General features: G+C 45.2%; 1 protein-coding gene across 1 annotated transcript; it reads left to right on the top strand.

Moving 5' to 3' along the window:
* The first annotated feature begins 16,537 nt into the window (after positions 1-16,537).
* Positions 16,538-59,969, top strand: LOC132207168 (Fc receptor-like protein 5). The gene is made up of 13 exons (XM_059642358.1): positions 16,538-16,654; positions 24,884-25,017; positions 29,766-29,795; positions 31,845-32,114; positions 34,335-34,622; positions 38,012-38,278; positions 41,825-42,118; positions 43,243-43,386; positions 44,141-44,206; positions 47,828-47,853; positions 50,420-50,544; positions 58,219-58,314; positions 59,135-59,969. The coding sequence occupies exons 2-13, from the start codon at positions 24,987-24,989 to the stop codon at positions 59,136-59,138; spliced, it is 1,641 nt and encodes a 546-aa protein (XP_059498341.1). The 5' UTR covers positions 16,538-16,654; positions 24,884-24,986; the 3' UTR covers positions 59,139-59,969.
* Positions 59,970-60,948: the final 979 nt, after the last annotated feature.

Genomic DNA, 60,948 nt, shown 5'->3' on the forward strand with positions numbered 1-60,948 from the left:
AGAACTATAGAAATGATACAGCACAGAAGGGTGGCATTCAGCTCATCTTGACTACGATGACTCGAAGACATCCAGACGCTCTTTAATCCAATCTTCCTGCACATGGCCCATAACCGTACAGCTTTATAGCACTGAAGGTGCGGGTTAAGGTATTTTTAAAAGAGTTAAGGGTCTCCCTCCACCACCAACTTGGGCAGCAAATTCCAGGCACCCACTGTAGTGACTATAATGAAGCCAACCAGCTAGACCTCATAGAATATGCGTTCTTCAATTGGTGCTGTGAACCTGGCTCAATAAGGGAGCCCTGGATGACACACAGCAGTATGATTTCAGTAGCACAATTCTCTTGTTCTTAAGTATCACTTTAGGACAGACAACATGCAGCAACTTTCCGCTCAGAGGCAGGGTGGTGAGATGCCTTATTCTTGTCTCACAGCAATCTCATTTCACACGCACTGCATGACACAGAAATTGACTGATTGCTGTACATTTTGACAACCCATTATTTAGATGTTATATAATAGAGGATGTTATAAATATGTCCAGCTAAAATCTGAATGGAAATGCATAGTCACCATTGTATCATAAAGTAAACCTGTTGAACAAGTGGCCAGCTCCAGGGATGCTGCCTCCAGGGTGAGCTCAGGAACACTAGCCCTTTCTCGATTCCACCACGATCTGGGTGAAAAAGCTTTTCCTGCCTTTCACCTTAAATTTATGCCCCTTCTTATTGACCCATCGACTAAGTTGAACAGCTGCTTCCTATTCACCCTGTCCATGCCCCTCAGAAGCTCTATCAGGTTCCCCCTCTATCTTCTCCACTCCAAGGAAAACAACCCAAGCTTATCCAGCCTCCCACCATTGCTGAAATTCTCCGTCCCAGACAACATCCTGGTGACTTTCCTCTCCACCCTGTCCAATGTAATCACATCTTTCCTATAGTCTGGAGAACAGAACTGCACATAGCACTCTGCCTATGGCCTAGCCAAAGTTCTGTACAGCTCCAACATAACCTTCCTGCTCTTAAAATCGATGCCTCAACTGATAAAGTCGTGTCCCAAATGCCTTACGAACCATCCTATTACCCTGTTGTGCTGCCATCAGGGATTCATGGATAAGCACTCCTGATCTCTCTGATCCTTTGAGCTTCCCAGTGTCCTATCATTCATTGAACTCTCTTTGTCTTAGTGCATCACCTCCCATTTACCAGGGTTAAATTCCACCTGCCACTGATCTGTCCATCTGACCAATCCATTTATATCCTTCTCTAACCTAACAACTTCTTCCTCACTGTCAACCGCCCACACAATCATTGTGTCATTCACAAATTTACTTATCATTCCACACCTTCCCCCCACTCTGATGTGTATTGTTTATATATCTCACAAACAATAAGGACCCTGTGACCTCCCACTGCACACTAGGCTCCGGGCACTCAAACAGTGCCTCTACCACTCTGTGTCTCTGGGCACTAAACCAACGTTGGACTCAACTTGCCAAGATGATTTTACCTTCTTTAGCAGTCTCCCATGTGGGACCTTGTGAAAGGCCTTGCTGAAATTCCTATAAACCACATCTTCTGCATTACCGTCACCCACACAGCTGGTCACCTCTGCAAAAAAATTCAGTCTGACATATTTGATAAGATTTCCCTCTGACAAAGCTATGCTGACTATCCCTGATCAAATCTGGCTTCCCAAGTGGAGATTAAGTCTCTCCTTCTGAATTTTATCCTGAGGTTTCCCTACCATGATGGGAGACTCTCTAGAGTTTAATTCCTTTGTTTATCCCACAACCGGCTTGAAAAGTAGAATGGCATTAGCTGTCCTCCAGCTCCCTGGCACCTCCACTGTGGCCAGAGAGCAATGAGCATTTTGGGTCGGAGCAGCTGTAATTTCCTGCTCTGTCTCTCACAGCAACTTGGGATACAACTCAGCCAGACCTGGGGCTTTGTGCACTTTCAACCTGCCAAAACCTCTGATACCTCCTCACTCCCGACGTCAATCTGCTCAAGAACCTCACAGTCTCTCTTCAAGAATTCTGTACCTACATCCTTCTCCTGAGTAAAAACAGATGGGAAGTAAAGTCAGGAGGTATGGGATACAGGGTAATCTGGCTGTCTGGATTCAGAGTTGGTTGGCTGACCTGAGGCAGAGAGGGGTTGTAGATGGTAAGTATTCTGCCTGGAGGCCCAGTGCTGAGTGGTGTCCTGCAGGGCTCTGTTCTTGGGCCTCTGCTCTTTGTAGTTTTTATAAGTGACTTGGATGAGGAGGTTGAGGAGTGGGTTAGTATGTTTGCTGATGACACAAAGGTTGGAGGTGCCATTGATAGTATCGAGGGCTATTGCAGGCTTCAGTGAGACATTCACAGTCTGCAGAGCTGGGCTGAGAAATGGCAGATGGAGTTCAACCTGGATAAATGGGAAGTGATGCATTTTGGAAGGCCGAATTTAAATGCTGAATATAGGATTAAAGGCAGGATTCTTGGCAGTGTGGAGAAACAGCGGGATCTTGGTGTTCAAGTGCATAGCTCCCTCAAAGTTGCCACCCAAGTGGATAAGGTTGTTAAGAAAGCATATGGTGTTTTGGCTTTCATTAACAGCGGGATCGAGTTTACGTGCCATGAGGTTTTGCTGCTGTGTACAAGACCCTGGTGAGACCACACGTGGAATATTGTGTCCAGTTCTGGTCGCCCTATTATAGGAAAGATGTGGAGGCTTTGGAGAGGGTGCAAAGGAGGTTTACCAGGATGCTGCCTGGACTGGAGGGCTTGTCTTACGAGGAGAGGTTGACTGAGCTCGGACTTTTCTCTCTGGAGAGAAGGAGGAAGAGAGGTGGCCTGATCGAGGTGTACAAGGTAATGAGAGGCATGGATAGAGTCAATAGCCGGAGACCTTTCCCCAGGGCAGGATTGACTGCCACGAGGGGTCATAGTTTTAAGGTGTTAGGAGGAAGGTACAGAGGAGACGACAGAGGGAGGTTCTTCACCCAGAGAGTTGTGAGCGCATGGAATGCTTTGCCAGTGGTAGTTGTGGAAGCAGAGTCATTAGTGACATTTAAGCGACTGCTGGACATGCACATGGACAGCAGTGAATTGAGGGGAATATAGGTTAGGTTATTTTATTTTTGGATTAGGATTATTCCACGGCACAACATCGTGGCCTGAAGGGCCTGTACTGTGCTGTGCTTTTCTGTGTTCTATGTTATATGTACAGCGACCTCCTGCTGATCGCTCTCCTCTTTGGGAATATTCTGCACCCTCTCCAAGATATCCTTGATCTTCACAACAGGGAGGCCACACACCATTCTGATGTCTCACTGTTGGCCGCAGAAGTGATTATCTGTGCCTCTGACCAGAAAGTCCCCTGTCACAATTGATCACTTGAAATGTGATTTATCCCCACCCCCATTTCATCAGAGCCAGCCTCAGCCTCAGAAATATGGCTGTTAATGCTGTATTCCCCTGAGAGTCCATCACCCACTATATTTTCCGAAACAGCAAACATATTTGATATTGAGATAGCCACAGGAGACTCCTGAATTACCGGCCTTCCCTCCTACATTTCCTATAGGTAACCCATCTACCTAATGGTATCTGGAATTTTTCTACCTTCTTGATACTTCCATTCATCACACCCCTGGCTCCTGCAAATTCCTCATTACTTCTAACTGCTACTCTATGTGATCCAATAGGATTTGCACTTCCTGCAGACATTATCACCAGTACCACTGAATTTTTCCTGAATGTCCCACATCAGGCAGGAAGAGCACATCACTCTACTAAAGGCCATCTCTGTGTCTTCATCAACAACCCAGAAAATAGCGCAGTCTTACTACTCTAGGATAACTTAATACCTGTTGTTTATTTTTTTTAAATCAAGAGAGTGATCTCAGTAAAACATGAAAAATCTCACCCTACTCATTACAATAGATTTTTAAAAAAACAGATTCAACAAACATTTAGCTGATCAATGCTGTGAAATGCTGACACTCCCAGCTGTGAGTATTTCCAATATTGAAGTCTCTCTAAGGTCAGCTGTAAAATTTCTTTGTTTGTTTGCCTTTCATTTTTTTGTTGTTAAACATGAGCTGTTTTCTGACCTCCCTCATGTTCCCTCCCGAAATTATGACCCCTGCCTGAAACAATGCCGTGACGCCTGCAATATGTTAGCAAAATTTCAAATGAGAGAGAGAGAGAAATGTGACAGAAAATTATCATAAAGGAGCTGACTATATCACCCGCTCCCCTCACCGTCCCCACCCCCCGCTTACCCTTTAACAGAAAGACCTCTCCTAAAGTTTATGTCTTATCTTCCCAGGAATATATAAAATACAAGTGGTTAAATATCGAGTGCAACCCTGGTAAGGGCTAGTGGCAGAGGTTTGCTAGTGAACTACAAGCCTGTCTCCACCAGCTGGGGATCAAGCACCACAGTACCGGAAAAGTCGCAGCCAAAAACTCACCCAACAGCAGCCCTTGCTTTGCAGGTAAAAGAATCTCTCACTCTAAATGCTACCAGCCAACCACCATCAAAATAAAACAGGATAAAGTATCAAAGTGAGGAGGTTCTGCTGAACCTATACAAGAGGATAGTCAGATCGCAGCTGGACAACAGTGAATAGTTTTCTAGTTTTCAGCTCTTTATCTAAGGAAAGATATATTGGCATTGGAGGCAGTCAGAGAAGGCTTCCAAGGCTGATCTCAGGTATGGAGGGATTGTCTGATGAGGAGAAGTCGTGGAGCTTGGGCCTGCATTCATTTAGTTTCAAAGAAGGAGAGGTAACCTCATTGAAACATAGAAGTTTCTTGGAGGAACTTGACAAGCTGGATGTGGAGAAGCTGTTTCCCATTGTGGGAAGACTTTAGCACCAGAGGGTATCATCTCAGAACAACGGATTGTCCACTTAAGATACAGATCAGGAGGAATCTCTTCTCTATGAAGGGAGTGTATCTGTGGAATTCTTTACTTCGAGGGCTTTTGAGGCTGGGTTATTACGTATATTCAAAGATGCGATAGATGTCAAATTAGTAATGGAAACCAAGTGATATGGGAAAAAGGGCAGGATACTGGAGTTGAAGATAATCAGATCAGGCATAATCTCACTGAATAGCAGAGCAGACTCGACGGGTTGAGTGGCCTACTTCTCCTTCTACATCTTATGGTCTTTAAAATGATTTACACAAAATTGTAAAATCCAAGCATCCTGACATCAATTGTTCAATAGCCATTGTTCTGGAAACTATTCTTCACAAACCTCTGACAGAGATTGACCTGTGTGCCTTTCAACTTCTGCTTATTTTTGGCCTCACTGTTTTTGAAACAGTGTGTATGTGTGCCTTATTATTCATTTTTCTTGCCTGCCTGGCCTCTCACATTTGCCATGCACACTCACTCACTGAGCTCTGGGAGACTGGGGAGTGACACTGGATCAATACTGTGACCTGGGTGTTGGGGGGCGGTGATGGGATGACCATTCTCAGGGCACTAGTTAGTTGCTGAGGTGAAATTCCAAACACCTAATTTGGCAAAGTGCATGTCAAGTTTAGAGGTATATTAAAGCTTTGAAACCATAAGCAGTAAACAGAAACTCACTCACAACTCATTAAGAATCTAACCCCACTGGCTTTAGCCTTTCACCACATCACATCTGTGGGCCTGAACAATGAAACGCACCGTCCACTGTTCAGGGAGGTTTCACACGAAATCAACCGCACACACAGACACAAACAATGACGAACCTTGTGTGATTCATGCACTCGAGCACGCAGATCCCTCAGCATCTCCGAGCTTTGCAGCTCATCTATTATAGAGCTCTACATAGTGCCCTGAATAGCAAGACAGTGCAGGGCAGGCTGCCAACTCCTAGAAAACTGAGTAAACTAGGCAGAGTCATGGTGAGCCCAGGTTAAACTAAGCAGAACAAGTCACACTGCAATTAAATGGAGACATTCTGGTTGGATCGCAGGTAGAGTGATAGATATCCAGAGTGAGTTATAGCTTGGAACTAATTGAGAGGTTTGAAAGGTTTCATGAAGAAAAAAATACTCATGGGATGTGGGCTAGGCCAGGATTTGTTGTCCTTTTCTTATTGTTCCTTGGGAAAGTGGTGATGAGCTGCCTTCTTGAACTGCTGCAGTCTGTGTGCTCTATGAAGACTCAAAATGCTCTTAAGGAAGAGAACTCCAGGACTTTTAACCAGTGACACTGAAGTAACGGCGATATATTTCCAAGTAAGACGATGAGTGACTTGGAGGGGAAACTGACAGATGTGATGTCACCATGTGCCTGCTATCCTTGAGCTTTTAAATACAAGTGGTTGTGGGATTATAAAGTGCTGTATAAAGGAGCCTTTGAATTTCCTCAGTGCATCTCACAGATAGTCCACCGTGCTTCTATTGAGGATAGGTGGTAGAGGGAGTGGATGTTTGTGAATGTGGTGCCGGTCAAGCAAACTGCTTTGTCCTTGAGGGTATCAAGCTTCTTGAACGTTCTTGGAGCTGCACACATCCAGGCATGTGAGGAATATTCCTTCACACACCTGACTTGATAAACACTGGAAAGACTTTGGAGAATCAGGATGTGAACGACGCACTGCGAACATTCATAGCCTGCTCTCACAGCCACAGTTTCTGGTCAATAATCTCCACAGTATTTTGATTGTGTGGGTTCAGTGGTAGTAACGCCATTAAATGTTAGATGGTCTCTTATTTGAGACCACTATGTCTGGCGTTTGTGTGGGACAAATGTTACTTGCCACTTTTCCGCCCAAGCCTGAAAATTGCCCAGGCCTTGTTGCGTTTGGACACGGACTGCTTCATTGTCTGGGGAGTTATGAATGATGCTGAACATTGTGCAAACATGACCAAACGCCTCCACTTCTGACATTAAAGTAGAGGGGAGGTCATTGATGAAACAGCTGAAGATGGTTGGGCCGAGGACATTGCCCTGAGGAACTCGCTTCCCAGGTTGACCCCTCTTTAGGTATGCCTGGTGCTGCTCCTGACATGCCCTCCTGCATTCTCCATTGAACTAGGATTAATGCCCTGGCCTGATGGTAACGGTTCAGTGGTGAATATGCTGGGCTATAAAGTTGCAGATTGTGCTGGAGTACAATTCTGCTGGACATGGCCTCCAGCACCCCAGGGAAGTCCAGCCTTGAGTTGCTAGATCTGTTTGAAGTCTGTCCCATTTTGCACAACGACAGTGCCATGCAACAAAATGGAGTTTATTCTCAATGTGGAGGTGGGGTTTTATCTCCACAAGGACTGTGCAGTGGTCACTTTTACTGATACATTTGTTTGTGACAGTATCTACAGCCTGCAGATCAGTGAGGATGAAGTAAAGTAAGTTTTTTTTTCCCTCTTGCTGGTTCTTCCCTTATTACTTGGGCAGACACATTGTAGCAGCTGTGCCCTTTCGGAGCCGACCAGCTTGATCAGTAACGCGGCTGCCAGCCACTCTTGGTGATTAAAATGAACCTCCTTACCCAGAGGAGTGAGATTTCCTCCTACAGGATGCTCATCTGATGGTGTTTATCACACCTTAGATAAAAAACTGGGAGAAAAGTGGTATTGAAGAATCCAACAAGCATTTATTCCAACTCCTTCTCAAACACAATCACTACATCCCACAGGCACATGGGCGAGTGGGAATATTAAGCTACTAGTTTAACATGCCCAGCTATCTCTTAAACTCTCTGCATTGAGTATTCTCAGGACAGGTGTGGCACGGGATCAGATACAGAATGGAGACTTCTCTACTCTTTTAATATAAAAGCAAATGGAAAATAGACCTCTTTCTACATGACCCGTCAAACACTCACAGGACAAATCTAGCATGGGGTTAGACAAAGTTTTCTCTGCTTCTATGAACTGAAAGTCAAGCTATCCCTACACTTTTAAACTGAAATTAAGGCTCCCTGGACAGTATCCCCACCAACAACCCCTCGCTCCCGGACAGGGAGAGAATAAAATTAGATATACCGTAAAGCTTTCTCCATTCTTTTAAACTGAAAATAAAGCTGCCTTTGCTCTTTCCAGCTGAAATCTGTCTCCACACTGTCCCCATGAAACACCCCAAGATCAGGGACAGTGCAGTGTTAGATCCAAAGTAAAGTTCTTCTCTTAAAGTGAAAGCAAAGAACCCCCTACTGTTTCAATCTGAAAGCTGTCCCAATCAACCACACCCTGGTCAGGTACGCGACAGGTCAAGCCAGAGCCTTACAGCTGATGTTAAATCACTGGTAAGTGAAGTTCTCAAGTTGATGTAATTGGTGCAGGGAGGTCAGAATCTCATTTTGTTGGTGATTGTGAGACAGGGAGCAGGAATATGTTCCTGGGGCTGTTCTCCTCTGCCTACTGCTCAGAGCTGGAATGTGAGTATTGTATGGGAAATCAAATGTGACACAAAGGGTAGAAAGAGAAACTCAGGTCACGATGGAGAGGCTAAAAAGTGGTCGAGACTGAACTGGAGTGAGTGAGAGAGGGTGACAGTGAAGGGAGGTCGAGAGAAAGAAAGAGATTGATCTGAGGTAGGGCATTGAGTACTGAGGGAGTGCCGCACTGTCAGTGGTTCAGTACTGAGGGGTGGATACTTTGAGATGAGCAGAGTCCCTTCACCACTGATGCACCAAGTCAGGGCTACGTGCCATTGAAATTCATCAAGGCTCCGATTCACAGCACCTTCCAAAGCCACATCCACTTCCATGTAGAAGACCGGGGCAGCAGATAAATAGGAACACTCCTACATTGTAATTTCCCATCAGTATTAGGCTGGAGCCCTGTTGCACCTGGACCATGTCTAACATCTCCCTCACCTTCCTGGACACCTCTGCCTCTATCTCAGACAACCACCTAGAAACCGATACCAATTTCAAGCCCACTGACTCCCACAGCTACCTAGAATACACCTCCTCCCACCCACCTTCCTACAAAAATACCATCCCCTATTCGCAATTCCTACACCTCTGCTGTATCTGCTCCCAGGATGAGGCATTCCACTCCCGTACATCTCAGATGTCCTCGTTTTTCAAGGACCACAACTTCCCCACCGCAACCCCCACCCCCTGCAGTGGTCGAGAATGCCCTCAACCGTGTCTCCGCATTTCCCGCAACTCACCCCATCCCCGCAATAACCACCAAAAGAGAGTGCCCCTCATCCTCACGTACCAACCCACCAACCTCCGGATCCAACGCATCACCCTCTGACACTTACGCCATCTGCAATCCCAACCCACCATCAAAGCCATTTTTCCATCCCCACCCTTGTCTGCTTTCCGGAGGCACCACTCCCTCCGTGACTCCCTTGTCCGCTCCACACTATCTCTAACCCCACCACACCCAGCACTTTTCCCTGCAACTGCAGGAAGTGCTACACTTGCCCCCACACCTCCTCCCATACCCCGATCCCAGGCCCCAAGATGACTTTCCATATCAAGCAGATGTTCACCTGCACATCTGCCAATGTGGTATACTGCTTCCGCTGTACCCACTGTGGCTTCCTGTACATTGAAGTAACCGACCGCTTTGCAGAACACCTACACTCAGTTCACAATAAACAACTGCACCTCCCACTCGTGAACCATTTCAACTCCCCTCCCATTCCACAGATGTCATGTCCATCTTCGGCCTCCTTCAGGGCCACAACGACGCTGCCCGATGGTTGCAGGAACAGCAACTCGTATTCCACTTGGGAACCCTGCAGCCCAATGTTATCAACATGGATTTCACAAGCTTCAAAGCCTCCCATCCCCCTATTGCATCACAAAACCAGCCCAGCTCGTCCCCACTTCCCTAACCTGTTCTTACTTTCACCTGTCCCCTCCTCCCACCTCAAGCCGCACCCCCATTTCCTTCCTACTAACCTCAGCCCGACCCCTTGACCCGTCCCCTCCCTACCTCCTCACCTACTCTCACCTCTACTGGCTCCATCCCCGCCCCTTTAACTTGTCTGTCTCCTCTCCACCCATCTTCTCCTCGATCCATCTTCAATCCACCTCCCACCTCTCCCTATTTATTTCACAACCCTCTCCCCCTCCCTTATTTCTGATGAAGGTTCTAGGCCGGAAACATCAGATTTGGTGCTCCAAAGATGCTGCTTGGCCTGCTGTATTCATCCAGCTCTACACTTTGTTATCTCAGATTCTCCAGCATCTGCAGTTGCTGTTATCTGGCAAGTCCACATTCGACATGTGGGAATTGTTGAAATGCCATCTGAACAGAGTTCAGAATTAGCATGTTCCAGTGAGGAGGAAGGACAAGGAAGGATGAGGATGGCAAGCTGTGGGATCCTTGCATGGCAGGAGAGGTTTGTGAGTCGAAAAGGAAAAGGAAGTATATGTAAGATTTAGTAAGTTGGAATCACACAGGGCCTGTGAGGAATATGAGGTTAGCAGGAAAGAACCGAAGCAGTAAATTTGGAGAGCAATGCGGGGCCATGAAATGCCCTTTGCAAATAGAGTTAAGAAGAATCCAAAGGCATTTTATACATACATTAAAATAGGATCACTCAAGGGAAAAGGAGGGAACTTGTGTTTGGAGGCAGCAGATATGGGCAGGATCCTAAATGAGTACTTTGTGTCAGTATTCCCCACAGAGAAGGACTTGGATAATAGTGTGATTCGTGTAGGGCATGCTAATATGCTGGGGCATTTTGAGGTCAAGAATGAAGTGGTTCTAGATCTCTTGAAGAGTATTAAGGTGGAGAAGTCTCCAAAGCCCATTGCGATCTACCGCAGGTTATTGAGAGAAGCACAAGAGGAGATTGATGGGGCCTTGACCAAGATTATTTTATCCTCTGTAGCCAATGGAGAGGTCCCTGCTGACTGGCGAGTAGATAATGTCGTCCATCTGTTCAAGAAGGGGAACAGGGATAATCCAGGAAATTTTAGACTGATGAATCTCACAACAATAGTTGGAAAACTATTGGAGAGAATTCTTAGGGATAGGATTTATGCACTTTTGGAAAAGCATAACCTAATTAGGGACAGTCAGCATGGTATTGTGTGGGGCAGGTCATGTCTTCCTAACTTAATTGACAGGGCGATGAGGGTGCGTTTGAAGATAGAGCAGTGAATTTCAGTTTGGCTTTCGACAAGCCCCTCATGTTTGGCCCATCGAGAAGAATAAGATGCATGGGATCAACGGTGACTTCCATTTGGATCCAGAATTGGCTTGCCCATAGCCGACAGAGGATTGTGGTGGATCAGTGTTTCTCAGGGATTCATGTTGGGATCTCTGCTGTTTCTAATTTTTAAAAATGACTGATGAAAACTAGATATGTGGGTTAGTACTTTTACAGACAGCACAAAGATCAGAGGAGTTGTGGACAGTGTAGGGTAAATTGGGAGATGAACCAGTTGCAGATTTGTTGCATTTTGGAAGATCATTTCTTCAAGGAAAATATACAGTTAATGGCAAGACCCTTAATTGCATTGATTTCCAGAGATATCTTGGGGTCCCAGACCATAGCTTCCTGAAAGTGGGCCCACATGTGGATAGGGTGTGCTCGACTTTATTGGTCAGGCATCGAGTGCAAGTGTCAGGAAGTGATGTTGTAGCAGCCTTATAAGGCTTCGGTTAGGCCGCACTTCAGAGTATTTTCTTCAGTTCTGGCCATTACACGGCAGGAAGGATGCAGAAATTTTGCAGAGGGTGCAGAAGGTGCTGTCTGGATTAGAGGGTAGAAGAAGAGGCTGGACAGAATAGGTTCAGAGATAGTAGGAACTGCAGATGCTGGAGAATCTGAGATAACAGGTGTAGAGCTGGATGAACACAGCAGGCCAAGCAGCATCGGAGGAGCAGGAAGCCTGATGTTTCGGGCCCAGACCCTTTCTCTGAAGAAGACAGCCTTCCTGCTCCTCGGATGTTGCTTGGCCTGCTGTGTTCATCCAGCTCTACACCTTGTTATCTCAATGGGCCAAATAGGGTTGTTTCCTCTGGAGCGGCAGAGGCTGATGGCAGACCTCACAGAGCTTTATAAAATGATGAGAGGCATAGATACAGTAGGTTGACAGTCAGAAGGGTATTTAAGGGGCTTTTAGATAAACACACAAATATGCAAGGGATATAGACTATGTACAGGCAGAAGGGATTAGTTCAATTTGGCATCAAGTTTGGCACAGCATTGTGGGCCAAAGAGCCTGTTCCTTTGCTGTGCTGTTCTCTGTTGTATCGAAGCAAGTATGTCCAGTAAGAATATCGGGCAGGTTTGTGCTTCTGTAAGTGGCAGCTTCAATGTATTTTTATTCAACTCTTGGTGCAGAAAAAAGCAGCATTCGCAGCTTATTTAATTCTTGGAATGTAACCTGAAGAAATGAGCCATGTGAAGATAAATTGATAAATGAATGGATGGACGAATAGAGCGATGACAAATAGTGTGAATCATTGAAAGGTGTCAGATGCAGGACGTTAGTTTTGAAGATCTCAGAAAATCACTGATTCACCACAACGGCAAACGGTGCTCTGCGCAATGATTGAGTACAGCTCCTCTGTTTGACCTCAACCAAAGGCAGGAAGTAAAACCAAACTCTTATCATATTGAGCTGTGCTGTTAGTTCTGTTATTCCTTTCCCTACTTCCCCAGGTTTCTGTTCTTGTGTGTAAAAGTGCTTCTGGGACACCTCGACTGCTTTGAGTCGGGAAGGGAAATATTCTGGCAGAGGGGGAATGGTGTATCCAAAATGGGCCGCATAACCTTGCGGGTTAGTCAGGCTGCTGTGTACAGCAAGGTGAATTGTGATGTGTTTGGGGATTGGAATAGTGTGTTCCTGGGCCACTTGAACTTCCACCTGTGGTTTAAAACAAAAGCTGCTGTCGCTAACCGGATATTATGTTGTGGAACTCTTGCCCACTTACCTCCTCCCCACTCACTATCCAAGGGCTCAGTCACATCTGCCGGGTGAAGCAGTGATCTCGCTGCACTACACCTCAACTGTCTTCAGTGCTCACAGCCGGGTCTCCTTCACACCGGGGAGATGAAACACAGACTGGGTGTCTGCTTTGAGGAATGCTGATATTTTGTCTGTAAAAATGATCCTGAGCTTCCAGTCTTGTGTCCCTTTAACATCGCACTACGTTCCACTCCAACCCACATTTTCACCTTGGGGTCTTGCTGCGGTGCTCCAGCAAAGCTCAGAGCAAGCTGGAGAATGGCATCTCATCTCCCTCTTGGGGACCCAGCAGCCTTCAGGACTCAATATCGATGGGTTATACACATTATCCCCACTATGGCCGCACTGAGTTTGGATAGAATGCTTCTGTAGAGAGCAAACCAGGGCACTTATTCAATACAGCGTTACAATTTTCATTGGCAAAAACACATTTCACGAAATTGTTTCTCATGTACAATGCATACCATACAAATTTAAATTGGATCCTCAAGATTAGTCTTTGAAACCCCATGTTCTTTCATTCCCATGAACTGGGCTTTGACGATAAATACAGAAACAACAAGTGAAATGAGCGCATAATTTGGAAAAGTGCAGCAAACCAAAGAGGGACAGAATTCTGAATGCAGGAATACATTTCAGTGATAACCATTTTCCTAGAGACGTGTGAGACAATGATGGCACCACTGGCTTTAATAACACATGAACAAATTTTGGAAAGAGACCATCATTTGTTGTTGAACACCAAAATAGGGAGCCACTCCTCATGGTGTACTTGGGCTAGCCACACCCCGGGGTGGCCAGCTCTGCAGGCCCATACTGCATTATAAAGCGCTCAGGCAATGAGTTCTCAATGGACAAGCCATTGCCTGTTGCTAAACAACCCACTCGCAGTGATCTCCATGAGATTAGTAACTTTGCATGAGCCTTAGAAGGGTTATCACAATGACCTAATGTCCTTATTGCTGGGTTATTAACCCACAAACTATCTCTTATTCTAGGGACCTCAGTTCAAATCCTGCCCATGGCCAATGGTGGAATTTGAAGTCAATAGAAAAAATCAAGAATTAAATGTCTCATGATGCTGTTGTTGATTACTGGAGAAGAGAAGAAACAAATCAGCTGTTTCAGTGTCACCTTATCAGCTACGATACCTGTCCCTACCTTGTCAGGCCTATATATTCCTCAGGGCATGCAATTCTCATGGAATTTCTAGTCAAACTGTTCAGAGGTTACACACCTCTGGAGCAGTGGGGCTTGAACCCAGACCTTCTGGTTCTGAGGTAGAATACTTATCACTGTGTCACAAGGAGCCCCTTTATGTTTGACTCTGAACTGCGCATTTAGGGATGGGCAGGAAATTGTGGCCTCGCCAGTGATGCCCATAATCCTTCAATACACACAAGGACTCTGCCCCCACAGCTCTCTGTGGCAAGCAGTTCCAAAGACGCTCAACCCTCTGAGAGAAGGAATTCTTCTCCTCTCAGTCTGTAATTAGCATCCCTTTATCCTGAGATTGTGCTCTTCCCAGAGCAACACCCTGGCCGGTTAGTGTTGTGTGAAACTGCAACAATATCTGCTGTTTGAAGTTAATCAGCATTAATGGCTGCATTCTCAATTGCAACACCTCTGCAAGCCATAATCCATTTGCTAAACAATCATGATTCTCATCCCATCCAGGATCAATATTGTTCATCTTCAGAATTGCCCTCAAGAATTCATGAGAAATGTCTTTGAGGGTGCATGAAATTTATCCTGAAACACTGAGAGACATTTTTACAAATGGAAATTGGTGTTATTAATACCCGGATTACTTTGACAAAGAAAAGTTATAGGATCTCAGAAGGTAGGAGTAGGAGTAGACCACTAAACCCCTAAAGTCTGCCCTGCCCATTCAATAGGTTTTGGAGCTGATCCCTTATCAGGCAAATGCTCCTTTGCCACTTCACTTGACAAAACAGCAGCACGCTGAAAGCTTATGATTACAAATAAACCTGTTTGGCTATAAACTGGTGTTGTGTGACTTCTGACTGTACAATTGCAGCAAGATATCCTGGCTCCTGTTCTCCAATGCTCTCACTATGATGGCCAATATACCGTTTGCTTTCTTCATTGTCTGCTGCAGCTGCAAAGTCCAGTTTCAGTAACAGAAACCCTTTTCTGAAGAAGGGTGTAAGCCCGAAACATCAGCCTTCCTGCTCCTAAGATGTTGCTTGGCCTGCTGTGTTCATCCAGCTCTACACCTTGGTATCTCAGAATCTCCAGCATCTGCAGTTCCTCCTATCTCTAGAACAATTTTAACTCCACTGCGAAGCCTCTTCTAAGGATGCCTATCTTGAAGAAGTCGCCCTCCTCCCTCCAGAAAAACCTCAGTGGATCTCTCTCCCACGGCAACTCTCTCGTAATCTCTTTGGCCTTGAAACTGCTTGACCACATCCTGAAGCAAACCAGGCACTACATTTTCTAAAGAAGGGTCTAGGGCCAAAATGTCAGCCTTCCTGTTCCTCTGATGTTGCTTGGCCTGCTGTGTTCATCCAGCTCTACACTGTGGTATCTACAGTTTCAGTAACTTGTGTACAAGAGACACGCAAGTCTGGTTTGACATTCCCCTCTATCAGTTCACAGCCATGCAGATAATAATCCCCTTTCCGATTTTTCTTGTTAAATGTCTTTCTGCTTTTGCTGTCAAAAGCTACCCAGACCTTAAATATCATCTGCCAGTAAGTACTTGACATAGATTATTGATTGAATAAGGGAGAAAAAATGAAACTTGATACAAGATGCAGGACTGAGCGAATCACTCCCCATTTGAGTGCATTGACATTCGCAAAACTGGCTGGGACCCAAAAGAACCTTTCCGTGCTGCATGATACGATAGTGTTGTGTTTGTATGTGTGTGTATATCTGCTTTTGTGTATTTGTATGTGTGTCTGTATCTGCGCCTATGCTCAGCTAATGTCTTTACCTCTCTGTTGTAAACACACGCTCAAAGCTTGGAGCCTGTGTTGGTGCATTTTAATCTTTTCTTTTCTCCCACGGCTGAAGGCAAGAGACAATCCCAACCAGGCCATTTCTTAATCATGGGTATTCCATGCATCAAGATTTTCCTAAATTTATACAATGAAGACGTGCAGCATAGAACTTACAGCTTTTCTCTTTATTTCTCTATTTTTGTACCTATTTTAGTACCTAAGATTCATATTTAGGTACTTTGTCCCTAAGATGGGGCTGTGTGTGGTGACATTGTATACATTCCACAGTACTTCTGTACTTTATAAACCTAATTCTAATTGTGCCTCCAGTGAGAATTACCACTGTCAGGAGTGACACGTGTGGAATGTAGCATGGTGTCCTCACACTTGTGGGGAAAAATAAAATTCCAGACATGGTTCTGACTATCGCACACTGAGGACTGAGATGCTAATTCCAAGAAACATTGATACCCGCCCACCTGAAATGCCAATATGGTCTTATTTCAGTGCACGTGTTCTCTTAGTTCCATTGAACCAGGCAATTGCAAAACTGCTTTCACGTGTCTTGATGGCAAAAGAAATCCATTTGCTGCAGTGTAAGTTCTTCAAATGATCATTTAAAAAATCAGAAAAGGGAAGTGTCAAAATAAAGAAGATTCTTGCAGAGTTTGTCAGTGTGGTTCCCACACTCTGTGCAGAGCGAGGCACTTGAAGAGGCTGTTAGTTTCAGGACTGTTTCTTGACAAGGAGTGTTATGTGTAAACATTAGCTGGATTCTCCCGTTCCATCAAAGCAGTAAGTAACTCTTCAAATGGTTTATTATTTATCTGAATTCTGACATAAATTCACTGATAGTAATGTCAGATGGTGTAACATTTCAGTACATTACTTGTTTTGTATTTCAATAGAGTTGCTGTATTCTGTTGTTATTCAATTAGTGCATTTTGATTCAGAAGGGTTAAGCTCCAATGCCACTAATAGTCTCCATTAACAGCTCATCCCCCTCCTCACCAGATCATTATCCACACCTTTGTTTGTCCAACTATTCTCCTCTCTCCTGTGTTCTCTCCCCAACTATCATTTTCTCCTTACTCCCATCCTTCCTTCTGTGCAAAAAAACGAGATTTTCTGAGCTATCATCAGTTTTCTGGATTGGTCACAGAATCTGAAACATTAACTCTGGTTTCACTTCACAGATGCTGCCAGACCTGCTGAGATTTTCCGTAATCTTCTGTTTATTACTTTAGTTCTCCTCAGCCACTGATAACATCAAAGGTTTCTGTCTGTGTCTGTACTCAATATCTACTCCATATATGGTCGTTGTAACGACCTAACAGCTTGATCTGTTTGTATACCTTGACTGTAACTTTAAAAATGCCCTAACTTAATGTGAATTCAGCGCAGTTGTTGCATGTAGATTTGTGATGAAGATTCAGTCTATCCCTCTTCAAACATTGTAAATGACAATGGGCTTTCAAAGATGAACTTCACTGTGACCAGGATAGTTTACATTGAGAATAGAGGAAAAAAAGACACATTTTTATTTTGTTGGTGATGTTTGACCCTTTGATTGCATATCTCTGGAAATTAAACTCAATGCGAGTCTCAGCTCTGTGACTGTGGGGGTAAAAATGCTCTCTGCTCTGATACTGGTAACAAACCTGCTGTTTGGTCAGAGGAACTGGTCACACCTGGTGTTATACTGAGAAAATATTACATTTTCTGGCTCATCAAATATGTGCCTGGAGAAAGACAGAAGAGGTATCTCCCATAAACCAACATTGATCAGTTTTGAAAATATCAAACTGATCGATGCGATATTTAGTTAATATGAAAGATGATTCCTTGTTTTAAAGCCAACAGTTTGAACAGAGCAGGGTCTGGTTCCATAATTACGCCGAGCTCCTCCTCGTCCCATTCGTTTTATGAAATTCAAAAAAAAATCACTGAGGTACAAGTCCTGATCAAAACATTTACAGCCTCATGTTTGGAATGCTGACATAGTTCAATATCCATCTGCCAATTTACTACTGTTGAAGGGAAGGACAACGCGCACTTTTTAAAATGTTTTACTTGAGACTTTAAACCCAGTAACTGCGATATATCCCTTACAAGATAATCGTATTTGCATATAATGACATCCTCACATATCAGCCCACCAACTTTGGGGTGGCACGGTGGCTCAGTGGTTAGAACATAGAACATAGAACATAGAACAGTACAGCACAGAACAGGCCCTTCAGCCCACAATGTTGTGCCGACCATTGATCCTCATGTATGCACCCTCAAATTTCTGTGACCATATACATGTCCAGCAGTCTCTTAAATGACCCCAATGACCTTGCTTCCACAACTGCTGCTGGCAACGCATTCCATGCTCTCACAACTCTCTGCGTAAAGAACCTGCCTCTGACATCCCCTCTATACTTTCCACCAACCAGCTTAAAACTATGACCCCTCGTGCTAGCCATTTCTGCCCTGGGAAATAGTCTCTGGCTATCGACTCTATCTATGCCTCTCATTATCTTGTATACCTCAATTAGGTCCCCTCTCCTCCTCCTTTTCTCCAATGAAAAGAGACCGAGCTCAGTCAACCTCTCTTCATAAGATAAGCCCTCCAGTCCAGGCAGCATCCTGGTAAACCTCCTCTGAACCCTCTCCAAAGCATCCACATCTTTCCTATAATAGGGCGCCCAGAACTGGACGCAGTATTCCAAGTGCGGTCTAACCAAAGTTTTATAGAGCTGCAACAAGATCTCACGACTCTTAAACTCAATCCCCCTGTTAATGAAAGCCAAAACACCATATGCTTTCTTAACAACCCTGTCCACTTGGGTGGCCATTTTAAGGGATCTATGTATCTGCACACCAAGATCCCTCTGTTCCTCCACGCTGCCAAGAATCCTATCCTTAATCCTGTACTCAGCTTTCAAATTCGACCTTCCAAAATGCATCACCTCGCATTTATCCAGGTTGAACTCCATCTGCCACCTCTCAGCCCATCTCTGCATCCTGTCAATGTCCCGCTGCAGCCTACAACAGCCCTCTACACTGTCAACGACACCTCCGACCTTTGTGTCGTCTGCAAACTTGCTGACCCATCCTTCAATTCCCTCGTCCAAGTCATTAATAAAAATTACAAACAGTAGAGGCCCAAGGACAGAGCCCTGTGGAACTCCACTCACCACTGACTTCCAGGCAGAATATTTTCCTTCTACTACCACTCGCTGTCTTCTGTTGGCCAGCCAATTCTGTATCCAAGCAGCTAAGTTCCCCTGTATCCCATTCCTCCTGACCTTCTGAATGAGCCTACCATGGGGAACCTTATCAAATGCCTTACTGAAGTCCATATACACCACATCCACAGCTCGACCCTCATCAACTTTTCTAGTCACATCCTCAAAAAACTCGATAAGGTTTGTAAGGCATGACTGATTGTAAGGTTAGCACTGCAGCCTCACAGTGCCAGGGACCCAGGTTCACTTCCAGCCTCGGGCGACTGCCTGTGTGGAGTTTGCATGTTTTCCCCGTGTCTCCATGGGTTTCCTTTGGGTGATCCGGTTTCTACATGGATTGGCCATGCTAAATTGCCTGTAGTGTTCAGGGATGTCTAGATTACATGGGTTATTGCGAGATGGGTCTGTGTGGCATGGGTCTGGGTCATTGTGGACTTATTGGGCTGAAGGGCCTGTTTCCACACTTTAGGGTTTCTATGATTTTGAAAAAAAATGGTTCTCTGTTTGATGTTATCAGATCATTTGTCTCTTGCTCGAGGTGTGGAGAGATCAGTTAGCCAAGTTACATATTAGTATTCATATATTTCATAATTAGAACTCCTGTTTCAAGCTAGCCTTCAGGATTCCACCAGCAATTTTTGGTTTTCTTTCTGATTTACAGCATCCTCAGTTCTTATGGTTTTTATTTTGTATCCAACATGGTCAGAGTTTACAAGAAATGAAAAAGTTGCTAATGCTGCTTGTCTGGGCCAGTGTGGAAGCTGTCATTTATATGCACATTATTGTCAGATATCTTCACTGGGCATACTTTATCGATGAGGCTTGACTGAGCTGTTGCTGATCTTCAGTCCCTTCCTGAGACAAACCACAGCTGGGGTCTAATCTCTCACACTGTAATTTCATTGCCATTGCATATATTCAGAGAACAGGTCTTTGTGCTGACCAGTCAATAAATTGCACATTTCTAAGCAGAATTGCATAATTAGGGAAGGGAAGTACTTGAGAATATTTCTGGGAGGGTAAAGAAACAGGAAATGTTAATTTTGCAACAGAGAAACTTGAGAACTGGAATGTGCCTTTCAGCCCCTGATACTGCCATCCTATTGAATATGATCATGCCTGATCAAGCATTTCATTGCATTTTACATGCTCCATCCTCATAACCCAGTTTACGATAGGCAGTCAACAGAGATAGAGCAACTGTAGCTCCCTGTGGGGACAGAATTCTGAAGGATTACAATTCACTGAGCAAAATAAAACAAACCCTTATCTTGGACCACAGTTGAATTATTTTAAAATCTTACCTGGTTCCAGTCTTCCCTCAACTGGCAAACATTAAACCTCTATCTACCATGTCCTCCACTTTAAGGATTGAGTGGCAGTATTTTTAAAAATAACATTGCTCACCCATTGAATTCCTGACTAATGCCAGCCCAGTTTGTCCACTCTCTCTTCATGGGATGTTGCCACCGTCCCAGGAGCAAGCCTGGTGAATCTTTGTGGCCCTCTCTGTCTGGAAATTACATCTTTCCTGAGATAAGGAGACAAACTGCACACAGTACTGCAGCTGCAACATAACCAAAGTCCAATACACTTGAAATAAGACAACGTCTAACATTCCATTAACTTTCCTATAAACATATTCAGCCATTAAGCAGGACATCAGAGAACAATACAAGAAAGGTGCAATGGAACCATGAGTTCTATTTATATATCAGTTGGAAAAAGCAATGTGGTGCAGTATTTCCATGAGTATGTGCGTTTTTGTTTTGTATTCATTTGTGAAATGTGGATTTTGCTGGCTCATGAGCATTTATTGCCCATCCTTAGCTGCGCTTGAGAAAGCGGTAGTGAACTGCGTTCATCAATCGTGTGTGTCTGTGCCTGAGAAAGAGCAGAGAGAAACAGTGAGATGGTTCTTCAAGGGATTGGTCTGAGAAAGCATCTCACTCTTCTTTTTCTCTCTCACACACACACATTGACCCACACATTTCAAAAACACAGTTCACTACGACCTTCTCAAGTTAACATTTCGGGTCCGGTGACCCTTCCTCAGAGCCTTTTTGGGCCCAGAGAGACCAGATCACAATAGAGGATGCCAATGTTATTATGGGGAGCAAGCGTGATTGTCCTGAGTACAGATTACTGCCAGGTATCTCAGAATTCCACTAGGGTCATCCAGGGGTTTTGAAAATGAAGATGTTGGTGAGAAGTTATGTCTGGCGACCAGATTAGATGTGAACATGGCTGCATTAGTTGGGTGGGTGCCCAGAGTGCCAACAAGGACAAAGCATATTGCAGGAGCTCCCTCACATACGTGAGAATGTTCAGGTAAACGCCACACTCAGTTACACATTGAGCCCATGAAAGGACTGAGATTGTCAATGTTCTTAGTCATTGTACATGCCCATGCAAAGTGTTTCGACATACATAGAGTTCATTGGGCAAACACGAGGTAATGATAGAAAAACTGCATCTTTTGCAACGTACAGACTCCCAGAAGTGTTGATCATGATAATGGGCCATTGTTTACCAACTGGGAAATTGAGTATTTCCTAAAATTGTGTGGTATTCATCAATGACAGTCCTACACCATTCATTATCCAATGATCCAGCAGAAAGAACAGTCTCAACTTTGAAGACAGGTTTAAAGAAACAGACTGCAGCCTCACGAGACACCAGGCAGCCTGGGTTCCTATTTGAATATAGAGCCACACATCATGCACCTACAGGGATAGTTCCAGTAGAGTTGCCAATTGGGAGAACACTCCACACCAGATTCAACCTGATCTTCCCGGACCTGGTGGAGAGGCTGAAATGTCATCAGGAAAGCCAATACTAGAGACACGATCCCTCTAAGCAAGAGAGACAGTTTACCTCAGGTGATGAAGTTTCGTGTAGGAACCACAGGAATTGGCCTGCATGGTAAGATGCATGTTAATGTGACAGTAGGTCCTGTAAAGTATAAAGCTCAGGTAGGTATGACATCCCTGAACAAACACATAGGCCTCAGGAAAGCTGCAAACTTGCAGACGGTGCAGGAGCAAAATGTGCCTGGCTCCTCAATTGCTTTCCCAACTGTCCCAGAACCTCTCTGTCAGAGGTTAAAGACACCTTAGAATCTGAGATGAACACAACAGATGTTGCTGCCTCAACATCTTTGTTGCCTGAAGAGGAAAATGTATTTCTTCTGACGTGCTTTGCATTCAATAGGTGAGCTGTTGTGTGTTACACACCGCCTGTATCAGAGGCAGAGTTGGAGGATCCTGACCCGGTGCTAAAACACCCCAAGAGGAGCTACAATTTAAAAAAAAACGGCCTATATCCTTGCACGTGACGGGGAGGGATTCAATGATGATGTCAGGCAGGTAGACCTGAGAGAATGAGTTCCCTGATTGGACCAGAATAACAGCCCCAATCAGGGAGTCCTGGCTGACAAATATTTAACAGGAGTATCAGATATCGTCTTCAATCTAAGAGCTGGCTCTGAGTCAGCTGGATCAGTGTCCAGGGCTTTCGATGCATGAATAAAGGGTGACTTGATGATGGGATACCAGCCTCTGTGTAATTTACCCTTGCTGTTAACTCCTCAAGAAAGAATAGATGCTTCCTATCCACACTGTCCATGCCCCTCATAACCTTACTCACCTCTATCAAATCTCACCTCAGCCTTGTCTGCTCCTCAGAAAGCAACTCGAGCTTATCGAGCTTCTCTTCATCGCTGAAATGCTCTGTCACAGGCAACGTCCTGCGGAGTCACCTCTGCATTCTCTCCAGTACAGTCACATCCTTCCTAAAGCGTGGAGGCTGCACAGAGCTCCAGCTGTGGCTTCACCAAAGTCCTGTCCCGCTCCAGTATCACCTCCCCGTCCCTATAATCTATATCTTGACTATAAAGGCAAGTGTCCCATATGCCTCCCTCACCACCCTATTAACCTGTCCTGCCACCATCTATGGACAAGTTCCCCAAGATCTCTGTGTTCTTCTGAGCCTCCTAGTGTCCTGCTACTAAATCACTGATCACTCCATTTGGGATTGCCAAGGTTGTAAAACAGCATTTTGCCCATATAATTAGTACAACCTTTCTAATATGAATGAAGAGAATAAAAAGTTTCAATCTCCCTGTTTGAGGAATGGATGCCATTGGAGGCAGTTCAGAGGAGACTTGCTTGATTGTTTACAGAGATGACGGGTTTGTCTTACAAAGAGAGTTTCAGCCTATACTCCCTGGCGTTTCGAAAAACGAGAGGAAATCTAACTGAGGGATATAAAACGCTAAAAACAAATATCACAAAGGAGATGGAGAGAGGATGTTTCCTTGTGTGGGACAACCGAGAATGAGAGGCCATTGTTTTAGGAGAAAAGGTTGGGCAGATTGAAAATTGAGATGAGGAGGAGTGGCTTGGATCCCATTTGTGCTTAGAACTGGAGCTGGACAGACTGGTGCGGGAGGTTTGGTGTGTGTGTGTTGGGGGGCGGGATGTGGTTGTGAAGTTGAACCTACTTATAAAACAAACAAGAATGTGGTGGGAGGGAGTGTCTCGGTTTAATGTGAGCTACAAATGGAGCAAGTTCGGGTGAAATGAGGAAGAACTGTTTCCATCAAGAAATGAGTTGGGGTCTGGGGTGCACTGCCTGGGAATGTGAGGTGAAGGCTGTTTCAATTTGAGAAAGGTGTTGGGCCAGGAATTGGACAGGAGTGGGCCATCCAGGGATCTGACATTGGGTGTAAGATAATTGAGCCCTGGGGGTTACAGTGGCTGCAATGAACTGAATGACCTTCTACTGTCCCTATCACACAGCTGGGCCTCCATTACTCGGCCTCCTGAGCTGGCTCAGAGAGTTGACGAACCTCTCCTGGAGGGGAATGGAATCTGAGCACTTTCGAACCTCCTATTGATTTGTGCGAGAGGTTGCTATTGGTTTCCTCCCATCTTGACAGCGGAGAAAGAGAGAGAGAGTCAGGGTGTGGGGGAGCGGGGTGAGGGGGCGCTATAGACCCCATAGAGTGGAGAGATTGGAAAGGTTTCGAAGGTATGGGCCAAACACAGGCAAATGAGACGAGCTGGGTTTGGAAAACCTGCTCATGGACAAGTTGCACCAAAGAATCTGTTTCTGTGCATTCTGACTCTGTGATTGATTGGTGCACTGGAAAGCTCGAATCAAAACTCACTTTACTCTGACTGCACTTTTAAAATACAACGAAAATAAGAATTAGCATAACTTTAGTAGTTAGTATTTCAGTTGAGTAATCAACAACTGTTCTGATACCGGCAGCATTCCATACACACATGCTTTGGCGAAAATGCACTTCAGTAACACAGTTATGATTTCTTCATGTGTTGGTTCTCTTGAGTCTAGAAGAAAGAATCGATCTTCCTGTTTTGATTTTTAAGAGTGAGTCTCGCTGTCTGATGAGGGAGAGGTTGATTAGGTTGGGTCAGTCCTCGTTGGAGTTTGGAAGAATGAGAGGCATTCTTATTGCAAATTCTTAGAGTTATTTTACAGGGAGATAAGGAGAGAGGTTGTTTCCCCTTCTCTGGGACAAGAGAGGCACCATCTCAGAATAAGGGAGGTCACCCATTGAAGATGGAGATGAAGAAGAGTTTCTTCTCTCTGGAGGGAATCGATCTGTGGAATCCTTTACTGCAGAGGGCTGGGTCATTGAGTGTATTGTGGGGTGAGATTTTTAATTAGGAAGGAGAATGATGGTGTTGGGGCTAATGGGGTGGGGGGTGTAGAAATGTATCGGCGACTGACATCTGTGTCCGACCTTGACCTCTCTCAGACTCCCTGGCTGCGCTCCCCTGCCACCAGCAGGATCAGACAAGGAGGAAACAGCAGACTGAGTCACTGACTGAATACACACCCCAAACAGACAGGGCGCTGCGATGGAGATCCTCACCACTCTCCTGCTGCTCGGTACGTACCTCCAACGTTAATCCATTTCCGAGTGGCCGCAAGAGATAAATCTGTTACTCGCCTCCTGCCCTCAGCTTGGTGCACAATCAGAATGTGAACAGACACACTCCCATCCAGGCTGTGTACAGACAGCATTCCAGATGTGTGTTGGCATTTCCCACATTGTCTAACAAATGCACACGGTCTCTCCCTCACATACTCTTCCTCTCATATTCTCTTTTGTACGCATACTTTTTCTTCTCACCCAGTCTCTCTCACTCTGTCTCATAAAGTCTCTCTCTCTCTCTCACAATCACTCTCACAATCTCTCACACACTTTTTCTCATGCACACACTCTCTTTCATGCACAGAGATAATAAGGTGGAGAGCTGTATTAACACAACAGGCCAAGCAGGAAAGCTGACGTTTCAGGTCTGGACCCTTCTTAAGAAATGCACACGTTTGAGACAGTGTGACAGAGAGACTATGGGAGAATGTGTGTGTGAAAGAGGGTGTGCTAAAGAGAATGATGTCTGTGGAAAGACCCTTTGCTTTTCTTTGCCAGGTTTCTCATTGATTGCAAACAATTCTGACCTCTTGCAGACAATGAATACTAAATATCCTTTGAAAATTGAGTATCCTTTATTGTTGCATGCATTCAATATCAAATGCAGTGAAAAGTGTGTGCTGTCGCTCATACATAAGTGTCATTCACAGAATAAAATAAAGATAACTTAAAGAGGTTCCAAATTTTCCTTCTCCACTGCTACAGCATACCGCTGCCAGAGTCCCACTTCGGGCGTTCCAGCCCAGGCTATGCACTCGGGGGTTCATGCCCAGTGAGGAGAAAGGTATAAAGAGATGCTGGGGAATCTCGCAGGGACCAGTCACTATGTTTTGTTCAGTCACTTGAACCTGATGTGTAACTGAAAAGGAAATGAATTTTAAACAAGATCTCCCACCTAATATGCATTGTCTGACTTCAAATGTCACCTCTTCATTCCATTGATAAAGCCTTTAGTTTCCTCAGGGCAGCTGACTTGAAATAAATTTGGGGATTGACATTAACATATTAACCAATTAAAACTTTTTAACTGGTTAAAGATTTAATAACATCTTGGGTTTGTTTAATGCATCTTCATCAGTAGTGTGACCCTTTGATCTTTTATCTATAAATTCTGTATCTGATACCACCGCTCGCACTAACACCTGAAGAAGAAGTGAGATTCCAAAAGCTTGTGTTTTCAAATAAACCTGTTGGACTAGAGTGATTTCTGACCTTATCAACCCCAGTCCAACACTGGCACCTGCACATCAGGACTGAGGAAAGGCAAATGATTCTGAATAAATCCACTGGCATTTTCTGAGTGTCAAAGTATAGTTAAGCGAGAACTAGTAAGTGTAGTATTTTTGGTTTTTCAGAAGACTTTTGATTGAAGGTTCTTGTGCAAAGTGAAAGCACAAGGAATTGAGGGCAGTATGTTGTTGTGGGCTGAGAATTAGTTGACAGACAGGAAACAGGGTGGGAACCCTTTGTCTAAGAGGCAAATAGTGATGCGTGGAACACAGCAGGGAGCAGCACTTGGGCCCAGCCACTCTCAATATATATTAATGACCTGTATGAGGGAGCCACATTCAATGGTTATATGATCATGGGAACTGCGGATGCTGGAGAATCCAAGATAACAAAGTGGGGATGTACACCTCATCCTCCATTACATTGATGACTGTATCATCGCTGCCTCTTGCTCCCCAGAGGAGCTCAAACAGTTCATCCACTTCACCAACACCTTCCACCCCAACCTCAAGCTCACCTGGGACATCTCCAACACATCCCTCACCTTCCTGGACCTCTCAGTTTCCATCTCAGGTAACCAGCTAGAAACTGATGTCCACTTCAAGCCCACTGACTCCCACAGCTACCTAGAATGCACCTCCTCCGACCTACCACCCTGCAAAAATTCCATCCCCATTCCCATTTCCTCCGCCTCCGCCGCATCTGCTCCCAGGATGAGGCATTCCACTCCCGCACATCCCAGATGTCCACATTCTTCAAGGACCGCAACATTCCCCCCGCAGTGGTCGAGAACACCCTAGACTGCATCTCCAGCATTTCCCGCGACATATCCCTCACACCCTGCCGCTGCCACAACCGCCCCCAGAGGAACCCCTCATTCTCACATACCACCCCACCGACCTCCGGATACAACGTATCATCCTCCGACACTTCCGCCATCTACAATCCAACCCCACCACGCAAGCAATTTTTCCATCCCCACCCTTGTCTGGCTGCTGGAGAGACCACCCTCTCCGCGACTCCCTTGTCTGCTCCACACTCCCCTCCAACCCCACCACACCTGGCACCTTCCCCTGCAACCACAGGAAGTGCTACACTAGCCCCCACACCTCCTCCCTCACCCCTATCCTAGGCCCCAAGATGGCCTTCCATATCAAGCAGATGTTCACCTGCACATCTGCCAATGTGGTGTATTGTATCCATTGCACCCGGTGTGGCTTCCTCTACATTGGGGAAACCAAGTGGAGGCTTGGGGATCGCTTTGCAGAACACCTCCGCTCGGTTTGCAACAAACAACTGCACCTCCCAGTCGCGAACCATTTCAACTCCCCCTCCCATTCCTCAGACGACATGTCTATCATGGGCCTCCTGCAGTGCCGCAATAATGCCACCAGAAGGTTACAAGAACAGCAACTCATATTCCGCTTGGGAACCCTGCAGCCTAATGGTATCAATGTGGACTTCACCAGCTTCAAAATCTCCCCCTCCCCCACTGCATCCCAAAACCAGTCCATCCTGTCTCTGCTTCCCTAACCTGTTCTTCCTCTCACCCATCCCTTCCTCCCACCTCAAGCCGCACCTCCATTTCCTACCTACCACCTCATCTTGCCTCCTTGACCTGTCCATCTTCCCTGGACTGAGCTATCCCCTCCCTACCTCCTCACCTATACACTCCTCTCTACCTATCTTGTCTTCTCTCCATCTTCGGTCCACCTCCCCCTCTCTCCCTATTTATTCCAGTTCCCTCGCCCCCATTCCCCTCTCTGATGAAGGGTCTAGGCCCGAAACGTCAGCTTTTGTGCTCCTGAGATGCTGCTGGGCCTGCTGTGTTCATCCAGCTCCACACTTTGTAATCTTCAATGGTTCCAAGTTTGGTCATGACACAAAATTGGGCAGGATTGTGGGGAGGGCACAAAGGAAGTGAGTTAGACACATTGAGTGGGGCAAACACACGGCAGATGTGAAAGTTATACACCTCTGCTTTGGAGAAACAGAAAGCGAATATAATTGAAATGGTCATGTATTGGGAAGTGTGGACATACAAAGAGATCCAAGTGTCAATAAAAGTAGACATTCAGGTGTGACCAGTTATTAGGAAGGTAAATAGGACATGGGCGTTCATTGCAAGAGGATTGAAGTTTGGAAGTCGGGATGTCTTGCTGCAGATATACAGGGTCTCCCTGAGACAACAGGCTCGAGGGGCCAAATGGCTGTTTTGAACTCAATCTCATTAAAAAATGACACAATGATTACTAAAGAATTCATTCACAGGTTGCAGGCATCACTGGTTGGGCTCATGATTAATTGACTTCACTTTTTGTTCTATATTTTTATAGAATTCAACATTGACTCTCAGCCCATGACAGGAATTAAATCCAGGACCCTAGAAAAACTCTCTCCCTGTCTCTCTCTGAATCTGCCCATGTTCCTCGCTCTCTCTTTCTCTCTCTCTGACCCATCTCCCTTCTCCTTCTCCCTATCTCTGTCTTCCCTCCCATTTTCTCTCTGTCTCCCAACTCTCTCTCTCCCTCTCTCTTTCTTGCTCCCATGCTCATTCACTCCTTTTCTTTCTTCCTTCTGTCTGTCCCACGCTATGCCTCACACTTTTTCTCACTGTGTCTCTTTCTGACTCTAAACATCCTATTGCTGTCTCTGTTTCTCCCATCCTTTTCTTTCTCTCCTTCCCTCTCTTTCCCTCACAGGGTCACTCTTTGTCCTCTCCCCTCTCTCACTCACTCACACATGCACATACACACACAGACTTCTCTGTCTCTCTCACACACACAAAGACACCCCTGTCTCACAGACATACACAGTCACAGACTCGTCTCTATCACTGTCTCTGACACACACACATGCACACTTTCTCACACATACTCTATCTGACATGCACACACACAAGCACAAATTCTGTTACACACAAACACACACTCTCTCTCTCACACACGCACGCTCTCTCTTTCTCTCTCTCTCTCTCTCTCTCACACACACACACACACACATTTTTTCTTGTGCACATACACATGCACGTGTACTTTTGCTCACACACCGTCACATGCACAGGACCTCAACAAGTGAGCCTCATTACGCATCACCACTGAACAAATTAAGCTAAGCCATTTGATCAGCCGTCGGCCCTTCACCCTATTGAGTCTGCTCCACCATTCCAGGAGATCGTGACTAATCTGATCATCCCCAACTCCACTTTTCCATCGATTTCCCCTTCCTGATAAAAAAAATCTCACGAGCTGAGTCCTGAATCTACTTTCTAAACCCATTTCTTTTGGGCAATGGGAAAGACATCTGCGGACATTGTTAATAAACATTTCAGGGGATAGGACACATCACTTCGATGTATTTTAAAGCATGACTTACCTGGAGCAAGTTTCAAAGATGTAGCACTGAATAATTTTCTATATGTTGACATAAAGCCCACAAAACTTATCAATTGTACCTGGTTGTGTGTTTTCAGGGCAAGCGATGATTGTACAAATACAAGAAGGTATGTTGATCTCCAGTGCAGCTTTGTTTTATGACATATTGATGAACTCGACAGTGTCAGTACTGCAGCCAATGGAAAGTATTGTGGGTGCAGAAGATCTGAAACAAACACTGAGAGAGCTGGAGAAACTCAACAGGTCCGGCAGCATCTGTGGAGAGAGAGGGAGTGAGAAAATCAGAGTTAACATTTCGAGTCTTTCACACTCATGACTTTGCGTCATAGAGATTTACAACAATGGAAACAGACCCTTTGGACCAAATCATCCATGCCAACCAGATAGCCTAAATTAATCTAGTCCTATTTGGCACATATCCCACTAATTCTCTTCCTACTCATGTACTCATCCAAATGCACTTTAAATGTAATTATACCAGCCTCCAGCGCCTCCTCTTGCAGCTGCTTCCAAGCATGCACCACCCTCTGCATTAAAAAGTTGCCTTTTAGGTCCCTTTTAAATCTTTCCCCTCTCATGTTAAACCTGTGCCCTCTGGCTCTGGACTGCCGTACCCTGGGGCAAAGACCTTGGCTATTCACTCTATTCGTGCCCCTCAGAAAGGTCACCCCTCAGCCTCCAATGCTCCAGGAAAAATAACTCCAGCCTATTCAACTTGCCCCTACAGCTCAAACCCTCCAATCCTGGCAACATCCTTGTTAATCTTTTCTGAACCCTTTCAAGTTTGTCGACATCTTTCCTGTAGCAGTATTCTAAACGTAGCCTAACCAATCTCCTCTACAGCCACAGCATGACCTCTCAACTCCTATACTCAATGAACTGACCAATGAAGGCAAACATAACAAACATCTTCTTCATTTCTTTCAACTCTCTCAATGTACTATGAACCTTCACCCCAAGGTCTCTTTGTTTGGCAGCACTCCCAGGATCCTACCATCAAGTGTGTAAGTCTTGCCCTAATTTGCCTCACTAAAATGCAACACCTCACCTTTATTTAAATTAAACTCCATCTGCACTCCTCAGCCCATCCGTGGTCTCACTGTACTCTGAGATAAACATTTTCACTGTATATTTTACCACCAAATTTGGTGTCAACTGCAAACTTAGGAACCATGCTTCTTACATTCACATCCAAATCATTTGTGTAATTGATGAAAAATAGCGGATTTGGCGGCGACCCATGCGGCACACTGCTGATCACAGGCCTTCTGACTGAAACGCAACCCTGCACCACCATCCTGTGTATCCTACCTACAAGCCAGTTTTGTATCCAATTGTCTAGCTCTCCCTGTATTCCATGTGATGTTACCTTGCTAACCAGCCTACCACGTGGAATGTTGACAAGCACCTTGCTGAAGTCCATTTAGACAATGTCCACCACTCTGCCTTCATCAATCTTCTTTGTCATTCTTCAAAATATTCACTCAACTTAGTGAGACAAAATTTTCCATGCAGAACACCATGTTGGCAGTCCCTTGTACCTCGGGGATAGTGGACAGGCTTCGGGCAGTCGGGAGGTGTGTCACTCAGTGCAGGATTCCCAGCCTCTGAACCATTCTTGTAGCTTATATGGCAAGTCCAGTTCAGTTTCTGGTCAATGGTAATCCCCAGGATTCTGATAGTTGGGGGAATTCAGTGATGATAATACCATGGAAAGTCAAGGAACAGTAGTTAGATTCTCTCTCAGTGGTAACCACCTGGATGTTGATCGTGGAGGGGTCAGTGGTGGTTCAATGAACATTAAGAGAGTGATGGTAGTCAACCCCAGGATGTCGACAGTGGGGGATTCAGTGTTACACCATTGAATGTTAAGGGGCTAATAGTTAGATTCTCTCTTCGTGATAATCCCCAGGGTGTTGATAATGGGGGAATTCAGTGACGGTAATAGCATTGAATGTCAAGGAATGATAGTGAGATTTTCTATTATTTGAGACGGCCATTGCCTGGCATTTGTGTGGTGCAAATTTTACTTGCCATTTGTCAGCCCTTGCCTGGATATTGGACTGCTTAAGTTGCCAGAGCACCAAGCTGACCATCCTACTGCAGCAAGACGGTTTCAGTTCTTCCCCATGTGAATGTGTTTCTCTATGGATTAGGTTCCTCAACAGAGACTGGAACACCCGTACTAACGATGGAGCCAATGTGGGAGAGATTCTTAACGGGTGACTGGATCATTCTTAGATGTGATGCTGGTCGAGAGCTTCATTCTGTGAGATATAAGTGGTTCGTAAACAACACTATCCAAGAGTTCAGCGAGAAGATTTACACCATTGAGGCTGCTGGAATAGAGCATAATGGGGAATACAGATGCCAAACTTTGACACAAACAACAGCCGACAGTAACAGCATTCTCGTGAGAGTATCCGGTGAGTCACGCCAGTTTTGAATTAGTCAATCTCTTTGTCTCAAGTCGCATCCCTTCAGGCATTTGAGGGGAGTTGTATTAATTCCCAGGAATGAATGGGGGTGGGAAAAGCAAAAAAAGCAGTCTCTGATGAAGGGGCTAGGCCTGAAACATCAGCTTTTGTGCTCCTGAGATGCTGCTTGGCCTGCTGTGTTCATCCAGCTTCACACTTTATTATCTATGGTATTGGGATTCTGTTGGGATAGCACCACTGCTGTTGTGATGTGCAAAGTTTGACTGGAATTTGCTGTTATGATTGTCGGTCCACCCCGCCAGCTTTTCACCAAATTCCGCCCCCCCCACCCGAGCTTTGCTGTCAAGTACTGAGCCATATGCCCATGGACTGGGCAGCTTGGTCACTTGAGAATTGTTGGTAATGGGATCCGGAAGGGCAAAGATCTGACAAAGATTCCAGGCGGGACTCTTCTGAAGGTGGGGTTGATGGGTTTGATGGACACCACCTCCTAGATCCAATATCGAGCCCAGATCTGACTGAGACTGAACGACTGTTCCCTCGCAACTCTCACAGTGAAGAGGAGATTTGAACCCACCCTTGGGTCTGTCACTCTGGTTCGCTCAGTTGCTCGTTGGTGATATGACCAGAACACCAACAGAACCCCTTGTATCACGTACAGTTCTTCACACACAGGGGATTGAGTTGGACAATCTCATTGATTGACAGAGCTCCACTCCTTGATCCTATTTTCTATGTTTCAATTCTCCTCATCCAACTCTTCAGCTTTCTACTGAACTGGCTATTTCCTTCTGTTTTTGTCCTTTCAATGTTACGATTCATTCATGTGTTTGTATGTATGACCGTCTTGTGATTTTGAGGGCATGAGTGTTTTTTTTTAATATTTCACTCAGACTGAAGGGTCTGTTCCTGCGCTGTATGACTCTGTGACCATAAGTCTAATTCATTCTTGTAATCCTTTGTTAAACACCTCCCACTGCGCAGTTTCTCTTCCACAGTGAATGCAGGACATCATAAGATGATTGGTTCTCCTTTTCAAACATTAACGTGATGCATCAAAGACAGAATTGTGGACCTCAGCCATATCTTATTACGCATGTAGCCGGTGCTAACTGGTATCTCAGTAGAGCAGTGACTTGTGACACTGACGTTCTCAAATTCTGGACACATGGGATCAGAATGAGGTCATTCAGCTCATTGTGTCTGCCCCACCATACAATGAGATCGCAGCTGATCTGATCATTTACTTCCCCCCGTAACCCTCGATTCCCCTTGCAGGTTAAAAATCTCAGCCTTGAATATACACAATGACCAAGTCTCGACAGTCCTCTGCAGTGAAGAATTCCACAGATTCGCTCCCCTTGGAGAGAAGAAATTCCTCCTCATCTTCACTGGGCACCCTGTATTCTAATTTGATGCCGCTTTGATCCCAGACTCTCCCACAAAAGGAGAAAGAGCCTCTGTCCACATTTACCCTGTAATGTCCTTCTCAGGATTTTCAGTAAGTTTGCTTCCCCCCGCCTTCGAAACTTCAATGAGGATAGGCCCAACCTGCTCAACCTCCTCCTCACCAGATAGTCCCTCCATACCCACGACTGAGTGAACCTTCTCTAGATGGCCTTCAAAGCCAGTCGAACCTCCTTTAGACATGAGGCCCAAACTGTACAGTGTCTCCCAGCTGTGGTCTGACTTATGCCTTGTATGATTTTAGCAAAACTTCCCAACATTTATACTCCACTCACTTTGAAAATATGACAAGTCATGTTCCCTATGATGTCCTGAACTTCGATCCTCACTTTTTTTTCTGATATATGGATGAAGACTCCCCAAATCCCTCCATCCCATAGCTTTACACAGTCTTTCTCCATTTAAACAATGTCCAGCTCCTGTGCTCTTTCTGTCAACAGGATACACTACTCCTGGAAATTAGACAATCTTTTTTTTCTATAGTTTGTACAGTGGACAGTAGTGAGGAAAGGACTCTGTGAAAGCAAAACTCACTGCCCGTTTTGAAAAGTAGTTTCCTTACCCTCATTGGAAGCATTGGTTACACAGCTGCTTGCTGAAGCAGAAGAGAAAGTCATGTTGGATGATGAGGTTGACTGAAAGGGATGTGTACAAGTAGAGATTTGGCCAGCAGCAAGAAGCTGATTGGTCTGGTTCGTGCTTACGTCCAGTTATTAATTCAAGTCATTTCTTTTTTGACAGCTCCTGAATTGTTTGTGAGGATTGAGACTGAGCCAGAACCTCTGTGGTATGAGCAGACATTGAGGTTGAGTTGTAACTGCACATACCCCACGCCAAATGAATTCATTTACACATTTTATCAGGAAGGTTCTGTTATTGCTGAGTTCCGGACAAGAAATAAAAGTGTTTCTTTTCGAAAGGAGCGGGTTACATTTGAGGATACAGGACGGTATCGATGCCAAATGCAGTTTGTTGATTATCCCGATGGTCCTGTGTACACATCAGCTTACAGACGTGTAGATGTGCGAGGTACGTGTCACTTTAGAACATAGGGGCCAGGAGCAGGAGGAACGCATTCAGTCCCTTGAAAGCCTGCTCCCCCATTTCCATACGACTATGGTTGATCACGTCTCAGCCTCAACTCCATTTTCCAGCCCCCATTCCCGTTAACCCATCACTGATTAAAAATCTGTCCCCTCCCTCAATTTATTCAGCATCTCAGTATCTCCCATGCACTCTGGGAGGGGTGGGTGAATTCCTACAGATTCATCCACCACCCCTTCCACCCACTTAGAGATGAGGAGGAATGGCTTCTCTCAATTTTCAATCTCCCCCATTCCCATTCTCCTGAAATCCATAGAACCTCAAAAAGTGTGGGAACAGGCCATTCAGCCCACTGAGTCCACAGTGACCCTTCAAAGCGTATCCCACCCAGACTCATCCCCATAACCCTTCATTTCCTATGGCTAACCGACCTTACGTATACCTCCCTGAACACTACAGGTAATTTAACATAGCCAATCCACCCAACTTGCAGATTTTTGGATATGGAAGGAAACTGGAGCACCTGGAGCAAATCTACACAGACAGCTGACTGAGGGGGGAATTGAACTCCATTCACTGGCACTGTGAGGCAGCAGTGCTAACTGCTGAGCCACCTTGATATCTTGTTCCAGATTGCCCCACATGAGGAAATATCCTCTCCATTTCCTTTGTCAATCCCCCCTTTACTATCTTCTCTCCCTCAATTAGGTCTACTCACATTCTTCTAAACAGCAGACAGGGCAAGACTGCTCAATCTCTCTTCATAATACAAACTCCTCAACTCTGGAATCAATTTCATCATTCTCCTCTGAACTGCCTCCAATGCAACTACACCCCTTCTCAAGTAAGAGGACCAAAAGTCTACGCAGTACTCTGGACGCCAAAACACTAATGCCTTGCAACAACACTCAAATTCTCCTCTGTGCTATTCCTTTAGCAATTGTCAGTTCTGTTCCATGTTGCCTGCTGTCTCTGTGTGCCAGCTTTCTCAGATTCATGCACAAGGACATCCAGACCCCTCTGTACCAGATCACTCTGAAGCTTCTCTCCCACTTGATTAATAATGTGCCTTTCTATTTCTTTGCTCACACTTTTCGATGTCAAATGTTGGCCCCTTCGCTGAACCTATGCATTTCTATTAATTATTTCTGCACAGAAGTCACAGAATCCCTACACTGTGGAAACAGGCCTTTTGGCCCAACAAGTCCACATTGAACCTCAGAGCATCCCACCCAGACCCATCCCCCTGTAAACCACTGAATCTACACATCCCTGAACAGTACAGGCAACTTAGCATTGCCAGTTCATCTAACCTGCACAACTTTGGACTGTGGGAGATAACCAGAGCAGCCGGAGGAAACCCACGCAGACACAGGGAGAACGTGTAAACTCCACACAGACAGTCACCCAGGGCTGCAATTGAACCTGGGTCACTGGCACTGTGAGGTAGCAATGCTAACCATTGAGCCACTGTGCCACATAGCTCATTGTAGCTTAGTTTCCCAACTATTCTAGTGTCATCTTCTATCCCTCCATGCAAACCATAAATATACATTGCGAATAGCTGGGGACAAGGACTTAACCCTGTGGGTTCCCACTCATTATAACTTGCCAAGCAAAAAAACAGATCCATTTATCCTGATTCTCTGTTGTCTATTGACTCATCAGTCCTCTATCCAAACGAACGTAGTACTACATGGATGGGATTTTAGAAGTTGGAATTTGATTGATTTAATTCTCGTGAAATCAAGAGGGAATTGAATTTCAGAAACCAAAAAGATAACATTGATTGATTGGCGTTAATAAGGCAGTAATTGAGCAGTTTATGAGAACTGATAACATCATTGTGCTGGATCTGATATCTGTTGCTGGCTGTAATGTTTCCAGTTTTACCCTCCCACCCAGGTTAAACTGCCCCTATGTTGACTTGAAACGATTGCTGATGTTGAACCCTCAGCATCTCCCAGCCCCTGATACTCCCAGTACTGATATCAGGCTGACTGGTTTATAATTCACAGTTTTGCTTCCACCACCATTTTTAAATAGTAAGGTTACATCAGCTACCCTATAATGTGTCGGAACTGTTTCAGAGTCTGTAGGATCTTGGAACATGGTCGCTGATGCATCCATTAATTCTAAGGCAAGTTACTTAAACACACTGGGATGTAGGTTGTCAGTTCCTGGGGATTTACCAACCTTCAATCGCATCAATTTGCCCAGCAATATTTCTTTACTTCTTCCATCTCACCAGTCTCTTTGATTGCCATCATTTCCAGTAAGTTTTTCATACTCTCCTGTGTGAAGACATAATTGAAGTATGAATTTATTTTGTCAGCCATTTCTTTGTTCCCCATTATAAAGTCCCTTGTTTCTGACTGTAAGAGACTTACATTAGTTTTCACCAAACTTCTTTTTACACACTTGCAGAAGTTTTCACAGTCAGTTCTTCTGTTCCCTGCAAACTTACACTCATACTCTAGTTTACCTTTCTCAATGCATCGCTTAGATCTCTCTTGCTGTCATCTAAACTGTTCCCAATTCTTGGGGCTATTATTTATTTTTCTTGCCAATTTTTATGCCTTTTTTGCAGTAAGTGCTATCTTCAACTTCCTTTGGAAGCCAGGGTTTGGCCAGTGTTCTCTTTGCACTCTTGAGTCAGGTTGTAAGAAATAATTTCTGTAGCTCATCTATTTGTCATTGAATGTTCGGCACTGCCTACCCACTCTCGTTCCTTTCAGTAGCATTTTCCAATCCATCGCAGTCAACTCGCACTTCAAACATTGCAGTTTTCCACATGAAGATTCAGGAATCTCGTCCCAGAAACACACTCACGTTCTGATTGCTCATCCCAAGCAGTCTCTCAGGACTGCACTTCCAATCATTCCAACAAAATCTAAATGCAGCAAATATTTGCTGATGCATAAAGCCATTTAGTCTCCATCCAGGCTTCCAAACTCTTTTTAGAAGGAATGGTGTCAGAAATACTTGCGTGTTAATGATTAACATCACGTGCAGAGATGAAAATAGACAGTTAATTGCTCCTGAAATATCTCCACAGAGGCCAGTATCCAGTCACCAAGTCACCCTTTAATTACACTTGTACAGTACATGACACTGACTGAGGCAACTCAGAGCTGGCTTCTAAAGTGAGCAGAAACTCTGACACAATCCTTTATGCCTTTCAGCCAGGACTCGGCTTAGACAAGGTAAACAGCCCCAATCAGGGAGCTTAGATTCTATGAGGTCCATGCAGCTGAACTTGTTACACTTAGTACAGCTGTGAAGCAGATATCCAAGCAACAAACATTGAAAATGGTGAAGCAAAATTATATGGTTTTTGTCACAAAAAAAATTAACCGTTCTGTCAATTTCAGAAAGTCCGGTGATACTGCAGGTGGATCCCAGACTGCAGAGAGATGGTGATCCCATCACACTGAATTGTCGGTGTACCCAGGACCATGTGTGTGGGACAGGACAAATTTACTTCTACAGAAATGAGACCCTCCTGAACTCTGATTCCATGCCTCGCAACGTCCATCGTATCCACCGAGCAACCCTAATAGATTCAGGGTGGTACCGCTGTGCGATTTTCCAGAACCTTTCAGAATTCCTGTCCCTCTGGATGGAAGTCACTGTCCAGAGTGAGTCAACCAAGGGGCCAGGGTGTGGTGAGGGGGTGGTGGGTGTGTTGGGGATGTGGGAGGAGGCTGACACAGGATAGAAACCAAGTTTCACTGCGCTGATCTGGCCAAAAATTAAAACGGCGCCTTTTGGTTGGCATCTTGAAACTGATCAGGACATTTTGCAAGGGGGAGCAGTTCAATATTGGCAATGGAAAAGAGGAGATGGATTGGGACTCTGGTCGTCATGGAGAGTGCACCAGTCGATGACAATTAGTCAGAAATGCATCTGCCAGTTTAACAGACGTCAAATGTCATCTTGTATTGCTGTTGGAACAGCCCCAGTTTTTCAGTCTACATTTAGCTGCTGGGACTGAGGAGGGTTAAATCCATGAGGAGGGTTCTGTAATTGGTAGATCACCAACATTCATCTCTGCTCTGATCCCGAGACCAGTTTCTTCCTGGAGCTCATTTGGTTGTGAGTGGCCTCTTTCTGTGTAATTTGGCCTGACTCTGTGCAAGTGTTTTGCATGTGCACGATGCATGTAACCTGATTGTCCTCCAAGTGTGAAGATCATAAAATGTGGGAGTGGGAATAGGCCATTCAGCCCGTCGAGTCCACTCCACACTTCAATGGGAGCGTGTCTGATCTGATCATCCTCAACTCCACTTTCTTGCCTTCCCCCCACCTCATCCCCCATCACCCTCAATTCCCCTTCCTGATTAAATCCCCATCTCTGCTTGAATATACTAAATGGCCCAGCCTTGACAGCCCTCTGTGGTAAATTATTCTGCAGATTAGCTCCCCTCAGTGAAAATAATTTCCTCCTCATTCCCAACTTCAATAGGAAGTTCCCCTTATTCTGAGATGATGCCCCTCTGGTCATACACTCTCCCACACAAAAGGAAACAACTTCTGTCTGCATCTCCCCTGTCAGGTTCCTGTAATAATCTTCAATAAGGTCACCTCTAATTCTTCTAAACACCAATGAGGACAGGCCGTACCTACTCAACCTCTCCCTCAAAAGACAATCTCTCCGTATCTGGGATCAGCCGAGTGAACCTTCTCTGGGCTGCCTCCACTGCCCAGGCTATCTTTGTTCAGATATGGGAACCCAGAACTGTTCTCAGGAGTCCAAATTCGATAAATACGAGATAAAAGTGAAGTGTTGTATTTTGGTGATGCAAATCAGGGCAGAGCTTATATATTTAATGCAAGCATCTTGGGGAATATTGTTGAATAAAGGGACATAGAGGATGCTGGTTCATAGTTCCTTGAAAGGTGAGTTGCAGGTAGACAGGATTCTGACAAAGGTGTTCAGTACACTTGCCTTCATTGGTCAGTGCAATGTGTATCAGGGTTGGGATTTCACGTTGCAGCTGTACAAGACATTGATAAAGCCATTTTAGGAATATAGCACTGAATTCTGGTCTCCTTGCTAGGAACGATGTCCTTCAGCTGGAAAAGGTTTTGAAAAGATTTACAAGAATGTTGCTGGGGCTGTCGGGTTTGAGGGAGACGGAAAGGCTGAATAGGCTGGAGCTGTTATCCCTGGAGCGTCGAGGGCTGAGGTTTATGAAGGATAGAAGTTTAGAAAATCATGTGGGGCATGGATCAGGTGAATAGCCAAGGTCTTCGCCAGTGTAGGGGTGTCCATAACTAGATGGCATTGGTTTAAGGTGAGAGGGGACAAGTTTAAAGGGGACCTAAGGGACAATACTTTTCACACAGAGAGTGGTGCTTGCATGGAATGAGCTGCCAGAGGAAGTCATAGAGATGGGTACAATCTCAACATTTAAAAGGCATCTGAATAGGTACATGAATGGGAAAGGCTCAGAAGGATATGATTCCAAATGCTGGCAAATAGGACAAGATTAATTTAGGATATCTGGTCAACATGCATGAGTTGGAATGAGGGGTCTGTTTCCATGCTGTACATCTGTGCAACTGTACCGTTTAGCTCCGTTTGCTATTCCTCAGATACTGAAGCAACCTGTGTGCAAATGTAGCAGGTTCTGCAAAATATCCAGGCTTATGCTGACAAGTGGCAAGTAAAATCTGCACCACACAAATAAGAAAGACTCTAATCATAATCTCTTGATGTTCAGTTGTATTACCATCACTGAATCCCCTCATTATTCGCATCCTGGGGATACCATTGAGAGAAAATCTAACTATCACCTCTGAATATTTAATGGTATTACTATCACTGAATCCCCCCACTACCAACATCCTGGGGACTGTCATTGACCAAAAACTGAACTGGATCCATCATTTCAATACTGTGGCTGCAAGAGCAGACCAGAGGCGAAGAATACTGCAGCGAGTAACTCACCTCCAGATTCCCTCCAAAGCCTGTCCACCCTCGACAAGGCACAAGTCGGGAGTGTGATGCAATATTCCCCACTTGGCTGGATGAGTACAACTCCAACAGCACTCGAGAGGCTCAACACGGTCCAGGACAAAGCAGCTGCCACTTGATTGACACCACATCCACTTCCTCCACCATCAATGGTCAGCCGCAGCAGAGTGTACCATCTATGAGACTACTGCAGAAATTCATCAAAGATCCGAAGACAGCACTTTCCAAACCCATGATCACATCATCTAGAAGGAAAGGGAGGCAGATATAGGGCAAGACCAACCCCTGCACGTTCCCCTCCAAGCCACTCACCATCCTGACTTAGAAATATATCGGCCATTCCTTCAGTGTCACTGTGTCAAAGTCCTGGAATTCCCTTCCTCATGGCGTTTGTGCCCAATATTGCACATGGACTGCAGTGGTTCAAGAAGACAGCTCACTATCACTTTCTCAAGGGGAAAACTAGGGACAAAGTTGATTAATATCGGGCCTCGCCAATCATATCCATGTCTCATAAGTAGAAAATAAAGTGAATTCAGTAAGGGACAAAGAGTTCAAGTGAGGTTGACTTGAAATCTGTTAAGTGTGTTAATTGTTGTTTCAAGTTTTCAGTCCCAGTAAGGTTGATCAACATTTGTTATCTTTATTATTGTAAGGTCAAAGAAAACAAAATTATTATAAGTAAATGCACATCAGATATTATCAACCTAAATGAAGTAAATTAAGTTAAGACAGCACAGATCAGTCATGTGTATTGCATGTTTTAATATGTGGGAAATCATGGATGTTACAGGTGACCAGCATATGATTCCTTCCATCATAGCATCACAGAAAATAGGAGCAGGAGTAGGGGACATTCGGCCCTTTGAAGCCTGCTTCACCATTCAATCCGATCATGGGTGATCATCAGTCTCAGTGCTCTGGTTCCCCTTTCCCCCCCATACCCTTTGATCCCTTTAGCCTTAAGAACGAGCCCTGATGAAAATAGGATTAGAAAAGCAAGGTGCTTGTTTTTGACAGGCAAGCCATTTTGGGTGAACGGGCCTGTTTCTGTCCTGAAAACTCAGTAACTATATCTGATTCTGCACCTTCACCACTGGGGATCTGTCCCTGAAAAGTCATGTCCGTGTGCAGTATGTGATGGGATCCTCTCTTTTGCTGCTGGGGATTTAATTGATGCCTGAATTTTCTCTCTCCTCCCCAGTCCCTGTGAGCTGCCCATCCATCAGCTCAGATCTGAAGGAGCCCGCTGTGTCCATCGGTGACCACTTTCCCATCCGGTGTACGTCTGAAAATGGGACACTGCCTATAAACCTCATGCTTTACCACGACCACCACCCCCACCCCCTGAGGAACACAACAGTCGTTGACTCCAGGACAGCCACCTTCCATGTCACCGTGCCACCTGATGGGGAGGGCGCTGCGTACTCCTGTGGTGCTGCCAATGCCGTTGCCCACGTTATCAACTGCAGTGAGCCGCTCGTCCTCACTGTGTCAGGTATGGATCAAAATGGAAGGAGCCATCAGTTGTAGATTGCCGTGTTATCTGAGGGGACATGGTATGCTGGTGAGGTGCATTAGCTACAGGAAATGTAGCGTTTTCGGGATGGGGTAGGGGGATGGGGATGGGCCTTGGTGGGATGCATTGACACTGTAGGATTCTATAATTTTATGATATCCTGTGGACCAAAGGTGGGGCACTGACGCAGGAGTACAGTTGCACTCTCCTATTTTGTATTGTCTTTCAACATTCTTCCCACCAAAGTGCATCAGTTCACACGGCATGGAACTGGACCTGCCACCAATCTGCCCATGCCACCAACTTGTCAATGTCCTTTCGGAGTTTCACATGGTCTTCCTCAAGTTTACAGTTCTCCATGTTTAGTTTCATTTGCACACTTGGAACTAGCCCCCCAGAACAGCAAGATCCAGTTTGTTAACATATTGAGTGAAGTAAGAGCCCGAAAGCCATTCCCGGGGGAGTTCCACTAGAAGCTTTTCTCCATCCTGAAAAATATCCATCGACCGTCACTCTCGGTGTCCTGCCACTTGGTCACTTTCGAGTCCATATTTGTACTGTCTTTAGAATAGAAATTGCTGCTATTAGCAGGGGGAAGCTTATACCGTAAATGCAGGCAGGATGTTCCTGATGACTCGGGGGAAGAGTCCGGAACCAGAGGCTCTCACGCTAAAGGAGATGGGATAGGATTGAGATGAGGGGAAAGGTGAGAGTGGGGAAGTGTGGAATTCTCTACCACAGAAAGCCAAAGAACATTTGTCTGTGCAGATTTATAACAAATGAGGAGGAATTCACTCCCCCAGAGAGAGTGTGTGGTGGGTGCCGTACACTGAATAAATTTAAGGCAAAGGCAGATTTTTAATCAGTTAAAGGGAGTGAGGACGGGGAAGTGGAGTTAAAGCAGAGATGAGATCAGTCACAGTTGTATTGAATGAGAGGGGTTGAATGTCCTACTCCTGCTCCTAGCCCTTACGTATCTGGCCTCCATAGCATCCTCCACCAATTCAATGGGATCGCTTCCCTGCTTTCTCACCTGAAGTATTACATTCAGTGACTTTGTGACAATCAGAGTGATCTTTGGTTTTCCCAATTCTATGTTCCAGGTCCCTCTGGGAAATTTGCTCTGCAGGTCGGAGGTTCTGCTGTTGCTGCCGTTCTCCTCATTGTTTTCCTGCTTCTGTTTGCTGTCTGCAAACTCCATCATAAAGAGAGACATCAGGACACCTCTGGTTCCCAATCCAGGAGAGGTCAGTTTGTGACCGTGTGCCTGAGGGACAATGAATGTGTTTCCTTGTACAGGTTCTGATAAAAGTAGGGATCGGTGTTGGGTCTGCTGTTTGGCATTTATATAAATGATTTGGATGAGAATTTAGGAAGCACAGTTCATACATTTGCACCAAAATTGGTAATATGGTCAAGACTGAAGAAGGTTATTTCAGATTATCAAGAAGATCTTGAGTAATTGGGTTAATGGACAAAAGAGTGGCAGATGGAGTTTAATTTGGATAAAAGTGAGGTATGGCATTTTGGTAAAACAAACGAAGGCAGGGCTCATACAGTTAATGGTGGGGCCCTGGGGAGTGTTGTTGAACAGAGAGACCGAGAGGTTCAGTTACACAGTTTTGTGAAAATTACATCACAGGTAGAAAGGGTGGTTAAGGAGGTGTTTGGTGTGCTTGCCTTCATTGTTCAAAGCATTGATTCTGATACCTTTCCACATCTCACTCCTGAGTTCCGATGGAGATTCACACCGGATCTGAAACGTTAACTGTTTCTCTCTCTCTCTCTCTCTCTCTCTCAGCAGATGCTGCCGAACCTGCTGTGTTTCTCCAGAACTTTCTGTCTTTGTTAGCTGTGACATTGACAGTTTTTTCTCTCTCTCTTTTTCTGTTTCCACAGATGCTGTTGAATTTCTCCAGCACTTTGTGTTTATAACATGTCATGTTAACGCTCTGTCTCTCTCTCTCTCTTGGAATCTTATAAAGTGTGTTCTTGTTTCAGACACCAGCAGCCCCAATCATGATGAAATTGTGTACTCTGTTGTCCAAGCAAAGAAGAAAGAAGGAGGTAACATGTTTCTAAATAACTTTGCATCACTGTGTCAGAAAGGAAACACAAGGCTCTGTGATAACATCTTATGGGAATAGGGTCATGTGACTGTAGGAGCAGAACAAGGCCATTCAACCCATCTCCTGTGTTCCACCAGTCAACAAGATTGCAGCTGATCTAATCATCCTCAACTCCACTTCCTCCCCTATATCTCTCTCAATTAAAAATCGCAGCCTTGAATATACTTCATGACTCAGCCTTGACAGGTCTGTGTAGTAAAGAATTCCACAGATTTTCTTCCCTTGGAGTGAAGAAATTCCTCCTCATATCTGTCTTCAGTGGGCGGCCTCCCTTATTCAGAGACGATGCATCTGGTCCCAGACTCTCCGACACAAAGGGAAACAACCTCTCTCCGCATTTCTCCTGCCAAGTACTTCCGAGAATCTTCAATCTTCTAAACTCCAATGAGTACAGGCCCAACCTATTCAACCTCACCCTCAAACAGTCCCTCCATCCCTGGGATCAGATCTTCTCCAACTGCCTCCAATGCCCAGTTTATCTTTCCTCAGATACGGGGCCCCAAAACCATATCACAGCTATTGTCTGACTAGTGCCTTGTAGAGTTTTAGCAGAAATATCCCCACTTTTATACTCCACTACCTTTGAATTAAAGGCCAACTTTTCATTTGCCTTCCATTTGCACATCCATGGGAAGTACTGAGGCATTGACAATTTTCTGAGAAAGGCTGTGGAAGTCCGAAGCACACACGGACTTGGGAATTCTAGTTCAGGATTCTCTTCAGGTTATCAGGCAGATTCAATTGGCAGTTAAGAAGGTAAATGCAATGTTTGCATTCATTTCAAGAGGGTTAGAATACAATAGCAAAGATGTACTGCTCGTGTCTTATAAAGGCTCTGGTCAGACTACCTTTGGAATATTGTGAGCAGTTTTGGGCTCTGTATCCAAGGAAGAATGAGCTGGCCTCAGAGGATGTCCAGAGCAGGTTTCCAAGAATGATCCCAGGGATAAAGGGCATGTCATATGAGAAGCGGTTGAGGACGATGGGTCTGTAATTGATGAAGTGTAGAAGGATGAGGGATGATCTGTTGAAAACTTTAAGAATGCTGGGATGCCTGAGTAGAGTGGACATGGAGAAGATGTTTCCCAGAGTAGGAGAGTAGGACCTATGGGCACAGCCTCGGTGTGAAGAGACGACCCTTTAGAACTGAGATGAGGAAGAATTTCTTCAGCCAGAGGGTGTTGAATCTGTGAAACGCACTGCCACAGAGGGCTGTGGAGACCAAGTCATCAAGTGTTTTTAATACAGAGATCGATATGTTCTGATTAATAACGGGATCAAGGGTTATGGGGAGATGGCAGCAGGATGTGGTCGAGAAAGATATCAACCATGACTGAATGACAAAGCAGACTCCTATGGGCCAAATTCTGCTCCGATACCTTATGGTCTGTGATCATACCCCCTGAATTTAAATGCTAGCTTTTGGCGATTCACACATGAGGACCGTCAAATCCCTCAATCCCACAGCTTTTGCAGTCTTTCTCCATTTAAATAATCTTTAACTCCTCTGTTTTTCTTCTATCACATTGTATTTCCCCACGTAATATTCATCAACTAAGTTTTTGCACCTTCACTTAACCGCATCTATGTCCCTCTTGGCACACTCACCACTTGCTTCCCATCGGTTTTTGCATCACCTGTAAACTTGGTATCGTCTTACTAACAGTGAGTGTGAATCCATGATCATGTGCCTCTGAACAAAAACCATCTGGGTTCACTAGCATCCTTCAGGGAGGGAAATCTGCTGTTCTTACCTAATCTAGCCCGACACATGACTCCAGACCCACAACGATGTGGTTGACATCTGACTGCCCACTGGGACAATTAGGGATGGAGGCAATAAATGTTGGGTCCAGTCCATGATGCCCACATCCCACAAAAGTAAACTAGTATTGGCTCAGTGCACATCCAAGCAGAATCAGGTCATTCAGCCCATTGATTCTGCTCTGCCATTCAATATGATATGGGATTCCTTAGCCAACCTTGTCCAAATTAGTCTTGTTTTCCTTCATCTCTCTCTCACTCATCCAATGAGCTTGAACTCCAACATTCCCTTAATCTGTGCTCTATTCCTTCAGTGTGATAACGTAGTCTGACACTTCTCCACCAAGCACAGGGGCTTTCTCAACCACTCCCCCTTACTCCCACTGGGATATCTCGACTCAAATGTCTCATCCATCAGATGGTGTGCGTATGTCAGAACTGACTGAAACCAACTTCTGTCTGCACTGCTTCATGGAAGTGTATTCCCCTTGGGCTTTTCCTCCTGTATCCTTGTGCACCCATTTCTATCCAACTCTGCATCCACTATCCCTTCTCCATTGAACCTGCCTCCACAACATTCCCAGGCAGTACACACTACACCCTAACTACTAGCTGGGTGAAAAGGTTTATTCATCACATCTGTCCCCCACCGCACTCTGTTTCCACATCACTGTAAATCTATACACCTTCTCCCTCTTTTCCACATGGGAACAGCTTTTCCCTCTCAACTCTGTCCAGCCCCTGCTCACGATTTTGAAAACCTCCCTCTCTCTCTGCCTTCTCTTCTCCCAGGCAGAACAGTCCCCGATTGCTGGACTTTCTCATCCCTGGAACCTGGTTCTTCTGAATCAATCACACAAGCCAGCCTTTTATCCACTGACTCCATCTATACTTCCCACTGCCTCAGGAAAGCAGCCAACATAATCGAAGACCCCCGACTGTACCAGTTATATTCTTTTGCAGCCTCTTCCGTTGGGCAGAAGATCCCGAAGTTTGAAAATGCCTACCAGCAAATTCCAGAACAGCTTCTTCCCCATTGTTATCAGGCGTTTGAACGGACCTCTCAAACGTTAAAGTTGTCTGTCTCTCTCTCTGTTTCTGTTCTGTGACTGTAACACTGGATTCTGCGATTGTAGGAACTGCAGATGCTGGAGAATCTCAGATAACAATGTGTCGAGCTGGATGAACACAACAGGCCAAGTAGCATCAGAAGAGCAGAAAGGCTGATATTTCAGGGTCTAGGCCCGAAACGCAGCCTTCCTGCTCCTCTGGTGCTGCTTGGCCTGCTGTGTTCAGCCAGCTTTACACCTTCTTATCTCTACACTAGATTCTGCACTTGGTTCTGCTGCCCTGATGCAGTTTGTACTGTACTACCTGCCTACAGAGCACATAAAACAAGACTTTTCACTGCATCTCTGTTCATGTGACACCAGTAAATCAAATCAAAAAGTGCTTCGGTGCACATTCTCTCTCTCTCTCTCTTGGATGCGTTCGTATCTTTCCTGTAATGTGGCACCCAGACTGCAGGCAACGCTCCAGCTGATGCCTCGTAAGTGTTTTGTAAAACTTCAGCCTTCTCTTCCTGCTGCTGGGCTCCACGCCCCTATTAATAAAGCCAAGGGCACTGTGTGCTTTCGTAACTGAGCTGTCCCCTTGTCCTGTCACCCCCAGCCTTGTCTGCTCCTGCACCCGCTTTTCTTAAGCGACACACACCACAGTTAATGCCGAGAGAGACGGTAAATGAAATGTTGAGCCATATTGTGCACTTAAACCTTTTTTTGGTTATTCCTTCCAGGCTCCGTCAGGACAAGAAGAGAACCAGTAAGTTTTTATTGTTTCAGAGACCTTTACAGGACAAGGAGGGGTGCCAGTCAGCAAAGATCTGTAAGGAACATTGCCCTCATCTTTGACCTTAGGAGGCTATGGCAATGCAGTTGTACATCTAAATACTTCTTCAATGTGATGAGGGTTTCTGCCTGTCCCACTTTTACAGGCAGCGAGTTCCAGATTCCCCACCATCCTCTGGATGAACGATATTCTCCTCAAGGTTCTTTTTAGCTTTATATCCATGATGCCTGCTTACCCATCCCTCTACGTGTTGGAAATATGCCTTGCAACTATGTCTCTCACAGTCTAATATAGCTCTACCAGGTCCCCCCTCAACCTTCTCTGCTCCCATCTGACCTTATCCATCCTTTTGTTCTGCCTGAAATGTCCCATCCCAGGCAACATCCTGGTCAGTCTCCTCTGCACCCTGCCCAATGCAAACACATCCTTCCTATGGTGCTCCAGCTGTGGCCTCACCAAAGTCCTGTCCAGCTCCAACATCACCTACCCACTGTTATAATCTATGCCTGTACTAATAAAGGCAAATATCCTGAATGCCTTCTTAACTACTTAACTATCTTCTGGGAAATGTGGACTAGCACCCCGAGAATTTCACTACTGTAGGATCTTATGACATTTTGTCTACATCTTTGACTTGTTATCCCTGCCCAAGTGCATTAAAACTATCAGAGGTAGGCCATTTAGCACTTAATGTCTGCATCCCCTGTTCACTAAGATCACAGCTGATCTTATCATCCTCAACTTCACTTTCTGCCCCATAACCCTCGATTGCCCTTCCTAATTGAAAATCTCAGCCTTGAATATACTTCACAGCCCAGCCTTGACAACCGTCTGCAGTCAAGACTTCTACAGATTCACTCCTCTCAGAAAGAAGAAATTCCTCCTCACCTCCACCTTGATTGGCCACCCCATGCCCGCGCCCACCCCGCCTTTATTCTGAGATGATGCCCCTCTGGTCCCAGAATCTTCCACAGAAGGGGAAACAACCTTTCTCTACATCTCCCCATATCATCCAGAATTCTTCAATTATTTCTTCTGGTACTTCTAAACTCCAATGAAGGCAGGCTTGAACTACTCAAACTCTCCTTCATCGAACAGGCTCTCCATACCTAGGATCATCTGAGTGAACCTTCTCTGAGCTGCCCCCGTGCCCAGTCTATCTCTCCTCAGATATGGGGCCCCAAAACTGTGTTCCAACTGTGGTCTCACTCATGCTTTGTGAGGTTTACACAAAGCCTTCCATCTTTTATATCACATTCCCTTCAAAATAAAGACTATTATGACCCGCTGAACTTGGACTCTTGCTTTTTGTGATTCATGGACAAGGAATCCCAATCCCTCAGGCCCGTAGCTTTCCATAGTCTTTCTCTATTTAAATAATAAGTAATTATATTAATTTCACCAATGTCTCGTGTATTGGGTAATCATTACAATGGGCCTGATCAAGTGAACCATGTCGTAAACACCCAACTAGCTCTCTGATCTTGGGGATGGTGGTCATCACTGAATGGTATCATCACTATTAATCTGGAGACCCAGGTTCAAATCCTGCCATGGCAAAGGGTGGAATTTGAATTAATCAAAGTCATGAATTCGGTGTCTAATGATGGCCATCACCAGAGGAGAACCACATCTGGATCACTAATGTCCTTTTGGGAAAGAAATCTGTCATTTTTACCTGGCCTTGCCTACATGTGACTCCATACCCCACAGCAAAGTGTTAGACTCCTAACTGTACTCTGGGCAATTAGGAATTGGCAAAAAATGTTGTCCTCGTGAGTGGCACCCACATCGATGAATAGATATTTTTTAAAAATGAATGTCCTTGACAGAAGGCAATCTGTACCCAGTCTGGTTTTCCATGTGAACCCAGGCTCATAGTAGAGTAGTTCGCTCTCAAAATGAGAATGTAATCCTAAATGGTTCATTCTTGCTCATTCTTTTTTTAAAACTTAATGACTTCCTTCCTCACTTTCCCAGACTGATTCCTGAAATAAGAAGACTGACGAATGAGGACAGACTAAATCAATTCGGATTATATTCACTGGAGTTGAGAAGAATGGAGTGGAGGGATCTCACAGCAACCTGTACAATTCTAAGACAGTAAAGCCAGGAGGATGTTCCCAATGATGGAGTAGGGGTGGAGGTGGAGGTGGGGTTGGAGTTGGGGGTGGGGTTGTCTTGAACCAAGGGGTGATGGTCTGAAGGAGATGGTTGAGGCTGAGATGGGGAGAAAAGTCTTCACCCAGAGAGTGAGGAATCTCTGGATTTCTCTACCACAGAAGTGGCCATGGCCAGAACACTGAATATTGTTCAGGAGGAGTTGGATAGAGCTCTTAGCTGGCTTAAGGAAGAAAGTGGAGAAAAGGGGACTGAATTGAATGATCCCACTGATTGGACAGAGCAGGCTGGAAGGGGTGAATGGCCTACTCCTGCTCCTATATGCTCTGTCCTTCAACCCCTTTGTTCAAGGGAAGTTAGAAAAATGGTCAGAAAGTGCAATAAACCTTGGATTAAGACAATGTCTGTTCCCTTGCAGCAGGAGTCTGACAGTCGTGTGACTTATGCGTCATTAATGTACCTTGAAACACCAAAGGTCAGAGAGGCAAGTGCCAGAGGGGAGGAAGAAAATGGCTCGTCCATCTACCAGAACTTTCAGAGGAGGTAGTCACAGAGATCTGCTGCCCCTGCTGATGAGGAAGAGAAGTTCCTTCTGGTGGCAGGCAGGGGTCTGTTCATTTGTCATCTTCAACTGAAGAATGGACCAAATCAACATGGGAACTTCACATCAGAGAAATGTCACCTGGTTGTTCTGTCATTCTAGAATGCAGTTAGTTCCCCAAATGCTGTGCACATATCCCTAACCCTCAGTAGCCGTAGATGAACAGGATGTCTTCTGCCCAAAGCTATGGTTTAACATCTTCACCCAATTCTAAATCCTCATGTTTGGGAGCCACGTAGCAATGGACTGCTGCCTCATATAGAGTCATGCAGCACAGAAACTGACCCTTTGATCCAACTTGTCCATGCCAACCAAACTTCCCAAACTGAGCTCACCCCTCCTGCCTGTGCTTGGCTCATATCCCTCCAAACATTTCTTATTCATTCATTTATCCAAGTGTCCTTTAAACATTGTAAGTGTACCCGCATCCATCACTTCCTCTGGAAGTTCATTCCATACTTAAACAAGTCTGTAAAAAAGTAGCCCTCATGTCTTTTTTAATATCTGTCTCTTCTCACCTCAAAAGAATGCTCTCTTGTCTTAAAATTCCCCACCCTATAAGATTTTATAAACCTCTATAACCTCTCAATCTTCAAATTGTGCAAATAGTTGCTGCCTCTCTTTATAACTCAATTCCTCCATTCCCTGTAATACACTTGTCAATCTTTTCTGCACCCTTCTCAGTTTAATAATATCCTTCCTATAACAGGGCAACCAGAACCGCACACAATACTCCAGAACGGGACCTGATCACACATACCCTAGAAGTTAGTGTAAAGGGAGGGAAGTGATGGTTGAGCCCCTTGCTGAGATACTTGTGTCATTGATAGCCACAGGTGAGGTGCCAGAAGACTGGATTTTGGATAAAGTGGTGTCACCATTCAAGAAAAGTGGTTAAAAAAAAGCATGGGAACTATTGACCAGTGAGCCTGACATCAGTGTTGGACAAGTTGTTGTAGGGGATCCTAAGGGACAGGATTTACATGTATTTGGAAAGACAAGGACTGATTAGGGATAGTCAATGTGGCTTTGTCCTTGGGAAATCATGTGGTACTAACTTAATTGAGTCTTTTGAAGATGTAACGAAGAGGATTGATGAAGACAGAGCAGTGGATGTGATCTATATGGATTTCTGTAAGGCATTCGACAAGGTTCCTCACAGTCGACTTGTCAGCAAGGTTACATCACATGGAATACAGGGAAAACTAGCCATCTGGATGCAGAACTGGCTCGAAGGTAGGAGATCGAGGGTGGCAGTGGAGGGTTGCTTTTCAGACTGCAGGCCTGTGACCAGCGATGTGTCACAAGAATTGGTGCTGGTTCCATTTTTGCCATTTGTATAAAATGTTTGGATGCGAACATTTGGTTAGTAACTTTGCAGATGACACTAACGTTGGTGATGTGGTAGACGGCCAAGAAGATTACTGCTGAGTGCAGTGGAACCTTGGTCGGATGGGCTGAGGAGTGGTAGATGGAGTTTAATTTAGATAAGTGGGAGGTGCTGCTTTTTGGAAAGACTAATTAGGGCAGAACTTATTCACTTAATGGTAAGGTCCTGGGGAGTGCTGTTGAACAGAGAGACCTTGGAGTGCAGGTTCATAGTTTGTTGAAAGTGGAGTTGCAGGTAGACTGGACAGTGAAGAAGGCATTTGGAATGCTTGCCTTTATTAGTCAATACATTGAGGATAGGAGTTGGGAGGTCACGTTGCAGTGAAAAAGGACATTGGTGAGGCCACTTTTGCAATACTGTGTTCAATTCTGGTCTCCCTGCTATAGGAAGCATGTGGTGAAACTTGAAAGGGTTGAGAAAAGATTCATGAGGATGTTGCCAGGTTTGGAGGGTTTGTTTGAGCTATAGGGAGAGGCTGGACAGTCTGGGACTAATTTCCCTGAAGCTTCGGAGGCTGAGGGGTGACATTATTGAGCTTTATAAAATTATGTGGGGCATAGACAGGGTGTATAGCCAAGGTATTTTCCCGAGAGTACCAGAACCGAAACTAGAGGGCATAGGTTAAGGTGACAGGGGAATGATTTAAAATGAATCTAAGGGGCAACTTTTTCACGCAGAGGCTGTTGCTTGTATGGAATGAGCTGCCAGAGAAAGTGATGAACGCTGGTAAAATTACAACAGCTGAAGGCATCCGGAGGGGATAGGCATCTATAGGAAGAGTTTAGACGGATACTGGACAAAAGCTGACAAATGGAACTAGATTTGGGGCGGCACGGTGGCTCCGTGGTGAGCACTGCAGCCTCACAGCGCCAGGGACCCGAGTTCGATTCCAGCCTCGAGTAAGTGTCTGTGCGGAGCTTGCACATTCTCCCCATGTCTGCGTGGGTTTCCTCCGGGTGCACCGGTTTCCTACCACAGTCCAAAGATGTGCAGCCGAGGTGGATCCGCCATGCTAAATTGCCCGTAGTGCTCAGGGGTGTGTGGGTTATCGGGGGATGGGTCTGGGTGGGATGCTCCAAGGGGTAGTGTGGACTCCAAGGGCAGAAGGGCCTGTTTCGACACTGGAGGGAATCTCATCTAATTACTTTAGGATATCTAGTCAGCATTAAGGTATTGGATCAAAGGGTCTCTTCCCATGTCTCGAAGAAGCCACACAGTGTGGCCCGTACTGTGAACGGAAGGCTTCAAGAGATTGAGGCAAGAATATGCAACAGTTGGATAAGGTTTCATCCATGCGATGGATGCCCACCTGTCTGACAGAAAGGGGTTTACTGACAATCTTATCGGCCTTCCCATTATAATTTCATGAGGAGACAGTCCAGTTCTCCAACTAGGACTGGACCGCAATAACATGAGAGCCATCTACAGTGGCTCAGGCTGCTTCAGTCCAGTTTCCGCACACAATTTTGCTATTTTGTTTTTTTCAGTCTCCATTGTGCCTTGCTCCCGTCCCTGTTAGAACTGAAGGTGATAGGGACATGACAGATGGTGTTCAGTTTGCAATCCCTTAAGTTGTTCCTTAATTACTTGTCTGGTAAATTATGGACCAGTGTCACTTGGGATTTGCTCTGGTCCTCCGAATCGGGGTGCAAAGTCCTGTAAAATTTCTTATCAACTGTTGTGGCATCATTTTTCCGATGAGTATAAGCTTCTACCCACCCGGAAAACACATCTAAAATAACTAACACATAGCTAAAGCCCATGCATTTGGGCATTTGTATATAAAATCCATTTGCAAGTGGACAAAAGGCTCCCATGGCTGGGGCTGTGAGGGAAGCTTGGCAGTGAGTGTTTTCCCTGTATTCATTTTTTGACAGATCATGCATCTAGCGCTTATCTTTCAGCTATTATTGCAAAGCCTGGCGCATACCAGGACTGCAGTACAAAAATGTTCATGCCGACCTGCCTTCCGCAAGTGGAAAGTGATGACAAATGCCAGCAAGCCGGGGCAGCAAGGCAGAGGGCACGTCCGCGCGGCTGGTCATGGGAGACCCAGAAGCCGCCATGCCGTTTGAGAGCAGCCTGCAACTTGCCAAGATGATAGATCAGCGGAACTGGATTCCGACTGTAAAGTTATCATATCCGCAAGAGAAGGAGCGGAAGTGTCAGGGGCAGTGAGGGTGACACAGAGGCGCCCCATAATCCCAGACCGTCCCTCGACCGTCGAGATCGGCCCGAGAGTTCCCCGAGGGCACATCGTCAATGGAATTAACTTGGGCAGGACATTTTAAAATGGCCAAGGCAGAGGGAAGTTGTTTCGCCTTCAGGAGGCTTTGAATGAGCAGTGCGTGTTTGACAGAGGCTCTTGAAGAAGTGAGGAAACCCCGTGACTCCCAAAGCTTGCCAAAGTGACGGGCAGCCCCCAAACAGCACAACGGGAGTCGGTAAAAATAGAGGCCGTTCTCCCTTCAGCGAGGACACATGCCGGGGAAAGGGCAAACAGTTCCGCAGCCCGGGCTGAACATGGAGAGGGAGGTTGCACTGATTGGTGACGGTTACAGGTGGGAGATCCAGCCTGAAGGCCCCCAGTGGGAGAAGGCGAGCCGGAACCGTCCACATAATATATAAAGGCAGGGCTGAGAAGCCGGTAATCTTGGAAATCAGGTCTTGGGAGGGTGGGTGGACTGAGCGACAAATTCGCAACCGTGGGGTTCCCCGTAACCCTCCGTGGGCAGAAGGGTGGCAGGATTGGGGGGTCAAACAGCGAACGACAGTGAGGGAGGGAGGCGACAGTGTGATGCTCCTAATCTAGTTGTCAAAATGTGTTTATCAGGAGGATGGAACACGAGTCGTAGTGATCGATGGGTGAGGATTTTGACTGTATTATCATCATCATTCGGCAGACAGTTTGTGGCAGCCTGCGTTTGAAGTCTAGAAATCATACAACGCAGGTCCCTCGCTTCGAATCTGTGTGCCACATTGAGGGGACAGTGAGGGGTAGGGGAGGCTGGTTATACAGTGCCCGGGCAGTGGGAGGAAAGGTTGATAGAGAGAGTCACGGCTTCCTTTTCAATATATAGATCAGAAGCAATCGTAAAGAAGAACTCAGCAATCTTGTTGTTCTCGCCTCAATCCTGATCTTCACCAGGACTATAATATGCTGTACAACGCAGATACTGATGCCCTCGAGTAACAACTGGGATGTGGGATAGTAAGTGGGATTGTACCTGAGCTAGTTCCAAGCGTCCGAGGCATCGACTGAGAAAGGGAGTTATTGGGTATATCCCAGCACCAGGCAACGGGACATGAAACCTTGACGGCTTGTTGGAGGAGTACTTGAGCATCGGCAAATGGTTCTGGCGGGACATGTAACTCAATGCCCTTGGGTGTACAAGTGAGCAAACAGCCCACCTTACACAGTAGGACTGGGCCCAGGAAGTTGCAAGGAACTTGGTCTGCGGGTGAAAACTGGTGCTCCCTAGTCCGGCCCTGAACATCGCATATAACAGCTGCTGAAACAGGTTTAGAAACCGGCCGAGCAGTTAGTCCCACAGCTCGGAATGATTTGTCAGTCCTTGGTATGGCAGGGAAATCGGAAGCTTTCAAAGTGGAAAATGTCGCTCCAGCGTCAACCAAAAAGTCCATAATTTCCCATTAACAGCAACTGGAATGAGTGATTCCCTCGGGGGAAGCAATGGAGAGTTTGGGAGGACAAAAGTAAAGATGTATCCTGTATCTGGGAGTGACATCCTTATGGCTGTTGTTGATGTGCTGTGGGATTAGAGAAAGAATTGGAAACGGAGAAAGGCGCAGGATTCTCGGGGACATCAGGTCACTTTTACACATCCGAGCCCAGTGTCCCATGCGGCCACATGTGTAACAAGGGCCATCTGACTCTCTTGGGCATTTTTGGCCACGACCCCGACCCTTATTAGCCCATGGAGGCCTGTGGGGTGGTCGTCAGCAATAAGGATCCGATCGGGTTTCTCCTTATTTTTCTGCTGTTGCATTTAGTAACTGGCGCTGGCCACGTTGCAAGATGTTCCGGATCACATTCAGATTTTTAGCTTCCCATCCAACACAAAGTACAAAACATCTGTTTCATACCAAGTTGCAGCCTGTTTACAATAATACTGACAAGGGCAGGTGTCCCCGCATCTCCTTCAATTCCGGAACACTGTTCACAAACAGTTTGGAGCTGTTCAACACAATCGCCGACATCTTCATCAACCTTTTGTAAAGTATTATGAATTTCTGCCCAATTAACAGTTCATGGAAAACTCTCAGCTAAGTGTTTTTTTTAAATCTTCCCAAAGTTGTCTCAAATGAGCTTAACCATAAGGGTCCCCTGGCCAGTCACACTTTGCTTTAACCTGGCTCCGTTTGTTGGTTCCGAGGCAACGCATCCATCATAAGATCTAAATCCCCTCCGTGTGGCTTATGGCACTTGTGCAAAATTGCTATTTTTTTTTGTTTGGGAGGTGTGGCAAAGTTTCAACAATACCCCGTAGTTCAGAAGGGGGTCCAAGGTCGCTCGGCCTGGCCTGGTTGGCCATCTAGACCAGGGAATGTGCGCATGGACAGTTGGGGAGCCGGTGCACCTCCCCTTCCAGTTTGGGAACGGGAATGTTTTGAAATAGGGCCAGAAACATTTTCACTCCCGAAATAACGGGGTTTGGTGTTGCCCCCGGTACCGGCGGTAGAAGTGAGTTGGTTACGTGGTACAGGACTTGTTGGTGGTGGGGGGGGGGGGGGGGTAATAATGTGGTGGAGGGGGGTTGGGAATGAGGACTGGAATCTGTGAGAGGGGCAGATGGACCATGGACGTGTCCGTCCTGTTTGTATTTCGATTGGACCAGGTCTGACAGTCATCCCAGTCACGGGCCTGTACTTCATCATCAGTGTCAGCTCTCAGTCCAGCCTGACGAGCAAATCATCGTTTTAGCACAGTTCTTATTTAGTCCCAGGCCGTCATTATTTCTGATAACAAGGTGCAGAGCTGGATGAACACAGCAGGCCAAGCAGCATCAGAGGAGCAGGGAAGCTGCCGTTTCAGACCGAGACCCTTCTTTCCTCTTTTGTTTTTCTCTTTGACTCAAAATCACACCTAATTGTTTCAAGCGATCGCAGTTAAAAGTGCCGCCGGAGGGAAACGGCGTTTCCGTTTTCTGCCTCCAAGTCACCCATTTTTCGATAAACTTGAGTAAATGCACAAAAAGCCAATGGTGTCCGCTTTTGTGGGTCTGTCTCACTGGAGATACTGTTCCCCATCGTGATCACTTCGCGAAGTAAGATGACATTTATAGCCAAGATAATAAAATGTGAGGCTGGATGAACACAGCAGGCCAAGCAGCATCTTCAGGAGCTTTTGTGCTCCTGAGATGCTGCTTGGCCTGCTGTGTTCATCCAGCCTCACATTTTATTATCTTGGAATTCTACAGCATCTGCAGTTCCCATTATCTCTGACATTTATCGCCAGTCAGATTTCCGGAAACGTTAAACCCTCACAGTGCCTGGGACTTGCAGCACCTCACCGAGAGGGCTCCAACCCTCTTGCAGAGGCAAACCGGCCATTACCTCCCGGGGACGACTTTTCCTCTCTCATGTTTATAGAAGTAACTGCTCACATCACTTCACGGAGGTGGGACTCATATCCTCTCATAGAAATAAAGCTTCTAAACTGTGAGTCCTTTTTCCCTTATTCCTTTAGAGACTTCACTTTGTCTACTGGAGTTCCTTCTTAATTCTCAGTCATAACTTCAACACCTTCCCTCCCCCAACGCGTAGCCGTTTGTGGCTTACCCCGTACTTGGACAGAGGACATAACCTCGAACCTGACGGTGAAACAAGCCCCAAACGGGATAACATTCCCTCCCTTTTATATACCGCGGCTGGTTCGGGTACCGGTGAGGCGCGGGATCTAGGCCCATGCCTCGAGCCAGAGGCTTTGCCATCTCAGTGGAACCTCTAAGAAAATACTGTCGGAGAAATAACTCTTCAGGCGGTAGTTTGTTGAACATTAACGAGTTTGCTGCTTGCATGCAAGGAGAGGCAGTAAACAGGGTTACTAGTGACCCTGCAAGACGAGGCTAAAGTTGGCAGTTCGTTACATTGTTATATATAAGTCATGTTTCCTGACTGTCCCATGACATCTTGATCATAAGCCTCAGCGACACAATACACCAATCTTTTTATGACATTTACTAATATGTTATTTATTTTTAAGTTTAGCCACCATCAACCAAGTGTGGTTTTTGCGGTTAAAGGCATTTTGCGCTCTGCTGCAAAGTCTCACTTTTGGAGAAGCTCGGAGTGATTTAAGGTATCAGCTACGTGGCTATGAGCATGTTTATATTTTAAAATTTTACTGCGTCTCAGAATTTTCCTAGCTCTTGTTTTGACTGTCTGGAATTTTGCATGGTTTCTAATGTCCAGAGCATTCTGCCTTTTTACTGCCATTGTAACCTTTGCTTTGCTGATTGGGCTGTTTTGACACATTTAACATTAGCTTCAGCAGTGCGCACACCCAGAAAGATGTTTCAGTCACGACTCGTGAGCTCAAAACCTCACTAACTAACCAACTTGACACATCCTGTGCAAAATTCCCTTGTTCTCCACAATCCTGTGACTGGGACACGGATTTAAACTCTGCCGGGATATCCCATAAGTGGATAAGAAGTAGAAGTTGGAAAGTCAAACTTGAAATAGCTGCAATAAGCACAGGACAGGAAGACATAGGAGAAAATATATGGTGTGGTGAGTGGAGAGCTTGGAGAGAGAGAGAGAGAGTTTGAATCACGCTGACAGCAGGGAAATCCTACAACAGACTGTCCCCATGATCTGCCCAGCTTTCTGTGCGCCGGGGATTTCAGAGTCAGAGAATCTTTGAGGCTAGTACAGGAGCATTGTTTAATATTTTCAAACTGCATTGCTGTCACTGTTCTTCCTTGTTTTACTCCCCTATTTGTAAAGTCAATGTCAGTGCTGTACCAACATCAAATGGCATCAGTGAACAAGCTTAAAATATTTGTCTGGCTCAAGTGGATCTGAAATTGTGTCGGCAAGGGAGGGGGGAAATATATCAAAAGCTGTTTTCATTCACACATTCCGACATTGTAAAAATGTGAATTCTCTTTGCATAGATAGGAAATGAAGACAGTTGTTTCAAGCTGATGAAAGGAAAATTCCAGAACTTGACGCCAGGAAATTCCTGAGACAATGTAACATTTCAGCAATGCCTGCTTTACTTTGCCAGCTTCAGATACCTGAGAGACTTGAATATGCAAAAACTGTAATAGCTTCGCCACTGGGTTGTAGGTGCGCGTGACCTTGTTCAGGATCAGTTGCAGAGTTATGAATCCGATGTCGTGAGGTTTGTCCCAAAATCAAGTATTTGTGACTTGTGGTGAGTTAAAATTGTGATTTCTACAAATTAAATAGAACAGTCTCCCTGAAAATATACAAAGCTCTTGGATGGAACTTTGTGTTTGTTTTTTGTATTGTATTTATACTGGACTGAAGATAAATGAGACAGTGCCAGATAGGCAGCATGGGGACTAACCATTATGGTAATGAAATTATGAAACAATATTAATATCTTCAGTGAATCGGGAAAGCAGATGGGGATGTAGTTCAAAGAAGGCAAGTGGGAAGTCAAGAAAATAGTGTATTTAACGACTTTGCATGTAAAAAGTTTTGGAACTGCTTGCAGCAAAAGAAATTGATCCCACGTCTCATTTAATTTTTCACTGTAGGCCTATATTAATATGATGGTTTAACCTCAACATCCTACATAATCCTGGTAAAATCTGGGAACACACTATTCGTCTTCCTAGCTGCTGGCTGACCAAGCAGGTTGGCTTCCTATGATTTGACCTGTGTTTTGCAGACAGCTCAGCATATAACGTCTTCACAATTTACTTTCTGATCTGTCTCTGCTGAGTCAGTTTTTAAACAATAAAGACAGTCTTGATCTGATGCTGTTTGGAAATCTAAATATTTTTCTGTCCTTTTCTGACTGTTGGTCACTGTGGGAGTGCCTTTCAGAGACTGTGGAAACGTCCTCAGATGCCAGTTGGTCATTTTTGAGTTGGTCTATGGTGGCTACTTTCTGCCCTGTTTTTGCTCCTCTCCTATCTGGTTGCTCCGTACATAAATTTCCTGACCCCTCTTTGAGATTCCAGTCTGTAACTCACTCCCAGGTATCTGTTATTCCATATATAAATCACCCCAATCCACTTAATAAGATTCCTGAAAACAACTCACTCCTGAGTGTATGTTATTCCAATGTAAGGCACACAAAACCCCTCAATGAGATTCCAGTCTGAAACACATTTATATATAAATCACATATTCCTCAATAAGATTTTAGTCTGTAGCTCACTCTTCAGGATCTGTTATTCAAAACGTAAAACACCTGAAACCCCTTAATTAGACTCCAATCTGTAACTCAATTCCATGCATCTTTCATTCTAAATATAAACTACCCCAAGCACCTTGATGAGATTCCAGTCTGTAACTCACTCTCAGGAATCTGATATTCTAAACATAAACCACTGTGAAACCTTGGTTAAGATTCCAATCTATATCTCACTCCCAGATATCTGTAATTCCACGCAAAATCCTCAATTAATAAATAGTCCGTATCTTATTCCCGGATCTCTGTTATGCTCCATATAAACCACCCCCAAACTCCTCGATTCAATTGCAGTTTGTAAAGTACTCTGGAGTATCAGTTATTCAAAAACAAATCACACCAAAGCCCTCAATTAGACTCCAATCTGTACCTTACTCCTGGATATCTGTTATTCCACGTATAAACAAATCCAAGCCCTCGATTAGAGACCAGTCAGAATTCTATTCCCAGATTCCTGTTATTCTCTTTTTAAACTAAACCAAATCTCTCAATGATATTCCAGTCTGTAATACTCCTCAGTATCTGTTGGTCTCTCGATAA

Source organism: Stegostoma tigrinum, chromosome 44 (genome assembly GCF_030684315.1).
Source record: "Stegostoma tigrinum isolate sSteTig4 chromosome 44, sSteTig4.hap1, whole genome shotgun sequence".
NCBI lineage: Eukaryota > Metazoa > Chordata > Chondrichthyes > Orectolobiformes > Stegostomatidae > Stegostoma > Stegostoma tigrinum.

Coding starts and splice junctions, on each gene's coding strand:
- LOC132207168 (XM_059642358.1), top strand. CDS start 24,987: ATGGAGATCCTCACCACTCTCCTGCTGCTCG. Junction 42,119..43,242: donor GCTCGTCCTCACTGTGTCAG/GTATGGATCAAA, acceptor TCTATGTTCCAG/GTCCCTCTGGGAAATTTGCT. Junction 44,207..47,827: donor AGCAAAGAAGAAAGAAGGAG/GTAACATGTTTC, acceptor TATTCCTTCCAG/GCTCCGTCAGGACAAGAAGA.